At 33.6% G+C, this 72,089-nt stretch overlaps 4 protein-coding genes across 4 annotated transcripts; all 4 read left to right on the top strand.

Moving 5' to 3' along the window:
• The first annotated feature begins 31,852 nt into the window (after positions 1-31,852).
• On the top strand, positions 31,853-32,844 carry LOC124942399 (probable carboxylesterase 2). The gene has a single exon (XM_047482900.1). It carries the CDS (start codon positions 31,865-31,867, stop codon positions 32,825-32,827), a length of 963 nt encoding a protein of 320 aa, XP_047338856.1. The 5' UTR covers positions 31,853-31,864; the 3' UTR covers positions 32,828-32,844.
• Positions 32,845-38,167: 5,323 nt separating this feature from the next.
• LOC124943200 (probable carboxylesterase 2) lies at positions 38,168-39,136 on the top strand. Its single transcript, XM_047483749.1, has one exon. It carries the CDS (start codon positions 38,183-38,185, stop codon positions 39,134-39,136), a length of 954 nt encoding a protein of 317 aa, XP_047339705.1. The 5' UTR covers positions 38,168-38,182.
• Positions 39,137-55,610: 16,474 nt separating this feature from the next.
• Positions 55,611-56,989, top strand: LOC124943199 (probable carboxylesterase 2). The gene is made up of 2 exons (XM_047483748.1): positions 55,611-55,623; positions 56,307-56,989. Exons 1-2 carry the CDS (start codon positions 55,611-55,613, stop codon positions 56,987-56,989), a joined length of 696 nt encoding a protein of 231 aa, XP_047339704.1.
• Positions 56,990-67,175: 10,186 nt separating this feature from the next.
• Positions 67,176-68,296, top strand: LOC124942052 (probable carboxylesterase 2). Its single transcript, XM_047482460.1, has one exon. It carries the CDS (start codon positions 67,234-67,236, stop codon positions 68,206-68,208), a length of 975 nt encoding a protein of 324 aa, XP_047338416.1. The 5' UTR covers positions 67,176-67,233; the 3' UTR covers positions 68,209-68,296.
• Positions 68,297-72,089: the final 3,793 nt, after the last annotated feature.

Raw genomic sequence — 72,089 nt, 5'->3', positions numbered from 1 at the left:
CGGTCCTCAAGAACATCATAGTGCATTTTTTTTAAATTAGTTTTTTAGCTCTGATTCTTTGATCTAAGAGCTTGAGTAGCTTCACAATGCTCTTAGGAAGATGTTGATCATCATCTCTAGGTATGAATCGACCTGGATGATGATCAATTTGTTCAAAACAGTTTGTGATCAAAATTTGGGTTTTTGATTTTAAAGTTGTTTTGAATCGAAAGGAGTTATCCAATAGCTTCATTATATCACATATATTTGATTGATACCAAAACAAGAACACGGTCGGTTCGTTTTGACCAATTCAAGAACTCAAAATTTTCAATTTATTTTGAAATTTATGATTTTAATCAAACATGATTGGAATGGATCAAACATTATCTAAATAGTTACCCAACATCATTACAATCATGTTGGGAAGCTTTTCGGGCTGTGATTCAACATAATTAAACCAAGAACTTCAAACCCGTTTGTTAGGATCGAAGACAATAGTAGAAGGGGGTTGAATATTGTTGTTCTATTTTTCACTTAAATGCGATTTTAATCCTGTTAGATATTGAAAATTTGTTTCTATTCATTGACAAATCGTAGCAAGCTCTTGAACGGTTTCAAGTGCAGAAAATACTTGCAGGATTTGAAGCGGCATATATAAGAATAAATGAAGCAATTAAAAGACAACACAAAATTTTATGGATGTCCGGAGATAAAAACTCATATGTCACCCCTTCTTCAATTTCCAAAAGGATTCCACTAGAAGACTTTGATTTGTATAGCCTCTACACAAACCCACTCAGATCACATGTCTTAACACTTGTAAGTTTGAACTCCTACCTCTCACACTATCTTGTTGAACGAACTACTATTTGTTCAACTTACACAAGTAAATTGTTTATCAAAATGATACAAATGATTACCGCTCAACGTATATTGTAACGTATTCACTTGCAAAGAACGAATCAGCACTCGGAGAGAGGACGAAGAAAAACAGAGAGATTCGTCGTTGTTCTCTAATGCCTTTTTATCTTTCAGTCATGGCAACGGTCAAATCCATTTCGTCAATACGTGGCACTAGTACGTTTGTGATACGCCTGGCGAACGGGGTGTAGTACGCGGACGGATGGAATATTTGTTTATCGTTTTAAATGTCGGAGTAGAGAGTTGGTTGTACGTTTTTGTCATATTACATTTTATGAGTGCTCAACTACTTGACTTAGCTGATACGTGTTCAACTGATGTGGAACTTAGATGATAGCGAGTTCTGTTGATGAGTTACTCTGCTGATATCAAACTCAGTTGATGACAACTCAGTTGTTAGCGCATCTTTAGCTGATGTGGAGTCTGCTGATGGCAAGTCAGCTGTTAGCGCATCTTCAGCTGATGTAGAGTTTGTTGATGACAGTTGTTAGCACAACTCTACTGATGGGCTACTCCACTGATAGCGAACACAGATGATTGCACAACTTTGTTGCCAGCGCATCTTCAACTAGTGGTAAGCATTGGGTGGATTAATCTGAAATCCAACCTAATCCGAACCCTAAATACTAATTCGAATTGGATATTTTAGATTAGATTGAGATCGGATTAGATTGAGTTCGGATTTAATTAAATCGGATTGGATTAAGATTTTTCAAATTATCCAAACTATCTAAATAAAAAAAATATTTTTTAATTTATTTTTCTTTAAATTAAATTTCATCTCAATATAATATATATTTTACTTATCATCACTTTGACTACGATATTTATTTTTATTTATTTTTATTATTATTATTTTTTCAGATTCAAATTTAATAATAATAAAAAATTCAAATTGTTTTTAAAAAAATTAAAAAAAATTGGTGACTAATTTCAAGTTGATATATATATAAATATTTTTTAGTTTGGATTATCCAAACCATTTTCAATCCAATCCGTATCCGATCCGTATTAATTAGTAAAATGGTTTGGATTACGGATTGGATAAATTTAGTTTGGATTTAATACGGATCGGACAAAACAAATTGGTTTTACTCATTTGCTCACCTCTATCTTCAGCTGATGGCGAGTCTGCTGAGGCAACTCAGTTGTTGGCGAACTCTGCTGCCAGCGAGTCTTCAGCTGATATCAACTCTACTGATGGCGAACTTTGTTGCCAGCGAGTCTTCAGCTGATTTTACATGCACATTAACACATTGCTGAACATAGTTTTATTCATTCATTAAAACCATGTTTGTTCATTTTAATTATCCTAAGTTTATTTTAATCAATTAAAACGTTTTTCTTAATTCAACTTAATTTAATGATTTCCCATTTTATCTTAATTTAACAATTTCCCCCTTTTTCCTAATTTAACTTAATTTAACACAGTTTTTTGTTTTTGAAATTCAAATTTTGATTTTTGTTATTTAAATCGATTGATTGGTTTTATTCTATCAAGATAATTTATACATCATATAGGGATGAATTTTCGACCATAAAACATCATAAACAACAATCATACAAGCTTATACAATTTGAAATATAAAAAATTTAAATTCATATTTTAAATATGAATTAGAGGTTGATAGAAGCATTACCAAAAATTGGAGAACACTCCTTAAACCTTAATTAGGGAACTAATTTAATTAGTCTATTATTGTAATAATGTAAAGTAAAAATATAATAAAAGTTGAAATAAGCATTATATTAAATTAAAAGAATTGACAACAAGATAGGTAATTTGAGATTAATCATATTGAATATAGTTTATTAAATGAATTATTTAAAAAAACAATAATTAAAAATACATTCTACAAATTGGGCAAAAATTCTTTTACATGAGCCACGTCTTAATACACTCAAAATGATAAATATGATTAGAAAGCAGTTTGTATATATTCTCCTCTTCTTGGTTAAACTCCGGGTTAAACTCTTTCTACAAAGTGCAATTATATCAATTTTTAATAAATACATTAATTTAAATGTGATCAAAATAAATATATAAAATGGGTAATTAATATATAAAATAGGTAATAAATATATAAAATGATCCCCTACCTGACAAATGGAACAAGCTTCATGGTCACTCATCAAAAAAGACTGTCAATGCATCAATCTCTCCCTCTTTGAATCCTGCTTCATGGTCAACTTCTTCTTCCATGGGAATTATTGATATCTTGGCCAGTTGATTCAAAATGGAGCTTATAAGCTTTACATACATAAGACCACCAATTAAGTAGGCTATGCTATTATTATTATTATTATTATTATTATTATTATTTAAATAAAAAGAAAAGAAAAGAAAAACCCACCTCAGTTTGTGTAGCCTAATGAAGATTACAGAATTAATGATATTTTCTATAATGAATTATATATTAGTAAAAGAGTAAAAAAAAAACAATATATACATATCAGGTTCCTTCTCCTTCTTCCAGTTGTGATTGATCTGCGTTGATAAATGGCGGAAAGATGTGAAGCATTATTATTATTGCGGCTGTTACGCCTGGATGACCACGGTCTAGTAGCAGCAGGAGGAGCACTACTCTGGATGGGCCTGGAATTATGGCTGTTGATAATATTAGTGTTGGTTGAAGCTCTAGCAATATAATTATTCATGATTTGTAGAGTTATCAACTACATTCTATAACTAGATTTATGAAAATAAAATTATATATCAACTCTCCTTCCAAATAAATTTTCAAAATTCAAACCAACGGTAAAAAAATTTTAAACTTTTCACCATGTCAAAAATTTGTTAAAAATAATGAATTAATGGGACATTTATATACATGCTCACATGGTTTTATGTCAAGCCTACATTTAGATCTATCTATATGTATAAAGAGAAAAACAAATGATAAGAGATATACTTACATAGCTAGAAAATGTAAACCGTAAAACTAATAAAGAACAGATAAATTTCACCAAAAAAACTAATAAAGAACAGATAAATTTCACCAAAAAAACTAATAAAGAACAGATAAATTTCACCAGACAATTCTAACAAGAAGGAGAGAAGCAAGCGATAGAGTTTCAGATGTGAAATAAATAGAAACATAACCCGTTTTTATATAGTGGAATTAGGGTCAAAATCTAAGCTTTTTTTTTTCAAAAATCAAGATTATAGTAATAAATACATCTTTAAAAAGATTTTAATACAGGAAGACGACAAACGATATATTTCACAAATATATAAATAAAAAGCATATCATATATATTTTTTTTATTAATAACTTGATATATTTCTTATCTTATCTTTCCTTTTATTTATGGTCATATATCATGAATAAAAATATGAAAAAAAAGTATTTGTATGTAATTATTTTGAAATCATAAGCGACAAAGAACAAAACTACTGTAGAAAGTTAGTTAAATTGTCGTTTATTGTAATAGTTTAAAAACAATTGATTTCAGTAATTTTATTTAAGTCGCAATTGCATATATCTCTTTTATGTATAAATATTAAAATTATCTAATTCAATATTTAAAACATTCATATCTTCTTAAATTACTTCTCTCTAATTTTAAATTGAACATTATTTCGTCTTTCGTGCTTATTTTAAGTTGATAAATATAAGACATATTTTGGAACAGATACTCGAGTTATCAAATATGAATATTGAATATGAGGTACTTGTAAGAAGGGATAGATAACTCTATTGAAATCGAATACGAATCGGGTAGTTTACATGTTGCGATCAAGGACGGAGTTAAGATTTGGAATCTATTCGGACTAAAAAAATTTCACAAAATTTGTTCGGGTTAAAATGATAATAATATTAAACAAACAAACAAAATCTACATATTCCCTTTAGAGACGGGAAACGATCAATAACGACGGTTGTAAACCCTAAAAATCTATTTTCCAAAAAAAGCTTGAGATTCGAGAAAATTTCAAACTCGGTTTGTGGTGCTGAAAATTTATTAATAAAACATTACATAAAAATTTATACAAAATGTATTTAGATAATTGAAATTAATTATAAAAATTTCTATGATCAATTAATTATAATAATTAATATCTATAATCAATTTTATAAATAATTTTAAAAAAATATAAATAATATTTTGATTAAAAGAAATTTGTATTTTAAAATAATTAAAAATAATTAATTTTAAAGATTATTTATTTGATGAAAAGAGTCGCCAATTGATTTTAATATTAAAATCAATACAAGATTTGTATACTTGTAAAAACGTAACTTATCATAGATTCTGTTGAGTTCAATATTTTGTGATATTTGGGAAAGGCTTTTGCACTACCGTACCCATTAAAGAACAATCTACACTTTATAAAATTTTGGCTTTTGGATTAAAAAAATTAGTTTATTACGTTTTGTTTAACCAATTATTTTTTAAGTCTTAGACATGTATATGTTTTTCTTGCATTTAAAATTATAAAATAATATTTAAATGCTATTACATGTGATTGATGTCAATGATTATTGAGGAAAACACCTGAAAAATATCATTTTAAGGCATTAGGATCTAAAAATAAATTTAAAAAAGTCTTTATCGAAATATTTTTTATGAAAATATTTTGAAATTGTTTTCTATTTTTTTTATTTAAAAAAAATCGTTTGTGCCTTCTAATTTTTACAAAATAATTTAAAATCAAAATCTCAAACAAACAGGCCTTTAGGAAATTGTCGTGGTCGAGAACCGGGTTGGATATGCGGGTCTGGAGCGGGTTTGGCCTGAAGTCAATGGGTTGGACCCCCGATCAATGTAGAGGCTGGATTCTTGGTTGCGCGCTGGTCCCTTGGTTGGATGATGGAGTTCCTCTGACGCGCACGCTGGTCCTTCGGTCAAATGCATATATTCTCGGTCGCGCGGGATGTTCCCTCAATCAGACTTGGGGATTCTCGATTGAAAGTCATTCTGGGCTGGTTTTCTTAGTCGAAAACAATGCCAGGATGAAAACCCTCGACTATAGCTAGAAATAATCAGTCGGATGTAGGGGAGGGTTTGATTTTCTCGGTCAAAAATCAAACCTAGGAAAAATCCTCGGTTGGACGCCAATAATAGCATGTGCATGTTCAAGATTTCGATTGGAACCTCCATTCTTTGATCTGAAGGAATGATGAGTTGCGTCTAACCTTCAGGATCATTTATAACATCATGTTGATGCATCATTCGATTGAGATGTTGTTCCAATTGATCAAAACAATTCTTGAACAAAAATCAGGATTTTGATTTTAAAGCTTTAATTGAGTATAATGAGCTTACCAATAACTTCCTTACACACATGAAGATCAGGTAAAACCAAAACATGAACACTAACTGTTCATTTTAATCCATTCAAGAATTGAATTTTTTTATGAAAATATTGGTTTTTGATTAAACCTAGTCGGATTGGTTGGAATTGATCTAAACATGCTCCTACCACCTTTATAAATATTGTTAGGATTTGGATCCCTAAATCTGACCTGTTTGAAACGATATGTAAAAATGAAAAAAAAATAAAACACAAGAAGATACAGATTTATAGTGATTCACTCAAATGAGCTACTTCAATTTCAACCGACATCAGATTTCACTATGAAGAAGAAGAAATACATAATTTTTTCCTCACACTTTATCTCTTTAGAATTTTGTTTTCTCAATATAAACCCTAAATAATAACATATCTATATGGTAAACATTCAGGTAATAAAACCTAAATAACTCTTGGTCAGGCTCAAGCCCAAACCCAAATACAAACCCAATAAACTATAATTAACTATTGTAGAGTTTATTATAAGTATAGACTCCATAACTCAACAATCTTCCACTTGGAGACAAACTTCATCATCTCTTGATTGGTAGCGGTTTTCATCCAATGTCTTAATGAAGAAGACCAATTGAAGTTGTACACAACTTTAGTTTCTCGTTTGTCATAGCTTTCGTCAGTATATCAACTGGATTCTCACTCTCGGGAATATTCTCAAGAGCTAACAATCCATCTTTTAAAACTGATCGAATGAAATGATAACGAACATGTATATGCTTCGTCCTACCATGATAAACTAGATTCTTTACCAAAAGAATGACACTCTAACGGTCACATCGCAACACACTTCCCTCGTAGTCTTGACCCAATTCTCGCAAAAAGGGTTACAAATAGGGGTGTAAACGAGCCGAGCCGAGCTCGAACTAGCCCTAGCTCGAGTTCGGCTCGACTCGTTTTTTATTGGCTCGGCTTGAGCTCGAGCTCGATTGAGATTTTAATATTAAGCTCTAACTCGGCTCGATCATATAACCATAGGCTCGAGTTCGGCTCGATAGGCTCGATAGCTCGAATTTAAATATATTTATATATTAATTTCTTATATTAAAAAATATAAATCAATATATTTATTTTCTTATAAGTATTATATAATATATATTTTTTAATTTATAATATTATTATAGTATATCTTGATATACCAAAATATTGAAAATCTCATACCTTTTACGTATCAATAATTTTGGTATCGGTATCATAAGCAATAAGCCTATAAATATTCTTATGGGTGTTTCAAATTTTGATTAAAAAAAAGATAAAATAAAAAAAATTATATGATTAGACTTGAAAAAGCTCGACGAACCATCAAGCGAGTCTTATCTACACTCGAATTCGGCTCGAATCTTAAACGATTTGGCTCGAGCTCAGCTCGAATTTGATTTTGACCAAACTCGAATCGAGCTTTGACCGAGCGGCTCACAAGCAGCTCACGAACGGCTCGACTCATTTACACCCCTAGTTACAAACATCATCTTTTTAGCATCCTCTATCATAGAAACATATTCTGCCCCACAACTAGAAAATGCAATAATGTTTTGCAATTTTGAAACCCAACTGATTGCAGTGCCTCCCAGAGTATAAATGTACAGTGTTGTTCTCTTCCTATTATCAACATCACCACCATTGTCAGTATCAAGATATCCTTTCAAACCCATATTAGACTTTCGAAAATACAAAGCGAGACTTATACTTTCTCTTAAGTATCGTAGTAGCCACTTTACTGCGTCCCAACGCTCTCTACCCGGATTGATCATGAATATTCTAAAAACTCTGACTACATGTGTTATGTCTGGTCTTTTGCACACTATCGCATACATAATACAACCAATGATAGAGGCATATGAAATGGTGGCCATGTAAATTTTCTCCTCCTCTGTTGAAGGCGAATGATCTTTAGATAGTCTAAAGTGACTAGCTAAGGGGTAGTACGATGCCACAACCGACATAAATTCTCCCCTTGTGCGATTTGTGCTTCTAAGTCATGGATTTCTTCGAGGTGCGGGGATTTGCATCTAACATTCGTTGGGCTTCCCACTTAGGAAGCCTGTGTTCTGGCAAAAAAGTGCAATAAACCCCTCCGTCTAGGTGCATCATACAAGTTGAATCTGCTAAGAACTTTATTCACATATTCTTCTTGTGAAAGTCTGAGAACTTCTTTATCCTTGAAAATTCTCATCCTAATGATTTCTTTTTCAGCACCCAAATCCTTCATTGCAGACTCCCACTTAACCGATTCATCAGATTGTATTGTTTTCTCATAAGATTCAGGTTCACCTCTATCTGTCAACAAGATATAATTCAGAGATGGGGACCACCCTCGACTAGTTTTTGATTTCTTGACAATCATCTGAACTGTATAATCGGTGTTTGTTGATTTTCCTCTAGGGCCTAGTTCTCAACAATTTTATCTTCAACAATACATTGGTATTTTTTAGTAGTCGTATATATTCACCTGAAAAATCTCTTAAATTGATTGTACCAGTTTCTTCTAGTTTGGAATCACCATCCAAGGGATTTCCAACACAATCTTTATAGAAAACTTGTTCATTGAAGATAATATTCCAGCTACGAATCATCTTACGATTTTGATTATCCTAGAAATGATAACCAAACTCGGTATCACCATAACCAATAAAAAAACATTTATTAGACTTTGAATATGTCGGTAATCGCATCTCGTAACAATTATAGGTAAATATTATATAAATACAATACAATGATAATAGAACATATACAATATATTATTTAATGAGATGAAGAAAAAGTCTTCTCGTTTTCTCCGAGGCCTGTGAAATCACAATTCCCTTAAAACAGTTTCATCGTCTCTCGTTTGTGTTTGAGAGTTTCATTAGTGACTTCTTCCCAAGGTACAACGGAACCTATAATGATTTAGCACAAAAAACCATTATAATAGGGAACTAGACAAAAGTACATGAATCACAATCACCGGGTTTCGCACAGAAATGGTCGAGTCAAGAAACTCGAAGAACACTCACAAGAACACTCAAAGAAACAAGAAAAGACTTTTATAATTATAGAGTGAGAAGTGAGAAGATAATGTGTGGAGAGGAATACAAGGTGATGGGATATTTATAGTTGAAAATTAAACTCATAATCAATTCTTTAATCCAACGACCACTAATCCATCATTCATCTATCCAACGGTTATCTTTGCTTGCCTTTTCATCATCCTTACAAGTTACATCCAAAAATAAGTATTTTGTAGTTACAATAGTAATTAACACCCTTTGTTAATTGACTCATTCATTACATTAATGTTAATTGTAACAATAAACAAAATTCATTTTCATTTGGATTATATTTCAACTTAATTCACAATGAATTTGATGTAAATTTCATTTGGATTAATTTCACATTAACTTACATTTGAATTTGGTGTGAATTTCATTTGGATTAATTTTACATTAATTCACATTTAAATTTGGTGTGAATTTCAATTGGATTAAATTTCACAATTAATTCACATTTGAATTTGGTGTGAATTTTATTTGAATTAAATTTTCCCATTTATTCACATTTGAATTTGATGTGAATTTCATTTTCCCAAATATCATTTCAATTTAAATAATGGAATTAGTTTAATTCCAACAATCCCCTACATTAATGACAATTGAAAGATTAACTCGGTGAAAGGTTCACCAATTGAATTCTACATAGGATACGTAGGTGCAAACCTTTGAACATTCCTTTATGAAAGTATATAACTTTACTAGCCAATTAGTAGACTCGATGTCCTTGAACTATTCTGTCTTTTGTATAAACGATTACATATTTTCACATAGAATTCTTCTTGTTGCATATCAGTTCTCATGATTGTGTTTGTTTTGGCCATGAACACTCGCCTAGTTCGGTGAGAGGGATTAGAATTGAGCCGTGCAATTCTTTCTAAGCGGCCCCACTTCTCTCTCACATAGGTGAACACTTTGTTCACAAAGAATCATTAAAAGCCCCTGTACTTATCCTTTCTTGAAATACTATTTTATCGTAAGATTTTTCACCCATGACAATCTACCAAGTTTAGTACAATTAGGTTGTCCCATTGAACCTAGTTCTTGGGATCTCCAGTCATCATATGTTGGGTTTCCCTTCATACTAACTTATTGTAGACTTAAGTCTCACTTCTTGTGAGAACTTTAACACCAATCTTCTATTTAACCCTTTGGTTAGCAGATTCGCAATATTATCTTTTGATTTTACGTAATCAATTGAGATCATTCCAAAAAGAGTAATTGTCTAATGGTATTATGTCTACGACGTATATGTCTAGACTTGCCATTATACATATGACTCTTAGCTCGTCTGATCGCAAATTGACTATCACAATGAATAGAAATTGTTGGTACGGGCTTAGACCACATTGTAATATCTTCTAAAAATAGACGTAGCTATTCAGCTTCTTCACCACATTTGTCAAGAGCTATAAATTCAGATTTCATCGTAGATCTAGCAATAACAGTTTGTTTAGAAGATTTATAAGTTATAGTTTAACCTCCAAGTGTAAGTACATATCCACTTGTTGACTTAGAGTATTTCATATCTGAAATCCAATTAGTATTAGTGTTACCCTTCGATAATATTGCATTGCTTTTATATAATAAAATATGTATTTACTAGCAAGAAAGTAGCAAGAGATGTATCATTTTTTCTTCGGAATCTCATTAAATAATTATTTATATAAAAAAATCAACCTTTTTATTGATTTATTTTTTGTTTTTCTAAGTTTTATTATAGACAATGTTGACTTTATTTTCGCACAAAGATGTTATTTGTGGTGTTTGTTAACATATTACGGGTTTTACCTTATTTCCCTGTAAGAGTTTGAAAATATATCTTAATTTTATAGAGAAGATGAATTTTCAATTTAGTAGAAATTGATGCATAATAAGAAGATAGAGTAAAAACATCATCTATTTTTTAAAATAGTGAAATGTAGCTTACAATGTTATAATATTTTATTTGTATAAGAAATAAATTAAATATGTAATAAATAATAAACAATTTAAAACAAAATCATTTATAAAAAAATATTTCAATTTTAATTTAATTGTTAAAAACTTTAATTAATTATGGAAATGTTAGATTAAATAAGAGCCGACCTATAAATGATGTTTACACATTTATTATGGTAGGGTCAATAAATTATATATGATTTTTATATAATTAATTTCAAACTAATTAAATACTATTTTACTTTTTCTTCGTTAATTTATTAACAAAATTATAAAAATATTTTTTATTTTATTTTGTTAAATTAATTGTATCATTATAATATTTTTTTTATTGAAGAAGAGTTATTATATATTACTACACTTGAACAATTATACAATGTAAAAACCAATCAAATTCATGGATAATATTTTAAGAAATAAAAAAGGAACAAGAAAGAAATAACCTCAAAAGAAAATATATAGTGGTTCAACAAAATGCCTAAATTTACTTACTAAGATATAACAATGCTATTCATTTTGATCAAAGTATAAAGTTACAAGACGATACACAACGATTTACAAGAAATACTCAAAACTCGAGAATTAAAACGTTCTTTGCATAAATTCATTTAAAAATGAATATCTCTCAAATCACTTCAAATTTTAACTCGGATAATTTTTAACTTATATTAAATAACTAAAGTCCAGGAGAAATCAGAATTTTACAACAAGACAAATAAAAGATATAAAATTGTTATCACAATTGCAAATTTATAGTGTATTGTCCCTTGTTAGGCAAAAAAAAATTCAAATTAATTTGACATATTCTTTTTTTTTTTTCCTTTTCTCCCACTTGTTGTGCTTTCACCCGAGTTATAAAATTTTGACATAGATCAATCAATCAAATCACTCTTATAGATTAATTATTTTATTTTTGTGTTATTTTTTAAACATTATATTTTCAACAAATAATTAATTTTTTTTTTGTGTTTTAATATGAATATTAATATGAATGTGTATTAACATATTTATCACTAATTTCAACACATTTTAAATAATTATTATTAAAATTAATAAGTTTTTAAAATAAATTTATGTAATAAGTTAAAGCAAAAAAATTATAATTAAATATAATTTTAAATAAGTATAGGTAATTGTCATATTTGTGACAACTAATTAATAAGTTTCTTAGCTTATTTTAATTTATGAATATGGATATGATTGATTAAGTTTATGATCAATATGCTTATTTGTTTTCATATTTGTAATAATATTTAATAATTAATATATATGTATATTTAAATATATATTTTTTATTTAAGTTTAAATATTAATAAATTACTTAAGTTAAAAAAAAATCTATTTTAAAATAAATTGTATAAATATATTGATTTTATAAGTTTTATTAATATAAATGTTTTAATTTATTAAAATATGTAAATAAATAAACATTTTTCAGTGTATTGTTTTTTACTTTTATTCGTAAATGAAGTTGAAATGATCACCCTACCACATTGATAATTTATCCAAGATCTTAGGCCTCAACATGGCTTAATCGGGCAAGTAGGATGAAGAACAGACAAAACACTATTGATGATTTTTTATTTAATCTGATCCACTTGTTTCACAAACCGATTTTGAGAAGCTATAAATAGCCTCCCCTGAGAAAATCGAAGGCAAGATATCAAGTCTCCCCTCTCAATCAAACTCAAAGAAAGTTTGTCACTAAAACTCCAAGTTTTTTAAAAAAACATGAATTTTTCTTGTAACGCCGTACGGATCTGATATGAGTATTCCCGAAGCTTCTCTAAGAGCCGAGGAGTGATCTCCTACACAAAGTAAGCTTTCAATCACCCTCTAATTTAATCTACCAGTTTGAAAGTGAATTTTTTATATTTCAGTTTTGACAGTTTTATATACTACCTGGTTATTGGATTTCTTAATTGGAAAACGATCCTAAGATCATTTATAAGATTTATGTTGAATCAAAACCCAATCAATCAAGATAAATAAAAACCTCAAATTTGAATTTGAAAAAAAATTCAAAATTGGGTTTTCAATTTTTGAGTTATTGATTAAGAACAGTAACTCAAAAAGCTTCCCAACATATTTCTAATGGTGTTGGGAACATCTTTGAACCAGTTTCAATCCATCCCGATCAATTTTGACTAAAGACCAAAATTTTTATAATAAATAATAATTTCAATTTTAAATTGGTCAAAACAAAAAGTCAATATTCATGTGTTGGTTCTATTCAACCATATGCAACATAAGAAAGTATTTATAAGCTCCTTACACTTTATCAAAGCCCAAAAACAAGAAACCTGTTTTTTTTTTCCAAAACTGGTTGATTTGAATGGAACCTCTTCCTGATTGAATGATACATCAGGGAGACGTTAAACATGATCCTACAAACTATTTGAAGCTTCTCATGCTCTTGGATAAAAGGATTCGGGCCTTAAACAAAAATATAACATGTAGTTTTGATATTTTTGAGGATTGAGAAACCTAACTTGGGCTAACCCTTGACCTAGACTCCTTTACATCTAGGATCGGGGAAAATTATCCCCAGGCTAACCCCGATCATGAAACATTAGCACCCAAACCTAAGGAAATTTATTCTCAGGTTAATCCATGACCGAGTATTTCTTTGTACCCCGACAGAGGACTTCAACACCCTGACCGAGGACTTCAACACCTAGACCGAGGGATTTCAGCACCCCGACCGAGAATCCCCTAACCTCGACATAGGGGGTTTTGATCCAAGACTGAGGGTTTTAACCCCGATCAATAAAAAACGCACCTAGGACCAAGAGTATCGGTCTTAAGGCCTGTTTGGTTCCATCTTTTAAATTCCAAAATTATTTTTGTAATTTAGGGATCCTAATGTATTTTCTACAAATAAAAAAATAGAAAATGATTTCAAAATATTTTCAAAATATTTTTATAAAAAATATTTTGATAATGGCTTGTTTGAGATTTATTTTTAAACCATAATGTCTTTAACTGATAGTTTCATATACGTTCCTCCCTAGTCGTCATCATCAACTACATGTACCATCACTTAAATATTGTTATTACAATTTTTTAAATACCAAAAAAAATATGTGCATGCCTAGGAATTGGAAAATAATTGGTTAAAATAAAACATTATACAACAAATTTTCAAAAGCCAAGATTTTATAAATTAAAGACTGTTATTGATGTGTATGGAGGATGTAACGTGAAAACCCTTTTCCGAGTATCACAAAACTATGAACCAAAAAGAGATTCTAGTAAAAAATATGTTTGTATATGTACATTTTCATTGATTTTAAATTAAAATAATTGGCGACTGTGTATCGAATAAATAATCTTTTAAATTCATTATCTTTTAATCAATTTAAAGGAAAATTTTCTTTAATCAAACTTTTATTTGATTATTCAAAATCTAAGAGATTATTCAAAATTTAATCAAAAATTAATTATTGTTATAATTAATTTCAAAATATCAAGACATTTTTTTTATAAATCTTTTAAAATCACGTTTATCTAAATGTTTTCTAACACCCAAACCGATGTGAAGATTTCTTGAACCACAAACTTTTTCCGGGATAAGGGTTTTTTTGGGATTACAATTTTAATTAAACAAAATTTAAAAGAATATTATTTTTTTATCGTTATTGATGTTAGTTAAGTAGTGAAAAGAACTGAAAAACATTTTTTTTAATCATTTGGATACTCATAAATCAATCCGAATTTAGTCTAATTCAAACTCAATCCAAAACTGAAATAGTTAATCTAAATTAGTATTCCGAATATGGATCGATTTGGATTAAGAATTAATCTATTAAATGCCCAACTTTAGTTAAGGTTAGTCAACAAATTTCCACATTGACTGGAATTCTCCCAAATGTTGAAGAGGCATCAGTCAATGCCTAAATTTCTAAATGCATTAATAAATGTCTAGATTTTAATGTCATATCTCTTTAATCCAAAGTTTCCTAACGAACTTAATAGTTTATGACATAAAGTAAGTCCAAAAAAGTTGATAACTTGTTATAAGGAACCAAATCAGTAAACATATCAGCATGATTGTCAATAGTTTCTACCTTCTTTATATTTATCATATTCTCACATAATTTCCAAATGCATTAATCAATGTCGAGATGACCTAGATGAATTAGTAAATTTCGAGATAACTCAAATGCATTAGTCAATATTATATAATCCATATGCATTAGTCAATGTCATATTGACCTTAATGCATTATTTAATGCGAGATCACCCAAATGAATTATTTTCAACCCCGTTAATCATTTTTTCTCAGATAACAAATTTGAAATATGACAAGGATTTGATGAACTTAACTCTTGATACACCATCACTTATTTGCTCTCCCTTTTTTGGCATTTGGGGTGGCTTTGCAATTGGAGGGGTGTGAAGACGGATCCTCGATCTCATACTCATTAAAATCGTTTGGCTCATTTAATCCAGCCTCAACATGCTTAACATCTCTCCCGACTGTATCAAATCTTCTCAAATCTATTTTTTAATAACTATCCCATAAACATATGCAATGTTATCCATACGAATCTGATCAATGTAAAATGTGATTATCACTAACTCTCTCGATAATCTAAACGAAGTTGAAGGATCCAACATAGTCTGATTTGACAAAAACTCTACCTCATTTTCCGATGAAGAAAATCATGGTGAAAAAGACATGACACTAGGACGTTCGTGCCACTCCATTATCTTATACACATGTGTCTCGTTATCAATACAAATGGATTCATGGTAGCGACTATGTGAATTAAAATGATGCACCTTAATTTTAACCCGACTGTTCTCTTACAATAATTGAGTATCATTGCCAAGATTAATAAATCTCTTAAGATCATTATTAGCCTGACTAAGAAGATCATGATTCCACATATATATTATCAATCCAAATAATCTAATCCATATGTCCTCCCTATCTACAAACGATGTTATGTTGTGTTCGGACGCAATAATATGTGAGTTTTCAATATTAATTTATAAACCATCAATGAGTCATTGGATTCCTTTATCGACTAAGGGTCTAATACACTTATCAATTGACATGATAAATTTTGTTTCAAATTCTTTACATAAAACAACACATATTCAATAAATGAATCAATACCAAAAGACGTCCTCATTAGGTCCAAGCCCAAGACGCCCTCGGTTCCATGTCGACGTATAAAGAACCCAACATAATAGTTTTAATTGGATCAAAACAACTTTTATCATTCTTTTATTTCTTGTTATTAATTTCCGAGATAGCCACAACTCCAGAGTGCCCCTCCAATATTCGATTCAAAAGTAGGTCCGACAAGAACCATCCTTTTCTAGTCGACTCAAACAACTCGTTTCTTATTTCCTACCATTGTTGCAAAGGTATGAGCTTCGGTCGCACGAGGATCAGGTTGCACCACTACAGGCCTATTTTGTTTCCTAGACTGTGTGCTAACCAGAGACCTCCCATCCTTTAATTTTGGACACGGAGTCTAGCCGAGGACCAACCCCTTTCTAGAACCCTTCCTCTACCACCAATTACATTCATAGTACATCACATAAACTCCTTGAACTCAGACGCATAAGATTCCCTCTGAGGTTGCTGAAAAAGTCAATTTAAGACCGATGACCGATGTAACCTTTCAGCTCCTCCTGACCCTCTTACAATATTTTGTGTCATTTACCCGAACACTCATATGAGGTTGTTCGTCTTAGTTGCCTTTAATAATTATTTATCAATTTATATAGACTATAATTTGAATAATTTATTGTCTAACCTTAATGTTTAAAGATTATTAATGCATCTTTCTTCATATTTTTATTATTAAGTTTGAATGTCCAATTTATCAATTATGGGATTTATATCATTTAGTAAAAAGTATTATTTGAAGAAAGTGATTTATCTCATTTATTAAAAAAAACATATTATAGTTATTCCAACTTAAATTGCTTATTTGATTTGATGAAAGATTAGGGTAGACACTCAATTCCCATTTTTGACTAGTACAACTTGCTAGTAATAGGTATTTGATTTTGTTTTTGCTTAGAATTTTAATAGATGCTTTGAATTATTTGACCTAAGAATTGATTGGTGATGGAAGTGTTGGATTATTAATTTAAGTCAAGCATATGATCCAATTTGTCAGTCATCAGCTCTACCTAGAGATTCTTTTCAATTAACTTTGATAATATCAGTCAATTATTGGGATTATAGGTAGTAAACATTCAATCTTTCAAACTGAATATTTTAAAATAGTGCTTGATTTTAGAATATCATTTTAACATTTGCATTAAATATTTCAATATCAATTTGGGGGGAGAGGCATTGACAGGTTTATGGTTAGTGAGTCGATCTTTCAGGGGGTGGCTAATATTTTTCAAAAGGTTCTTCCGTGGAGTTGTTCGGACCATCGACCTATTCTATTAGAGCGTAGGGTTATGCAGTTGCCTTGCCGCCCTTTCAGGTTCGAGAATAAATGGTTGAGTAGAGTCGAATTTTTACCGCGTGTGCAAGAATGGTGGAGGACTCAAGCTCCTTTGGGTTCTGCTTCATCGAAACTGTTAATGAATTTGAAGAATTTACGCAAGAAAATAAAAAGTTGGTATGTGGGTGAACATTCTACTTTTTGTGCAAAGGTCGATGAATTATGTAAGAAGATTAATAGTATCGATGAAGTGGACGAGGTTCGTGAGCTTTTGGCTGAAGAGGTTAACTCTCGTATTTTCCTAGTTTCTAATCTTCTGGAATTGTGTAAAAAAGAATAGATTAAGGCCAGACAATGGATCAAGGCTACTTGGCTAAGAAATGGTGATAAAAACACAAAGTTCATTCATTGTGTCTCGAAGGCGCAAGCTAGGAGTACTGCTATTCATTCTATTTCGGTGGAGGGTGTTGTTCATGATGGTGAGCCCGCGATTTCAAATAACATCGTTGAATTCTATAAAGAATTATTCAAAGAATCACATATGGGTAAACTGAAGTTGGATGGAGTGAATTTTAATACTATTAATGCGGTGGGTTGTGGCAGTGATAAGGCACTAGGAAGTGACGGTTTTACTTTGACATTCTTCAAAAAAGCTTGGCCTTTTCTTAAGATTGATATCATGGAAGCGATCTAGCATTTTTATCAATTTTCTTCATTCGATAAGAGTTGGAACTCATCCCTGATCTTCCTGATTCGCAAAACACCCGGGACTATCAATGTGTAAATTTTTAAACCTATTAGTCTTGTTTCCTCTTTCTACAAGATTGTGTCTAAGTGTTTGACTAACAAATTATGCGAGGTTCTTGAGTCAGTGATCTCAACTAATTAGATGGCTTTTATTAAAGGTCGCAAAATTTTTGATGCGTCTCTCATTGCAAATGAATGCATTGATTCAGTAAATTTCAAGAGACATAAATGTGCCTTCATGAAATTTGATATTGAAAAAGCATACGATCATGTGAATTGGGAGTTTTTATATGATATAATGGGTAGAATGGGTATGAGGGAGAAGTGGATCGATTGAATCAAATTATGTGTGTCGACAGCCAAATTCTCTATAATTGTGAATGGAAATCCAAAATGATTTTTTGAAAGCTCAAGGGGGATTAGGCAGGGTGATCATTTGTCTCCATTCCTGTTCGTCATTGTTATGGAAGCTTTTTCAAGAATGATAGTTTTCGCTGAGAATGCTAACCTCATTAGAGGTGTGGATTGTAGGGTGAGGAGGTCTCCGTTTGTTATTTCTCACTTGCTTTTCGTGGATGATACCTTATGCATGATTCAAGCTACCCGCTGAAACTTCAAGCATCTTCGCAACATTCTCTTGTTGTTTGGAGCTTGTTCTGGATTACGGGTTAACCTTAGTAAGTTTGAGATTTTTTTCTCAAACTCATTCTCCAACCGTAGGAAAATGGCTCTTGCGAGTATCTTGGGATTCGAAGTGGGGTCTTTTCCTTCAACTTATCTTGGGATGCCTTTAGGTACTAAAGCCCGCTCCAAAGCTTCCTGGGATTCGACAATTGTGAAAATAGAAAGAAAGTTACCAATCTGGAAGAGAAAGATGATTTCAAAAGGTGGACGTCTTATTCTCATCAAAAGTGCTCTAGCATCTATGCCCACATACATGATGTCCTTATTCCTTATGCCTAAAAGTGTGACTGTGAAGATGGAAAGAATTATTTGTAAATTTCTTTGGGGATCTTCTGAGTCATCCTTCTGTAATTTGGTTAGGTGGAATAAAGTGAAGAAGTTTAAAGATCAAGGGTGTTTGGGTATATGGGACTTGATTTCGTTTAACAAAGCTCTTTTATCAAAATGGTGTAGCAGATATTCCTCAGATCCTACCTCTTTATGGGCTACTATGATCAAGTGCAAGTATGAGAATGATTGTTCTGGTTGGTTCACCAAACCTATTAACCTTGTAGTGGGATGCAGTATTTGGAGTGGCATCTCGGTGATATGGAAGACTTTTCGTGAACAATGCAGATTTTCGGTAGGCGATGGCTCTTCGATTAGTTTTTGGGATGACGTTTGGTGTAGTGCTAAAAGCCTCTACTCTTTGTATCCAACTCTTGCATCAATCGCTATTTGTAGAGATGTTACAGTTAAGGACATGTTTGATATGAGCTCTAATGGTTTTTCTAGGAGAATCAGGTATAGGAGAAGACTTAATGCTGATGAGTTAGCTTTACATGATAAAGTGTTGAACTTGGTGGGGCGCAAAGAGGTGAATCCGTCTTCGCATGATATTATGCGTTGGCAAGATATTGATACCTGTAAGGTTAGTCATTGATACTCCTTAATTGCTGAGAATGCACCTTACAATTTTATTTGGGAGAAGTTATGGGAGTCTAAACTCCCATCGAAGATCTCTTTCTTTGGATAGAGTGTCATGCACGGAGGGATTTTAACGGATGATAGATGCATGAAAAAAGGGTGTATTATGGTGAGTCGTTGTCGAATGTATCATAAAGAGGTGGAGTCAGCGCCTCACTTGCTCTTACATTGTGATGGAGTGCTGGCGATTTGGAGTCTTTTATGGAATATGACTGGTATTCAGTGGGTTATGCCAAAATCTATTGTTAGTTGTTGGGAAGTTTGGATAGAGACGGTGAGTTCGGTTGGGCGGACTCGTTGGACAACTATCCCACTTATCTTTTGGTGGACCATTTGGCTTGAAAGGAACCGGAGAACGTTTAGTAACCGTAGTAGACCAATGCGTCTAATTCATAATTCTATTATTATGACAATCGCGGAGGTTTCTTTGGGAAAACCAGTTGATGCGGTCGGGGAACTCATTGATCTTATTGAAGATCTCCGTGCTCGTTAAAGTTTGTTCCTTTGTCATACCCTTTGGTCATTTGTGAACATATTTATGTCACGCTGTTTGTTTATTTTTATTTATACTTTTTATCTTTCTTTATTTTTTTGTTATGCTTTTGTTGTTGTGCTTAAACGACTATCATTTATATAATTTGCATGGACCTTTTTTATTTAAAAACAATTATAAAATTTTGCATCTGTATATCTACAAACTAAGTGAGTGATGTTTGAATCTATACATACTGTGTCTCACATTACCTTACCACAAAATTGATAATTTACATTTTTTTTTCTGAATTATATATCAATGTAACAACATTGTCATTTCAATATCAAATAAATTAAATAGTTTTGAAAAAAATAATTAATCAAATACAAATTAACCCACTAACACAGCCCTAAATGTTTTATAATTAATCAAAATAAGCCCATGGCTTGGGCATGTATATATAAATAATTTAGAGTTTCTAGACTAATTACTCATTTTATAAGGATTGTTTGTAAAGGTTAAATATACAACTTAAAATTCTTAAGATTTTTTCCTCTTTAATAAATATATGTTTTCCAGAGTTTCATATCTTCATAAATGTTCTTAGAAAGATCCAATAGTCAAAGCCAACATCGTGGAACGAATTCACATCCCGTTAATTTGTCTACTTAATTTGTCTACTGATCCGTCTTTCTAAATGCGAATCATGTCTTTGATCTCATGAACTATTTAGTGGTTTCTCATGTCTTGATCAGGCAGATCATCCATTTGGGAATTAGAGTCGGTGTATCTCTCCTCTGTTGTGTTCTAAATAAAGAAGATAATACTAAAAATCCCCGGACCACCTGTCTATCTCTCAACTAAATATAAAAATATTGGGAAAGATTCCATTTTCATTTTATGATTTATGAAATGAATCCATGAATACATGTCGGGTTTAGTTTATTAATTCAAATGTGGAATTAAAAAAATCAATTTACTTAACTTCTTTCATATATACTAGAAAAAAATTAAGAAAGAAGTGCACAAGTTGATGTGTCAAAGAATCATACATAGAGATAATTGATGGTATTTCATAACTAATTGTTCACGTCAAATAAATCAGGTGGATGAATCAGTACCCTGATGTGAAACTTTTTTTTAGTTTGGGTCTTTGAAGAAACTCTAATAATAAGATACTGAGTCTCCAATCCTTTTTTATCGACAATATTAGAAGAAAAAAAATATTAGATTGATTAAACATTCAAATTTATTGTCATCTACATATTTATTCTTATATTGTTTTATTGAATCTCATTCATTTTTTAATCTTGAATCTGACTCATCTTTCTATTTGAAACAAAAAAAGGTTAAAAGATAAACTTGAGACAAAGAAAATTTTTATCCTACAAAGGCAAATATAGAGAAATGATGTGAGTCGACCTCACAAATTTCTACGAATGCTCTTAGGCTTGTTTAATCTGTAGTTTTTTTTTTCAAGATTTTAACCCATAACTCAATCATCCTTTTATTCATCGTTTCAACCATCTAATCACTCATTTTATATATTTGAATTATCAAAAAATTTCTTTATTAACTATAAAAAAGAAAATAGAGAAAATTAAAATATAAGAATATTTTGATAATTTAACCAAAAAAATCTAATTTATTATTAAGTATTTATCATACAAGGATTTTTAGATTTTTTTTTTATAAAATAGAGTATTAGGTTAGAATCTTTAATCTGACTCTATTAAGTCATTAATCATCTTTAAAGAAGGATTATACATATATAATTTATCTTACATAGAAATATCTAAACCTTAAAAGAGAAGTGAAAAAAAAAAAGTTTTTCTTCCTAACTTCTACTTTGTAGTTTCTCTATCTGATTTTTTGTTTCCTCCCCTTTATTGTTTTTTTTTACTCAGAAACTAGATGCTTATTATATAATATAAAATAATATATAATAGTTATTATAATATAATAAATAATATATTATATTATACAATAATATAATATAATACATATTATTAGTCCAAGTCCAATAGGGTGGACACCCAACAAACTTCCCCTCCGGCTTATATGGTGGGCTCCAACATGCCCACTATTCGTTGACAAACATCATGTTTTTCACTCGACAAAGTCTTCATCAACAAGTCTGGCATGTTCTCACGGGTGTGCACATTTACCAAATACATTGCTTTTTTTAAGCATGTTTCGAATCTAATGGTATCTCACATCAATATTATTCGATCTGGAATGAAATGACGAGTTCTTAGAGAAATAGATAGTGCTCTAGCTATCGCTAAACACAACACATTTATCTTGGTTACAACCCAATTCTTTGAGAAATTTCTTCATCCACTAAGCTTGTTTACAACCCTAAGTGATTGCGATTTACTCAGCTTCTATGATGGACAACATAACACATTTTTGCAATTTTGATTGCCATAAAATAGCTCCCTTGCAAAAGTCATCAGAAATCCTGAAATGAATTTTCTGGAATCAACATCATCTGCCATATCCGAATCACTATACCCAATTAGCATAGGATCACTACTTCTAAAAACAAACACACTCGAAGCATAGGATCTGAATACCCAATCAACATCATCTGCCATATCTGAATCACTATACCCAATTAGCATAGGATCACTACTTCTAGGATTTTTAATAACAAGGAAAAAAATCTTTTTTCTAAAACAAAACAAAAATGAGCACATTCCTTCAAATAACCATTCTTCACTCCATAATGAAGACTTTTCTAGTCAATATCATTAAGCCTTTCACGCTCATATGACAAAGTTTGTTGTGTGAAAGCTCAACATTTTTCTCTTCATCAATTGCATTGACTGAAGAATATACAATTTTTGCATATATCATAATACAATAATGATCATTTTTCTCCCATTGTAAATATTAAGGAGCCTTTAGTAACCTTCTATTCCCGTCATGAAAAATATTACAAAAAAACTTCATCATCGAACATTCTAGTGGATATCAAATTCATATAGATGTCGGGGATGTGTTTCACATTCTTCAGAAACAATGTGTTGTCATTTTCAAGATTTAGGCACACGTTTCTAAAACTAATAAATTTGGCAATGCCATCGTTACCCATTCTAAAACTTCCACAAACATTAAAAGTGTATGACGTAATGAAATCCGTCCGTGATGTGGCGTGTATTGAAGCGCCACTATCAATCACCCAACTAGTCTCGTGACAAGCGAGATTAACATTATCATCATACAATCTAAAGAAATCACTGGTGGCCACATTGACTTTCTCATATTTGTCACTGATATAAGTGTTCAATATTTGATATAAACCGAATACCTGACCGAATTCGAATTTACTGAATTCGAGTTTCATTTTTAGTTTTCGAATCGAATTCTAAGATATTCGAATTTAATACAGTTTTGGGTTTTGGGTTTGATTTTCAAGTTTGGGTTTCAACTCGAAAATTGATCCGAAAACTGTAGATTTAATCCGAAAATTTAGTCAAAATATAAAAAATAATTTGTATGTTTTTTTAATAATATTTATTTCATCTTAATTATTTTTGCAATATCTTTAGATTTATGTACTTATGGACCTTTATGTATGTATTTGACATTTTTATAATATTTTAGAAAAATGTAGACTTATGATAAAGATCAAACAAATAAATTCCAACAATCTAGATAATTTTGTATTTTTTAATAATTAATTCATTTAATAAATACCTAAGTTTTCATTGTTTTTATATTTTGTTTTTGTTAATTCTTTTATTTATTAATTAAGTGTTGTAATATTTTGAGATCAATTATTAATATAACAATCTTAAATAAACTTAAAAGAAGAAATTAAAGAGGATTAACCCTAATGGTATAATAGCTAAGTTTTAGCAACTTTGATGACAATTCCATGAACGACAAAGAAAAAATAAATCATTTTCAACGAGGCAGCTAGCTTGATTTGTCGTTTGTGTCACGTTTATTATATTAGCTGTTAAATAATTTATTTAGTAATTTTATTTAAGTCGTAACTAATACTTTCTTTTATGGAAAGCAAATGTGACATAATCAATATCTCTTGTTCGGGGTGGCCACGGGCTTCTTTTGCTTTTCCCCGTCCTTTTTTTTCGGCTACAATTTGAATTTGAAATTTATTCCGAATGCCCGTCAGACCCTAACCAATAAAACTGAAACCAAGGTTTATGGTTTAGGACTCTGTTCCTAAGGCCTGTTTGGTTCCAATTTTTAAAACCCAAAATTATTTTTGTAATTTTGGGACCCCAAACCATTTTCTAATAATCCTAAAAAATTAGAAAAAGATTTCAAAATATTTTTGGAATATTTTCACAAATTTCTTTTTTTACTAAGGCATGTTTGGTGTTTATTTCTACACCCCAACACTTTTAAAAAATAATTGACATTCTTTAAGTATAATCCTCCCTAATTATCATCAGAAATATTTACCATCATTTAAATATTGTTGTTTCAATATTTTAAATAACCCTAAAACCTATAAACATGACTAGGACCGAAAGAATAATCGGTAAAAATAAAACGTGATACAATCGATTTTTACAAGCGAACTTTATAAGTAGAGACCGTTTATAAAATGAGTACGGAGGATGAAGCGTAAAAATTCATTCTCGACTATCACCAAAATACGAACTAAAATAAACTTTGGTTAATACGTATGTACACGTATGCCAACTTTTATTGATTTTAAAAATTTTAATTGGCGATTTTAAATTAATATGTTTAATTTATTAAAATCAAATTATTTCTACAAAAATAAACCGTGATTTGATTACTACAAATACTCGGATTATTTAAAAATTGACCCCAAATTACTTACTTTCAATTAATTTAAGGGATCATTTAAAAATCTTTTAAAATAATATTTTATTTTAAAAGAGAATTACTGACACGCAAACCGATGTTGAAATTCTTGAACCTTGATATTTTCCGCAAAATCGAAACAAAAGGTTTTTATGGGGTTACAAATTCAATTGATTTCCTTTTAAATATGTTAGTATTGACATTCCTAATTAAGATGTGTGAATTAGAAAAATATGTTTTTGTATTAAGAGTCATATAAAAAAAATAATCGTCATAATATTTTGTTCAGTGATCGGGGTCAATCTATGTGTTTACTCTATAATTCTTTTATTGATGAGAGATTTTTTCTGGAAAACCGGTAGAGGCGGTCGGTGAACTAATTGATTTTCTTGAAGATCTCTGAGCTCGTTAATGTTAGAGTTTATGTTTTATTTTGTTCGTTAATTGGTGATCAATTTTTGTTTATATTTTTATTGTTGCGCTCAATTGGTTAATCTGAGTGTGTTTTTGGTTTATTTCGTGATTAGGTAAACACTCGTGTTTTTGTATTATTTTTGTCGTTATGCTTAAACGAATATATTTATATTATATGACATTGAATTTTTTCAAAAATGAATCTTCATATACTATTTTGTGTAATTGTATTATTTGATTGAATCTAAATTTGAAACCCTCTTAAAATAACATTGTTATTTTCTCCAGCTGAATTTTCTACAAATACTCAGATCAATTTGAATAAAAAGCAATGGTTGTGGTGATATTCCCGTTCGTCCGTTTCAACTTTTTTTTTTGGTTATAGTAAACATATAATATGCATTTCTCCTATTGATAATGCAAGAAGGAGACATCCATTTCCAACATTTCAATGATAAAAAAATCTCTTTTGTGGAAGAGTGGATAAATCATTAGCTTCTTTCATGCAACAACATTCCAATAAAACAAACTTATCATTATTATAAAAAAAACATAAAACATTTTTCTTCTAAATAATGTTTCCTTATAAACTTAAATTAAAAAAAAAAAAATAGCATACAAATAAAATTCAGTTCAACTAGAAAAAGAACATAAAAATGAAAGCGAAAATTAAGTGAAAATTACAATATTACTTAATTATTTAAAGTCATAAGAAGCTTATTCTAATAAGAATAAATAAACAGAATTAAAAATGAAAGGCAAATCATGGTCTAGAACCATCTATCACGGTGCTGCTTGTTGTGGGGGGTCGGTTTGGTTAGACGGTTGAATGTGCTTTACAAATTGGGCATAAATTCTTTTGTATTAGCCAGGTCTTTATGCACTCAAAATGGTAAATATGGTAAACATGGTTTTGCATGAAGTATTGGTTTGGTTTATAAGATGGGCTTGCAGATTCCATTTATGGGTGATAATCTTCTACGGGTATTACTCAGCATAATCATGGAGATATTGTCTTGATCGTGATATTGTCCTGCAGATAAACCCACTGCAGGTTTCTCGTTAATCCAGTTCAAAGGCACCTGATTATGATCAAATGACTCCATCGATCCTAAGTAATTCAACTCCAAATTCTCAAGTAACCTATTACCATTGTTAGAAGAGATCCTTCCGTTCATATCAATCTGCAAATTTCATCCAATAAAACCAATTAATTCTAAATTCTTGCATTTAGCTAGATCTAGTTATCTATGTATACAGAGATCAATGATAGTAAATATATTTACCTAGCTGAAAATATGAAAGCCCGTATAATTGAAGAATAAAAATAGTTCTTGCTAGACGATTCATACAAAAAGAAGATGAACAAGAGATAGAGATTCAGATATTAAATGAAAATGAAGAATAAGAGGTTTATATATATATATATAGTGAAATTGAGGTCAAAATCTGGGCATAGTAGTGGTTTTCAAAGTAAATTATAAAACGTGACAGCAATGTAGGAAGATTACATGTCTATCTTAATTTAATCAAAGGATAAAAAGCAATTTTTTAAAATAATATTTTATAGTTTTTATGAAAACTTTTCATTTAGTTATTGTCATAAAGTTTTAATACTAATAAAATATAATTATTTTTAATTTATTTTTTAGGACTTTAAAGATAATTGGATTATTTTACTTATATTAATTTAATGCAAGTATTATAACTTTTTTTTATTAAACTTTTATTTCATCTTAATTATTATGACAATCTCTGTAGATTTATGTAACCTTTATTTATGTATTTAATATTAGTATTATAATATTTAAGAAAAATATAGACTTATGATAAAGATAAAAAAATAAATTACAACAATCTAAATAATTTTATATTTTTTAATATTTAATTCATTTAATAATTACCTCAGTTTTTCATTATTTTTATATTTTTTTCGTTAACTATTTTATTTATTAATTAAGTGTTGTAATTTTTTGAGATCAATTATTAATATAATAATCTTAAATAAACTTAAAAGAAGAAATTAAAGAGGATTCTTAGGTAAACTTTAACAACTTTGATGACAATTCTATGAACGACAAACAAAGAAAAAATAAATGTTCTTCAACGAGGCAGCTAGCCTGATTTGTCGTTTGTGTCACGTTTATTATATTAGTTGTTAAACGGTTTATTTATTTAGTTTATTTAGTACTTTTATTTAATTTGTAACTAATACTTTCTTTCATAGCTCATTTTTTCTTTAACTGAAAACAAATAATTTTTTTTAATAGAAATATAAAATGACTCAATTGATAGTTCACATTTTTTTAAATGTTTTAACAACTAATAATTTATTTATGAGAAAATAAACATGACTCAATTGACCATTAACGTTTTCTTTAACTTAAAAATTATTTTTAATATTAAACTTGTATCACGAAAATCTAAACAAAAGTTTTCATTTAACTTAAAAGATAGTTTAATAAAACATTTGTTTAACAAACGGGTGACTTAGTGAAATATGCTTTAATAGACGTATTTGATTTTAGTTGAATATGGAATGTCGTGCTAATTTTATAAAATTGTTAAATACAAAAATAATTTATTTTATATTATATATTTATTTGACAATTTTCAAATAATATTTACAATTTATACAAAGTGAAAAAATGTTTTTACAAATATTTAAGTTTTTATTATTAATTAAAATTTTGTAAGTCGCCAAATGTAGAACCAATATCATTTTAATGGTGTGGGATTGAACTATATGTTTTTGTTAAACTAAATTTCTTTTTAGATTTGGTATATTGATAATAACTATGCATTTTAATATACATGGATTATTTAGAAATAAATAAATAAAATTATGTATTTTAATTTTCTACTTAAAAGATAACCATTTAGATGTCTCGAGATTCGATTGTTTCAACATTGTTTGCGTGCCATGAATCTTTTTAAAATAAAATATTATTTTCAAAAGATTTTGATAGTATCTAACATCTTTTTAAAATCAATTATGTAAAAATAATTAATTTTATTCAAATTTTAATAATATGGAGATTTCTGTAGTTAAATGACGATTTATTTTTTTATAAAATTCGATTTAAATTAATTAAATATAATTATTTTAAGAGAAAATATTATTTATTTGAAGACAGAGTCATCAATTGATTTTAGAAAAATCAATAAAAAAAAAGGTGTACGTATACAAACGTATTTTGAGTGTCGTTTGGTTCGAAATTTGGTGATACTCGGGAGAGGACTTTCGCGCTATGTCTTCCGTAGCCATTAAAAAAGGTCTCTACTTTATAAACTTTGACTTTTTTTGAAAATAGGTTGAATAACGTTTGAGTTTTAACCGATTATTCTTCCGGTCCTAGTCATGCTTCTAGGTTTTTGCATTATTTAAAATATTGAAACAACAATATTTAAATGATGATAGTTGTTGTGGATGATAACTAGGGTGGAAATAACTAAAGACTATTAGATTTTAGAAATAAACACCAAACGAGCCTTTGTTGAAATTATTTTGTGGAAATATCCCAAAAATATTTAAAATGCATTTTTAGAAAATAATTTGGAGTCAAAATTGTATAAAAATAATTTTAGATTTTTAAAAGTGGAACCAAATAGGCCTTAAAACCGGAGTCTTAAGGATGGTGTTCGATTTTGTTAGTCGAGTTCTAGTGACCCTCGGAATGGGCTCGAGAGCTCTCGGTCTGAGTACCGGAGTTCCTCGGTCGAGGTGCTAACGACTTTCGATCATTAGCTGATCTTACTAGATTAGGTTTAAAAACATATCGATCATGGACTAGCTTAGGGTTAGGTTTCTATGTCGAGGTATATAAACCTCTTGGTCTGGGGCTAGCTCTATGCTAAGTCCCTCGGTTCTAGATTCGCGAGCTCTCGTTCCCAATCTTGGATGTTCAGTCCTTAGGTTAGACTTCTCAGTCCTAGTTTATGGGATCCTCGGTCCCAAGTTTGAATTTCTCGGTCGTGATCCCTAGGAGTTTCGGTCCTAGGTGAGAATCTTCAGTCGGGTTTCTCGGTCCTAGGGTTAGAACTCTCAGTCCTAGGTCAGACCTCTCGGTCCTAGGTGAAAATCCTTGGTCGGATTTCTTTGTCATAGATCAAGAACATCGGTCGACCCTCTTGGTCCTAGGTCGATTTTCTTGGTCCTAGGTTACGGTCCGGACCGAGGATCCTTAGTCGGATCTCTCGGTCATAGGCTAAGAGCCTCAGTCCTCAAGAACATCATAGTGCATTTTTTTAAAATTGATTTTTTAGCTCTGATTCTTTGATCTAAGAGCTTGAGTAACTTCACAATGCTCTTAGGAACATGTTGATCATCATCTTTAGGTATGAATCGACCTGGATGATGATCAATTTCTTCAAAACAGTTTGTGATCAAAAATTGGGTTTTTGATTTTAAAGTTGTTTTGAATCGAAAGGAGTTATCCAATAGCTCATTATATCACATATATTTGATTGATACCAAAACAAGAACACTGTTGGTTCGTTTTGACCAATTCAAGAACTCAAAATTTTCAATTTATTTTGAAATTTATGATTTTAATGAAAATGATTGGAATGGATCAAACATTATCCAAATAGTTACCCAACATCATTACAATCATGTTGGGAAGCTTTTCGGGCTGTGATTCAACATAATTAAACCAAGAACTTCAAACCCGTTTGTTAGGATCGAAGACAATAGTAAAATGGGGTTGAATATTGTTGTTCTATTTTTCACTTAAATGCGATTTTAATCCTGTTAGATATTGAAAATTCTTTTTTATTCATTGACAAATCGTAGCAAGCTCTTGAACGGTTTCAAGTGCGGAAAATACTTGCAGGATTTGAAGCGGCATATATAAGAATAAATGAAGCAATTAAAAGACAACACAAAATTTTATGGATGTCTGGAGATAAAAACTCATATGTCACCCCTTCTTCTGTTTCCAAATGGATTCCCCTAGAAGACATTGATTTGTATAGCCTCTACACAAACCCACTCAGATCACAAGTCTTAACACTTGTAAGTTTGAACTCCTATCTCTCATACTATCTTGTTGAATAGACTACTATTTGTTCAACTTACACAAGTATCAACATGCAATCCCAAACTATGATTTGGCTAAGGAAGAAGATTAGAAAATTCATAAAAGTAAGAAAGTAAAGATGCAGGAAAACGAAATATATGTGTCTATTTTCAAAGAGTAAAATGTGGTTAAAAAAAGGAAACATAAAATAAAGAAAATTATGTACAAGAAGAAAGTAATACGAAGAAGGAGGTGGAACCTCAACCTAATCATGTTGAAGAGATGGTTGAGGATTCTATATCAAATCAAGTTAAAGTGGTTGCTGATGAAAACAGAGAGGAAGATAGTCAGGTTAATCAAGAGAAAGAAGATAATTCCAAGGTTGATACAGAGGAATCTAAAGTTGTTAAGGATTCCAAAGCTGAAGCTGAAGGAAGTATGACAATGATATCGAAATTCAAGTTGAGAACAACAAGGTGAGGAGCTCATAAATTCTGAAGAATAATTATTTCTATCAAATAAGAACAAGTTCATATAAAGAAAAAAAAATAAGAATATGCAGTATTCATCAACATCTTCAGTTCATCCCCCTTTCATTGCAAGAGGAAGGGAAAGGGGAATGACATTGGGAAGACAATATGTTGAAACATCAGGTTGGTATGGAAATAAAAATCATGATTGGGATAATTAGAATTTGATACAGTTTATAATCTTTTTTTTGTAATCTTTGTTTCTTGTATGTTTGATTGCTATTAATAAGGTTCTTTAGGGTCGTTTGATTGTCATCTTTTAATCATAGCTAAATTTTGTCTAGTTTAATTCTTGACCCCCCACTTTTAAGATTTTAATGAAATAGTTTTAACCGTAATCCAAAAAAAAATATCATTATTTTACTAAACAAAAGTATCCAGATCTTTAAAAAATAGTTTATTGATGGAGAGTCGAGGATATAAATTCATGTTTTGGGATAATGAAATAGAGTTTTCAAATTGAAAATTTATAAAAAAAAATTAAAAAATTTGCCCAATATTTTCACACTTAGTTGAGAGACCGACAGGTGGAGGGGATTTTTAGTCTTATCTTCTTTATTTATAATTCATAACACAACAGAGTAGAGATATACTGACTCTAATTCTCAAATGGCCGATCAAGAAGACATAAGAAACAACGAAATAGTTCATGAGATCAAAGGCATGATTCGCATTTACAAAGACGGATCAGTAGAAAGATTCATGGGCTGCGAATTCGTTCCACCATCGATTGATCCCCAAACCGGCGTCCAATCCAAGGACGTCGTCATCTCCCCTGAAAACGCCATTTCCGCCCGCCTATACATACCCAAATCACAACCTCACCCATCGACTCAGAAATCAAAACTACCTCTCCTAATCTATTTCCACGGCGGCGCTTTCTGCATAGAAACCCCCTTCTCTCCCATGTATCATAACTACCTCAACTCCCTTGTCTCCGCAGCCAATATCGTCGCCATCTCGGTTAACTACAGAAGAGCGCCAGAGAACCCATTGCCAGCCGCGTTTGAAGACTCATGGGAATCGGTCAAATGGGCTGTGAGCGCCGAAGACGAATGGGTGAAAAACTTTGCAGATCTGAAACGCGTGTTTTTCGCCGGAGACAGCGCCGGCGGAAATATAGCGTACCGTATGGGTATAAGAGTTGGGTTGGAAGGGCTATCATTTGGAGCAAAGCTAATGGGTGTTATTATCGTCCAGCCGTATTTCGGAGGAGAGGTTGCGATTGGATCGGAAGCGGCGAACCCTAATATGGAAAATCTTAAGAAATTGTGGCGAATCGCTTGCCCGACGGTGAGATCGTTGGATGATCCGATGATAAACCCTAGTATGGATCCGAACATTGGAAAGATGGGTTGCGAGAGGGTGTTGGTGTGCGCGGCGGAGAAAGAGTGTTTAAATGAGAGAGTTTGGTGTTTTTATGAGGAGTTGAAAAGGAGTAATTGGAAAGGAAAGGCGGCGATTGTTGAAACGGCCGGAGAAGATCATATTTTTCATTTGTATAATCCTACCGGCCATAATGCCTTGGCCTTGATGAAACTGTTGGTTTCGTTCATCAATGAGTCAATCTAAGGAATTGTTTCGTTATAGATTTACTCAATTATTAGTTTTTACACTTGATTTTAAAATTTTCCTAGTGATATTTATAGAACTCCTTAATTCAGTTAAACTTCAACTCGGATAAGATTTAGACAAACTCTGAACTCATAATGAACTTCTCAAATTCATTTAATTAGAGATAAACCTCAATTTAAATAAGAACTCAAACAAAAACAACTGTTCACCTAAACAAGATGCTTTTAAGTTCTTAGTAATGTAAACTTCAAATGAAAAAGATAACAAAGGGAAAAGAACCAAATTAGATTAAGAATTTAGATTGATTTATTTCTTTTCTTAATGTGTTTTAATATGTTGGTTATTAGAATTACCAATGACAATGGCCGGATTGGAGTTCTATCTCATCCTACATTGAAGATTAATTTTTACTATCATCTCTGCCCAACCATAACATGTAATAATATTTATTTTAAATATAAAATTCTTTGTAAATAAATATATTTATATTATTATATATTTATTAGAGGAACACAAATTCTCTAATGACTCAACTACCATCGAGAACTAGAGGTGAGCATAACTTGGGTTTACCCAAACCCAACTCTAACCCAAACCCAAAGTATTAATTTAGGTTTACCCAAACCCACACCCAAACACAACTCTAACCCAAACCCAAAGTATTAATTTGGATTGGTTAATTTGGGTTGGGTTGAGGTTAATTTGGGTTGGGTTAAAGTTAGTCAAATTATATAAATTTAATTTAATTTTTTATTATTAATCTAATATAAACTAATTATCTTCCAACTTTAAGTCGGACATGTTTTTGACATGTTTAACACATTTTTCACACGTTTAACACGTTTTTCACACGTTTAAAACGTTTTTTACACGTTTAACACGTTTTCACACTTATAACACGTTTTTCACATTTTTGGCATGTTTAACACGTTTTCACGTTTTTGGCACGTTTAACACGTTTTTGACGTGTTTAACATGTTTTCACACTAATAACACGTTTTTGACATGTTTAATACGTTTAACATATTTTTATTTAACACATTTTTCACGTTTTTGGCACGTTTAACACGTTTTTGACATATTAAATACGTTAACACGTTTTTGATAAGTTTAATACGATTTTCACATTTTTGGCACTTTTAACATGTTTTTGACATTTCAACACGTTTTTGATATGTTTAACACATTTCAACACGTTTTTGATATGTTTAACACATTTAACACGTTTAACACGTTTTCACACGTTTTTCACACGTTTAACATGTTTTTCACGTTTTTGACATATTTGACACGTTTTCACACATTAACACATTTTCACATTTTTGGCACGTTTAACATATCTTTGATATGTTGAACACGTTTTTTGCTCATTTAACACATTTTTAGCACATTTCACACATATTGGTACATTTAACATATTTTTTTTACATTTTTGGCACGTTTAACATGTTTAACACGTTTTTGCACATTTTGACAAGATTTAACACGTTTTTGACATTTTAACACGTTTAACACGTTTTTAACATTTTAACACGTTTAACATATTTTGACAAGTTTTAACACGTTTTTGGCATGTTTAACACATTTTTCATGTTTTTGGCACGTTTAACACGTTTTTCACGTTTTGGCATGTTAAATGTATAAAAAAATGTATTAAACGTGTCAAAATGTGAGAAACAAGTTAAACATGTCAAACACATGTTAAAAGTGTCAAAATGTGCCAAAATATGAAAAATGTGTGAAAATATGTTAAAAACGTATTAAACGAGTCAAGAATGTGAAAAACATGGAAAACATATTAAACGTGTCAAAACTTGTTAAACGTGCCCAAAACGTGAAAAGCGTGTCAAAATATGTTAAATGTGTCATAATCGTGAAAAACGTGTCAAATGTGTCAAAAACGTGTTAAACATATTTAAAACGTGTTAAACATATAAAAAACATTAAAAAAATGTGTTAAACGTGTCATAAATGTGTTAAACGTGCCAAAAACGTGTTAAACGTGTCAAAAACGTGTTAAACGTGTGAAAAATGTATTGAATGTGTCAAAACGTGTCAAAAACGTGAAAAATGTGAAAAACGTGTTAAACATGCCAAAAATGTGTTAAACGGATAAAAATGTGTTAAATGAGTCAAATAAATGTTAAATGAAAAAAAATCGATTACCCAACCCATATTAGTAAATAATATGAGTTGAGTTATGGGTTGGATAAATTTAATTTGGATTGAATATGGGTAGGGTAATACAGATTGAATTTACCTGTTTGCTCACCCCTACATAAAACCATTATCCTTAAAAGTGCATTACTATTCTGACCGAAAATGCAGCAGAAATATAATTTTCCTTCAACCCCTACCACCTACCTTTATAATAAGAGTATTTATATAAAACAAGTTTTTCCCAATTTTAACTTAGCATGTTTGCATTATTATTTTTGTGTCTCCAAACTTAGCTGAATTCCTCCATTTTCCAAATTCTAAATCTCATACACATGCTATAACAACACTTATAAACAACCTTACAAGATAAGTCTTTATTAGATGTTATCATTAGACAATAGGGCACAATTATTTTGGGATTTGAGGTTTTAAATTGGTCTGAAAATTGAGTATTTAAATTAGGGCTGCAAAGAGTAAAACTGTTTCGTGAGCCCCTCGTAAACCGTTCAGTCAAAGTCGACTTGAGCTTGACTTTGACGAACCGAAATCGAACATACTCATTTAATATTCTAGCTGAGCTCGAGTTCATATAATATTTATTCGATATTTTGTCGAACTTGTTCGAGGCTAATAATAAATTTTTATTTATTTTAGTATTAAAATTTAAATTTCACTCTCTTTTTAAAAGCTTGTATGGTAGGTACACATAATTATATCATTTTGCCCAAAAGTCAAAATAAAAATCATAATTTTCTAATCCACCATCATTATTATTGCTATAATATCATATTTTTTTAGATATATTCCGTAAATATTATATTATCACAATAATATAATATATTATAACAATCATATCATATTTTTTTACATATTAATTTCTCTCCACCATCTCACTTATTCACAAACACTCTTTCTTTTACACAATTTCACTCATTTATTCATAAAAGCTCTTACATCTTTCGTCGCTTCATTTCTTCATATTATTTCTTCGAGAATCAGTAAACTCAAGTTACTCAACCAACTATTTTCATGTAGGAAGTGGTGAATTCTCTATAATAACTATTATTATGAAGCTTATTTAAGCTCTACTACCAGTTAGAGCTCGAGTTCGAGCTTTAAAATTTAATTTTAATTCAAGTTTTCAATTCAAACCGAGTTTGTATGTAAATAGTCGAGTCGATTCGAACTTGAACTCAAATTTATAAACGAGTTCGAACTGAGCTAATAAATACTAAAAAGCTGAAACTCGAATAGCTGGTATTAGTCTGACTCATGCCGCCATAATTTAAATATCTGAAACTATCCATTTCAGACCAATGGATATCCGACACGATTTATTATAAGGAACTCAATTTTTAGAATGATTAGTTTGTTTTATAAATTTAAACTGAATATTCGTAAAACCAACTTTTTAAATTACTTTTTTATATATAAATTTAGAATCTTTGTCTTATTAAACATTTTTTAACCCATTATATTTTTTATCCGATTAATATATATTTTACATAATAATATTAAAAATGTATTTTTTTAATTTATAATAAAAAATGGAATATTAAAGTTTTAATCTTATAAAAAATTAAAATAGTATAAATAAAAAATAATTGTCCTTATATTTTCGATTTTAATTACCCAACCTGTCAATATAATTGAACACCGACCCCAATTAACTTGACAGAATTTTAATTCAAAATTTATTTTATTTTTTTAGAACTGGTATATTATATAGAGAAGATTTGTGTGGACTATTTTAAAGATTTTAGTTTATTTATATAATTTTTAGAGTAATAGAGAGGAAAATATTTGTAGTGCATATGATAACTAACTATGTGAATGATCTGATCACTAAATAAAATTTAAAATATTTATTTATCTTCCTTCTCAATATTCTCTATTGATAATTTCTCTTCATTTTCCTTACTAATAATTTATTTTTTAGTTATCTATTAATAATTTATGTCTATACTGGTCAATTTGTAAATATATATTTATATACTTTATTACTTTAAATTATTTATTTATATAATTTTTAGAGTAATCATATGAATAATAATAAATCAAATAACAAAATATATAAATATATATATTTTAATATATATATATTATATTTAATAAATATACATTTAAAAGAATAAAAAATTCTTAATTATTTTTTAAATTATTTATTTATCTCCTATATTAATTTATATATATATATATATATATATATATATATATATATATATATATATATATTGTAGTTAATAATTTATTTATTTTTAAAATAAGTAATAATAAAAAAAATAATTAAAATAAATAATATATAATTTCTAAATATATATATATATTATATATTATATATTATATATTATACTCACACTATTTGTAATTGAGTTGTTCTAAGTGTTTTTTTTCTTAGTATTTATGTTTAATATTAATAGTTCATCATTTAAATTATATTTATCTTGAATATTAGTATTTTATTATTTGAGTTAATTATTCTAATAATTTAATTTCAAATAAAATAAATAATAACAATTATAATTTGATAATACATTTAAAATTAAAAAAATTATATATATAATAATATATATTAATAATTTTAAAATGTTATTTATAATTGTTTGATAATAAAATATTAAAAGGATATAAATTACTTTAAAAAAATTATAAAATTCTACGTGTCATATTTTTTTTAAGGTGACATGTACAATGATACTTAACTACCATTTTTTTCTCCTCTATTCTTATTTGAAATCCCACCTTAATATGATATCCATTTTCCAAATAAAAACCAGTAATAACGTATTATAATACAGATTTTCCGAATAGAAACTCATTAATATGAAAATATAGTAGTTAGTAGCAACTAGCAACACACCGAACAATTGAAATAATTAATATCTACTATTCTAGCTAATCAAATTATACTATTTCTCACTAACCAAATTATCAACCCAAATTTATATTTATTTTTGAACGAGTCCAGATCCAAAATTAATGAAGAAGGTGGAAGATTTAAAGAAAATATAAAGAATAAACATGTTTAATAATTGTAATATTTATGAGTCATGGTTAAGAATTAGGTGGGTCTTGGGTGGATTTTTGGTCCATACAAATTCCAAACCATATCTTCTCATTTCTAAAACACTATTATAAGCACTAAAATAGAACACAGCAACAGAGTAGAGATACACAGACTCTAATTCCCTAATGGCTAATCAAAACATGAGAACAAACGAAATAGTTCATGAGATCGAAGGCGTGATTCGCATTTACAAAGACGGGTCAGTAGAAAGATTAATCGGCTGCGAAGTCGTTCCATCATCGATTGATCCTCAAACCGGCGTACAATCAAAGGACGTCGTCATCTCCCCTGAAAACGCCATTTCCGCCCGCCTATACATACCCAAAGCACAACCTGACCCATCAAAACTACCTCTCCTAATCTATTTCCACGGCGGCGGTTTCTGCATAGAAACCGCCTTCTCTCCCATATATCATAACTACCTCAACTACCTTGTCTCCGCATCCAATATCGTCGCAATCTCGGTTGACTACAGAAGAGCGCCGGAACACCCATTGCCGACCGCGTTTGAAGACTCATGGGAAGCTGTCAAATGGGCTGTGAGCGCCCAAGACGAATGGGTGAAGAACTTTGCGGATCTTGAACGCGTTTTCTTCGCCGGCGACAGCGCCGGCGCAAATATAGCGTACCGTATGGGTATAAGAGTTGGGTTGGAAGGGTTATCATCGGGAGCAAAGTTGGTGGGTAATATTCTTGTCCACCCGTTTTTTGGAGGAGAGGAACCGATTGGATCCGAAACGGAAACGGAAAACCCTTATTCTGAAATATGTGAGAAATTGTGGCGAATCGCTTGCCCGACGGTGACATCGTTGGATGATCCGATGATAAACCCTAGTATGGATCCGAACATTGGAAAGATGGGTTGCGAGAGGGTGTTGGTTTGTGTGGCGGAGAAAGACTGGTTGAAGGATAGAGGTTGGTATTTCTACGAGGAGTTGAGAAGGAGCGATGGGAAAGGGAAGGTGGAGATTGTTGAAACGGCTGGAGAGATTCATATGTTCCATTTGTATAATCCAACCGGCGATAATGCTTTGGCTTTTATCAAACTGATTGTTACATTCTTCAATGAGAGAGTCTAAGCTTAGCTTGAGTTGTTTGGTTATAGATTTTGTGAGTCTAAACATTGTAAATTGAAAATGGTTCATCTTTATTGTCTTGATTTTAGGGATTATTTAATTATTAATAGTTGACTGTATTTAGTGTCTTGTACGCAATTAAAGTCTATTTAATTATTAATGTCTTTCAGTTTTTAGATATATAAGTAATTTAGGGTTTTAGATTAATTTATTGTTTTATAAGATTGTTTTTAAAGGAAGATATACAAAAATTAAGACTCAAAAAAAACTTATCCTCTTCAACAAACATTATTATTCTTTTTAGTTTTTTTATAAATTTTTTATTTCTTTATAATTGTTTTTAGAAGATCTAACATTTGGTATCAGAGCTTATCTGAAGAACACGTCGTCAAAATCAACCAGAGATGCGGCGACAATGAAGATTAAAAGAGAAGGGAACGTGACGCTTTCCTATCCATTACTCACAAAGAGTAACTACTCGGCGTGTGCGTTGAAGATTCGGGTAAACTTACCAACACAAGGAGGGTGGGAAGCCACAAAGCACGACGAGATCGATGAACGGAAGGATATAATGGCTCTTGCCTCCATCTATCAAGCGCTCCCCGAGGATGTCATTCTAATGGTAGTCGAGAAGGATTCTGTTAAGTTAGCGTGGGAGAGGCTAAAGACGGTGCATTTTAGAGTGGAGAGAGTCAAGAAGGCAAAAGTGCAAACCTTGAAGACACACTTTGAGATGTTGTGTTAGAGGAAGAGAAGAAGTAGGAGTGGTGCAACGACAACAACGAGTTCATACAAAATTTTGTGGAGTTTGGAATCCTACGAGATGTCTATGCAGAGACACCACTAGTAAAGATGGATCACGATCAATTATTGTTGCTCACCACTAATGAGCCAACAACATATCACGAGGCGGCAGCCGAAGAACCATGTTATGAGGCTATGAAGAAAAAGCTCAATTCCATCAACATGATCAAAACATCAGAGCTCACCGACTTACCACCTAGTCACAAGACCATCAAGTTAAAGTGAGTTTTCAAGATAAAAAGAGACCGCGAAGGCAACATCCTCAAACACAAAGAGAGATTGGTAGCAAAAGACTACATGCAGAAGCAAACGTTCACTTTGAGGAGACCTTTGCACCATTGGCGAAACTTGACACAGTTAGGATGAATCTTGCCATCACAGCTCACCGAATGAGAGATCCACCACTTGGATGTGAAATCATCATTTCTCAATGGTGACATCGAAGAAGAAGTCTATGTCGTTCATGTTGGGTTTTTTGTTTCCTTAGTCCATGAGGAAAAGCCCAGCAAATAGGCCCATTTGGGCCCCACTTTATTCACTTATTTGGGAGCAATATAAAAGGAGAGAAATCTTCTTTTGCAAGAAATAAGATCAAAAGAAAGAGAGAGAAAATCAAGAAAGAAAAGAGGGGAAATACTTCAATTTCAGCAGCCTTAGTATTTTGATGATTGCCGGAGTTTGCACCGTTGGATCGTTCTAATTTTTGGACAGCAGCTTCACAACTTCTGGGCCAACATTCTGAACGGTGGAGATCGGATTCTGAGGTCTGGAGGTCGGGGTTTCGTTGCCGGAATAGTAGCAGTTGTTTTTGGTGATATTCTTCTTTTCTTGTTCTTTTCTTGTTTCTATATCCTTGATGTGCATGTTTCCAAGGGTATTATGAATTTGTATGCCTCTAGTATTGTCTAGAGAAGACTTTTGTATTGCTCTCTTACTGGTGATAGTGGATTTTAAGCGGCACTAGGTGTCCCGTGGTTTTACCCATTGAGGGGTTTTCCACGCTAAAATTCTGTGTTGTTTGTGTGTGATTGCTTGGTGTGTTACTCACTGTGTTAGGGCTGTGTTGATTGCATTTTGCATACCTATTTGTTAGCTTCCTCACAGGTTTAAACGGTTTCGGAAAGTGTTGCCAAACGAAGGATAAATTCCGCATTTGTTGTTTACCGTTGTGGTGCATTTCCATCAAAGTGGTATCAGAGCCTTGGTTGCTTATTTGTGAATTGAACTGTTTGAACGATGGAAACTAATACAAGTAGGATGATTAATTTGAATGGTTCTAATTATCATGTTTGGAAGGCAAAAATGGAAGATCTCCTATATGTGAAAGATTATTACTTACCTGTTTTTACTACTGATAAACCTGAGAATAAAACAGATGCAGAATGGACTATTTTGCATAGACAGGTTTGTGGATATATTCGGCAATGGGTGGAAGATAATGTGCTGAATCATATTATTGGGGAGACACATGCTCGTACTTTGTGGAACAAGCTTGAACAGTTGTATGCTCGGAAGACTGGGAACAATAAACTGTTCTTGATTAAGCAATTGATCAAGTTACAGTACAAAGATGGCACTCCTGTTACAGATCACTTAAATGCGTTTCAGGGCATTTTGAATCAGCTTTCAGGAATGGGTATCAAGTTTGATGATGAGATTCAAGGTCTATGGCTACTTGGTACATTACCGGATTCTTGGGAGACTTTTAGGGCATCCTTGTCCAACTCTGCACCGGATGGTATTATCACCATGGAATTGGCTAAGGGCAGTGTTATGAATGAAGAGATGAGAAGAAAGTCACAGGGTTCCTCTTCACAATCAGATGTCTTGGTCTTTGAAAAGCGGGGGAGAAGTCAGAGTAGAGGTCCGGGTAACAAAGGAAATCAGCGTGGTACTAGCAACTCCGGTAAAGGGAAGTATGCTAATATTGAGTGTTACTATTGTGGTAAAAAGGGGCACACAGTAAAGTTCTGCAGACAGGCAAAGAAAGAGAACAAGAAGAAAAACTACAACAACCAGAACAACAATCAAAGGAAAGATGACGATGGCAGTGACAAGGTTGAAGTGAATACTATCACTAATGATTTCTTTGTTTGTTGTGATGATAATTTGGTGAACTTTGCACATGATGAGGCGAGTTGGGTGATTGACAGTGGAGCTTCGTGTCATGTTACATCACGAAGAGATTTTTATTCATCTTACACTCCAGGTGATTTTGGGGATGTCAAGATGGGTAATAGTGGGCTATCAAAGGTTGTTGGCATTGGAGAAGTCTGTTTGAAATTTGATACTGGAATGGAGTTGGTTTTACAAAATGTAAAACATGTCCCGGATATGAGATTAAATTTGATTTCGACAGGTTTACTTGATGATGATGGGTACAACAACTACTTTGGTAATGGTTTGTGGAAACTCACTCGTGGTTCTTTGATTGTGGCAAGAGGTAAAAGGTGCTCAAAGTTGTATGTGGTACAACCGAAGATCTCCAAGAGCATTGTTAATGCTGTGGAGAATGCTGACATGACTGAGATATGGCATAAGAGACTTGGTCATATGAGTGAAAAGGGCATGGCTTTGTTGTCAAAGAAGGAAGTGTTATCAGGTGTAAATGATGTTCAGTTGAAGAGGTGTTCTCATTGTCTTGAAGGTAAACAAAACAGAGTTTCTTTTAAGAGTCATCCTCCCTACAGAAGAGAGAGCATACTTGATCTTGTTCATTCTGATGTTTGTGGTCCTATGAAGACAAAAACACTTGGTGGTTGCTCATATTTTGTCACATTCATTGATGATCACTCCCGGAAGGTATGGCTTTATACTTTAAAGTCTAAAGATCAAGTTTTAGATGTGTTTAAGCAGTTTCATGCCTCAGTTGAGAGAGAGACTGGAAAAAAGCTCAAGTGTATTCGGACAGACAATGGAGGTGAATACATTGGGCCATTTGATGCTTACTGTAGAGAGCATGGTATTCGGCATCAAAAGACTCCTCCAAAGACACCACAGTTGAATGGCTTAGCAGAGCGGATGAACAGAACATTGGTTGAGAGAGTCAGATGTTTGCTTTCACATTCAGGGTTGCCGCGTTCCTTTTCGGGTGAAGCGTTGAACACGACAGTACATGTTATTAATCTAACCCCTTGTGTTCCTTTGCAGTTTGATGTTCCTAATAGGGTTTGGAGCGACAAAGATGTTTCTTACAGTCACTTGCGAGTCTTTGGATGCAAGGCATTTGTGCATATTCCCAAAGATGAAAGGTCAAAGCTTGATGTGAAGTCTAAGCTTTGGGCGTTCCTCGGCTATGGCGATGATGAGTTTGGATACAGGCTTTATGATCCAGTTCAGAAGAAGCTTGTTCGAAGCCGGGATGTTGTGTTTATTGAAGATCAGATTTTGAAGGATGTTGAGAAGACAGAGACAAATCCTCAACATAGTGATGATCTTATTGATTTGGGTCCAATTCCTCTACAACATGTTGACACACAGGTTGGAGATGATGTTCCTATTGAAGACCATGGTGCTGATAATGTTGATGCTCAAGAGCAAGATGTAGATGAAGTTGTTTACCCAGAGTTACCAGTTCCAGACATGCCACCATGTGTTCCACTCAGACGGTCTACGAGAGATCGTCATCCTTCTGTACGTTATTCTGCAAATGAGTATGTTCTTCTCACTGATGAGGGGGAACCTGAGTGTTATGCAGAAGCTATTGAAGATGAGCACAGGAAAGAATGGGCTGAAGCTATGCAAGATGAAATGGATTCCTTGTATAAGAACAATACTTATGAGTTGGTGAAGTTGCCTAAAGGTAAGAGAGCATTGAAGAACAAGTGGGTTTATAAGGTGAAGACTGATGAGTTCACCTCACAACCCAGATACAAAGCTAGATTGGTGGTCAAAGGATTCAACCAGAAAAAAGGTATTGATTTCGATGAGATTTTCTCTCCGGTTGTGAAGATGGGTTCTATTCGGGTGGTTCTCGGTTTAGCGGTCAGTCTTGATCTTGAGGTTGAGCAGATGGATGTCAAGACTGCTTTCCTTCACGGTGAATTGGATAAAGAAATCTATATGGAGCAGCCTGAAGGGTTTCAGGTAGAAGGTAAAAAAGACTATGTGTGTAGACTTCAGAAAAGTCTATATGGGCTGAAGCAGGCACCGAGACAGTGGTATAAGAAGTTTGAGGCTGTTATGGGGGAGCAAGGCTACCGAAAGACTACTTCAGATCATTGTGTTTTCTTTCAGAGGTTTGGTGATGATGATTTCATCATTTTATTGCTTTATGTTGATGACATGCTTATCGTTGGCAAGAATGCAGGAAGAATTGCTAAGTTGAAACAGCAGTTGAGCAAGTCTTTTGCAATGAAAGACTTGGGGCCTGTGAAACAGATTCTTGGGGTACGGATCACTCGAGATAGAGCTGCCAAGAAGTTGCATATGTCACAAGAGCGATACATTGAGAAGGTGCTTTGTAGGTTTAACATGGACAAAGCTAAAGTGGTTAGTTCTCCTCTTACTACCAACTTTAAGCTAACAGATAAAGATTGTCCTACTTCAAAGGAGGATATTGAAGATATGGATAAGGTTCCATATGCCTCAGCGGTTGGTAGCTTGATGTATGCTATGGTATGTACAAGGCCGGATATAGCTCATGCAGTTGGTGTTGTTAGTCGGTTTCTGTCAAATCCTGGTAGGAAGCATTGGGAAGCAGTTAAATGGATTCTCAGATATCTGCGCGGTACTTCCAAATTGGGTATAACATTTGGAAATGAAAAGCCGGTGCTTATGGGATACACAGATTCTGATATGGCTTGAAATAAGGATAACATGAAATCCACTTCTGGATATTTGATGACATTTGCAGGGGGAGCTGTTTCATGGCAATCAAGATTGCAAAAGTGTGTGGCCTTATCGACAACAGAGGCTGAGTATATGGCAGCAACAGAAGCTTGCAAAGAACTATTGTGGTTGAAAAGATTTCTGCAGGAGCTTGGCTTCAAGCAACAGCGCTACGTAGTTCTTTGTGATAATCAAAGTGCAATACACCTTGCTAAGAATTCCATGTTTCATAAGAGAACGAAACATATTGATGTGCGGTATCATTGGATTAGAGAATCTCTTGAAGATGGATTGTTTGAACTTGATAAAGTTCACACTGATGATAATGGTTCCGATATGTTGACAAAGGCATTGGCAAGGGAAAAGTTGAAGGTGTGTTGTTCGATCGCCGGAATGGCGAACCTTTCCTCATAGTCAGGAAAAGGGGGAGATTTGTTGGGTTTTTTGTTTCCTTAGTCCATGAGGAAAAGCCCAGCAAATAGGCCCATTTGGGCCCCACTTTATTCACTTATTTGGGAGCAATATAAAAGGAGAGAAATCTTCTTTTGCAAGAAATAAGATCAAAAGAAAGAGAGAGAAAATCAAGAAAGAAAAGAGGGGAAATACTTCAATTTCAGCAGCCTTAGTATTTTGATGATTTCCGGAGTTTGCACCGTTGGATCGTTCTAATTTTTGGACAGCAGCTTCACAACTTCTGGGCCAACATTCTGAACGGTGGAGATCGGATTCTGAGGTCTGGAGGTCGGGGTTTCGTTACCGGAACAGTAGCAGTTGTTTTTGGTGATATTCTTCTTTTCTTGTTCTTTGATTGTTTCTATATCCTTGATGTGCATGTTTCCAAGGGTATTATGAATTTGTATGTCTCTAGTATTGTCTAGAGAAGACTTTTGTATTGCTCTCTTACTGGTGATAGTGGATTTTAAGCGGCACTAGGTGTCCCGTGGTTTTTACCCATTGAGGGGTTTTCCACGCTAAAATTCTGTGTTGTTTGTGTGTGATTTCTTGGTGTGTTACTCACTGTGTTAGGGCTGTGTTGATTGCATTTTGCATACCTATTTGTTAGCTTCCTCACAGGTTTAAACGGTTTCGGAAAGTGTTGCCAAACGAAGGATAAATTCCGCATTTGTTGTTTACCGTTGTGGTGCATTTCCATCAGTTCAACCTGAAGACTTCATCATAAAAATTAAAAAGCACACAGGGTGTACAAGTTATACAAGGCTCTCTATAGACTACATCAAGCACCAAGGGTGTGGAACACTTGCATCAACAAGAGAATGATGTGTCTCAGTTTCTTGAAATATTATCAAGAGAAGGCTGTATACACGAGAAACCATGGAGAAGAAGTACTCATAGTTGGTGTATATGTCGACAACTTGATCATGATAGGATCAAGCATCAAGGACATTGAGGTGTTCAAAAAGCAAATGATGAAAGAGTTCGAGATGAGTGATCTTGGGATATTCTCGTACTACATTGATATCGAGGTGGACCATAAGAAAGATAACATCGAGGTGAAGCATGCAACTTATGCAGAGAAGGTGTTGAAATAGCTTACAATGGAGGATTGTAACTCGAGAAAGTATCTGATGGAAGCAAAGCTGCAGCTCGAAAAGGATTTGGAAGAAGCTGTTAGATTAAATTAAAGAAAAAAATGGAAAAAATTATGAAATTAAGATTAAAGGGGAAATTGTTAATTAAGTTGAATTATGAAAAACACTTTAATTTGATTAAAATTAACTTAGGATAAATAAAATCAATACGACATAGTTTTGATGATGCGTTGATAAATGAATAAAACTAAGTTCAACAAATATTTTATTGCGCAGGTAAATTTGAAGAAGCGCTAACAACAGTCTGAAGAAGCGCTAACAGCAGACTGATGAAGCGCTAACAACAGACTGAAGAAGCGCTAACAACTAAGTAGCCTAACAACAGTGTTGTGCCAACAGCAAGGTTGTGCTAACAGTTGTGTTGCATCAACAACTGAGTACGCTATCAGCAGAGCTCGATATCAGCAAAGTTCCACGTCAGCTTAATACGACAAAGACGTATTGTATTCCATTCGCATGCACACTACCTAGTACAAACAAATATTCAATTAGCCTATGTACTACCCCGTACTAACGAATATTCGATTTCCCAGACGCACTACTCTGTACGCCAAACGTACGGAGAATGTACCGCTGCCACGTGTCAACAAAATAGATTCGACCATTGCCATGCAGAAAATATAAAAAGGACATCAAAGGACAACGACGCACCTCTCTCTTCTTGACACTTGAATCCTTTGGCGAATCTCTCCGAAGTTTGATTCTTTGATTACTCTCTCTCTAACTCGTTCTTCACAAGTGATTACGTCAAGTCACTACATCACATTGAGAGATAATCTTTTGTATTACATGATAGTAATTTCAATACTGTAAGTTGAACACAACATTGTCTCTTTAACAGAGAGTGTGATAGTTAGGAGTTCAGAACAGACAAGTGTTAAGACCTGTGATCTGAGTGAGTTTATGTAAAGGCTATACAAATCAAAGTCTTCTAGTAGAATCCTTTTGAAAACAGAAGAAGGGGTGACGTAAAAAATTTATCTCCAAGCATCCATAAAATTTTGTGTTATCTCTTTACTACCTCCTTCAGTCTTATATCTGACACTTCAAATCCCACAAGTATTTTCCGCAAAACCGTTCAAAAGTTTGCTACGATTTGTCGAAGAATAAAAACAGATTTTCAATCTCTAATCGGATTAAAATCGCGTAAAAGTGAAAAATAGAACAACAATATTCAACCCTTCCTTCTATTGTTGTCACCGATCCTAATAGAAGCTTAGTGGATCCGAATGAGTATAGGCATATTATCGGGTGTCTCGGGTATTTGATACACACTCGACCCGATATCTCTTATGTAGTTGGCATAGTGAGTCGATACATTGAGCAACCTAGCACTCTACACCAACAAGCAGTAAAACACATTCTTCGTTGCGTGAAGAGAACATCGAGCTATGTGATTAAATTAAGAAGAGGATGAGACGTTGAATAACTTGTTAGTTTTACTAACAACGACCTAGCCGGTGACACAGACGATAGAAAAAACACTGAAGGGATGTTGTTTTATCTCAACGGCAATTTGATCACTTGACAATCTCAAAAGCAACGAACTGTTGCTTTATTTTAATGTGAGCCGGAGTTTTTGGCGGCTACTACAATATCGTGTCAAGGCATGCGAGGTGCTCGTATGCGATCCGAGGCCGGTAACCCTTTATGTCGACAACATGTCCGCAATAACATTAATGTAGCATTAAGCGACTAACCCTAATATGGAAAATCTTGAGAAATTGTGGCAAATCGCTTGCCCAACGGTGACATCGTTGGATGATCCGATGATAAACCCTAGTATGGATCCGAATATTGTAAGAATGGGTTGCGAGAGGGTTTTGGTGAGAAGGAATGTTTGAATATGAGAGAGTTTGGTGTTTTTATGAGGCGCTGAAAAGGAGCGATTGAAAAGGATTGAAAAGGAATGTCGGCAATTGTTGAAACGGCTAGAGAGGATCATATTTTTAATTTGTATAATCCCACCGGCAATAATGCCTTGGCCTTGATGAAACTGTTAGTTTCGTTCATTAAGAAGTCAATCTAAGGAATTGTTTCGTTACAGATTTAGTCAATTAATAGTTTTTACACTTTAGTTTAAAATTTTGTTAGCTGAAGTGCTAGGAGTGTTGTGTTCCTTAATTCCTCCTAGACCGCTTTAAGTTAAAATATAACTTTTCAACTCCGACGGGTTAAAACAAACTCTAAATTCATATTGAAAAAAATAAATAAAAATAAACAAAATGTTTTGAAGTTCTTACCATAAACTTCAAATGACAAAGGATAACAAAAGGATAAGAAGCAAATGAGTTTAAGAATTTAGACGGTTTTATTTCTATTTTTAATGTGTTTTAATCGGTTGTTGTTAGAACTAGTGATGAAAATTGGCTGGATTAGAGCAGCGGAGCGGAGAATATATTTGTGATATATAAAATTTATATTATTATAAAAATATTAAAATTCTTATAAACTAAAAAAATCATATATTTATAATGTTATATATTTAACTATATTTATTAGTGTTCAGTCCGTTTGAGGCGAAAAATACAATTTTCTCCCGCTCAATTACCCGTTAAACTGGAAAAATCACCACTAAAAATATTACACAATTCCGATAGAAAAATGTTTGCCCAAATATAATTTTTATCCAATTTTAATAAGAGTATTTATATAAAATAAGTTTTTATCCAATTTTAATTTAGCATGTTTATATTATATTTTGTCTTTCCAAACTTAGTTGAATTCCTCCATTTTCCACTTTCTATTGCTAAAGCACATTGCATTTATTTCCTTCTAAATCTCGTGTTGTAACAAAACTTATAAATAACCTTGTAAGAATTACAATAGAAGTCTTTATTACATGTTATCATTAAACAACATTATTTTGAACTAGCATGTATTTCGTGCATTTGTACGAGTAATAAATAAAAAAAACCGTGAAAAAAATATTACGATAAAAATCTTATGGGCGGGTCAACCCACAATCCGACCCAAGTATTCATTACTCTCACATATATCCAAATTAACCACAACTCTCGACCCGGCAATCCGGACATTTTAAAAATTAAGCATCATTATATATATAGATTAGTTAGTTAAAAAGTTGAACTTATATTGTTAAAATGTCACACAGTTATTAAATTTTGGGTTGATTTTAAAATATAAAGTATTATTAGCTTAGTTGGTTAAAAGGTTGTACTTATTTTGTTAGGTGACAAGTTCGAACTATACTTATAGTATTTTTAATTTTATTTTTAACCGTTTTAAGTTTATGGGCGAGTCAACCCACAATCCGACCCAAGTATCCATTACTCTCACATATATTCAAATTAACCACCGCTCTCGACCCGGCAATCCGGACACTTTAAAAATTAAGTATCATTATATATATATAGAGATTCGAAAATTTAAAATGGTTTCGAACTTGGGGTGAAAATTTGGGTTTTTAAATTTTAAATGATCTGAAATTGATAGTTTCGGACAGATGGAACACAATTTTTATAATGACTTGTTTGTTTGTTTTATAAATGTTAATTGAATATTTTTAGAACTAATTATTTTTTATTGAACACCCAACCCAATTAACCTGACAGAATTTTAATTCCAAAGTTTATTTTATTGTTTATAGAACTGGTGTAGAGAAGGTGTGAAAACTATTTTAAAGATTTTTATTTTTAAACAATTAATTTAATAATATTATTAAATGAATAATCGTTTTAAACGGATAAAAAAAAAACATAATATTAATGGAGAGTAATTAAATAAATAAAAATTAATGTACTAGGCTAGGATCTTCTAAAAGGGTAATAGGAACCCGCAGCATAATATGTCGATTTTCCTAATTCAAACCTCATAATATCAAAATGACAGTATTGTGTTGTAACACACGGAACAACTAAGATCATTAATATCTACTATTTCTCACTAACCAAATTATCAAGGGTTAATGAAGAAGGTGGAAGATTCAAAGAAAACATAAAGAGTAAACATGTTTAATAATTGTAATATTTATGGGTCATGGTTGATAGTTAAGTTAGTGGATTTTTGGTCCAATCAAATTACAAACCATATCTCTCTTATTCTAAAACATTCTATAAGTACTAAAACAGAACACAACAGAGTAGAGATACACAGACTCTAATTCCCAAATGGCTAATCAAGACATGAGAACCAACGAAATAGTTCATGAGATCAAAGGCATGATTCGCATTTACAAAGACGGATCAGTAGAAAGATTAATGTGCTGCGAAGTCGTTCCACCATCGATTGATCCCCAAACCGGCGTCCAATCCAAGGACGTCGTCATCTCCCATGAAAACTCCATTTCCGCCCGCCTATATATACCCAAATCACAACCTCACCCATCGAAACTACCTCTCCTAATCTATTTCCACGGCGGCGCTTTCTGCATCGCAACCGCCTTCTTTCCCATGTGTCATAACTGATGGAAATGCGCCACAACAGTAAACAACAAATGCGGAATTTATCCTACGTTTGGCAACACTTTCCCAAACCGTTTAAACCTGTGAGGAAGCTAACAAATAGGTATGCAAAATGCAATCAACACAGCCCTAAAACAGTGAGTAACACACCAAGCAAGCACACACAAACAACACAGAATTTTAGCGTGGAAAACCCCTCAATGGGTAAAAACCACGGGACACCTAGTGCCGCTTAAAATCCACTATCACCAGTAAGAGAGCAATACAAAAGTCTTCTCTAGACAATACTAGAGGCATACAAATTCATAATACCCTTGGAAACATGCACATCAAGGATATAGAAACAATCAAAGAACAATAAAGGAAGAATATCACCAAAAACAACTACTACTGTTCCGGCAACAAAACCCCGACCTCCAGACCTCAGAATCCGATCTCCACCGTTCAGAATGTTGGCCCAGAAGTTGTGAAGCTGCTGTCCAAAAATTAGAACGATCCAACGGTGCAAACTCCGGCAATCATCAAAATACTAAGGCTGCTGAAATTGAAGTTTTTCCCCTCTTTTCTTTCTTGATTTTCTCTCTCTTTCTTTTGCTCTTCTTTCTTGCAAAAGAAGATTTCTCCCCTTTTATATTGCTCCCAAATAAGTGAATCAAGTGGGGGCCCAAATGGGCCTATTTGCTGGGCTTTTCCTCATGGACTAAGGAAACAAAAAACCCAACAAATCTCCCCCTTTTCCTGACTATGAGGAAAGGTTCGCCATCCCGGCGATCGAACAACACACCTTCAACTTTTCCCTTGCCAATGCCTTTGTCAACATATCGGAACCATTATCATCAGTGTGAACTTTATCAAGTTCAAACAACCCATCTTCAAGAGATTCTCTAATCCAATGATACCGCACATCAATATGTTTCGTTCTCTTATGAAACATGGAATTCTTAGCAAGGTGTATTGCACTTTGATTATCACAAAGAACTACGTAGCGCTGTTGCTTGAAGCCAAGCTCCTGCAGAAATCTTTTCAACCACAATAGTTCTTTGCAAGCTTCCGTTGCTGCCATATACTCAGCCTCTGTTGTCGATAAGGCCACACACTTTTGCAATCTTGATTGCCATGAAACAGCTCCCCCTGCAAATGTCATCAAATATCCAGAAGTGGATTTCATGTTATCCTTATTTCCAGCCATATCAGAATCTGTGTATCCCATAAGCACCGGCTTTTCATTTCCAAATGTGATACCCAGTTTGGAAGTACCGCGCAGATATCTGAGAATCCATTTAACTGCTTCCCAATGCTTCCTGCCAGGATTTGACAGAAACCGACTAACAACACCAACTGCATGAGCTATATCCGGCCTTGTACATACCATAGCATACATCAAGCTACCAACCGCTGAGGCATATGGAACCTTATCCATATCTTCAATGTCCTCCTTTGAAGTAGGACAATCTTTACCTGTTAGATTAAAGTTGGTAGTAAGAGGAGAACTAACCACTTTAGCTTTGTCCATGTTGAACCTGCAAAGCACCTTCTCAATGTATCGCTCTTGTGACATATGCAACTTCTTGGCAGCTCTATCTCGAGTGATCCGTACCCCAAGAATCTGTTTCACTGGCCCCAAGTCTTTCATTGCAAAAGACTTGCTCAACTGCTGTTTCAACTTAGCAATTCTTTCTGCATTCTTGCCAACGATAAGCATGTCATCAACATAAAGCAATAAAATGATGAAATCATCATCACCAAACCTCTGAAAGAAAACACAATGATCTGAAGTAGTCTTTCGGTAGCCTTGCTCCCCCATAACAGACTCAAACTTCTTATACCACTGTCTCGGTGCCTGCTTCAGCCCATATAGACTTTTCTGAAGTCTACACACATAGTCTTCTTTACCTTCTACCTGAAACCCTTCAGGCTGCTCCATATAGATTTCTTTATCCAATTCACCGTGAAGGAAAGCAGTCTTGACATCCATCTGCTCAACCTCAAGATCAAGACTGACCGCTAAACCGAGAACCACCCGAATAGAACCCATCTTCACAACTGGAGAGAAAATCTCATCGAAATCAATACCTTTTTTCTGGCTGAATCCTTTGACCACCAATCTAGCTTTGTATCTGGGTTGTGAGGTGAACTCATCAGTCTTCACCTTATAAACCCACTTGTTCTTCAATGCTCTCTTGCCTTTAGGCAACTTCACCAACTCATAAGTATTGTTCTTATACAAGGAATCCATCTCGTCTTGCATAGCTTTAACCCATTCTTTCTTGTACTCATCTTCTATAGCTTCTGCATAACACTCAGGCTCCCCCTCATCAGTGAGAAGAACATACTCATTTGCAGAATAACGTACAGAAGGATGACGATCTCTCGTAGACCGTCTGAGTGGAACACATGGTGGCATGTCTGAAACTGGTAACTCTGGATGAACAACTTCATCTACATCTTGCTCTTGAGCATCAACATCATCAGCACTATGGTCATCAATAGGAACATCATCTCCAATCTGTGTGTCAACATGTTGTAGAGGAACTGGACCCAAATCAATAAGATCATCACTATGTCGAGGAACTGTCTCTATCTTCTCAACATCCTTCAAAATCTGATCTTCAATAAACACAACATCCCGACTTCGAACAAGCTTCTTCTGAATTGGATCATAAAGCCTATATCCAAACTCATCATCGCCATAGCCGAGGAACGCGCAAAGCTTAGACTTCACATCAAGCTTTGACCTTTCATCTTTTGGAATATGCACAAATGCCTTGCATCCAAAGACTCGCAAGTGACTGTAAGAAACATCTTTGCCGCTCCAAACCCTGTTAGGAACATCAAACTGCAAAGGAACACAAGGGGTTAAATTAATAACATGTACTGTCGTGTTCAACGCTTCACCCCAAAAGGAACGCGGCAACCCTGAATGTGAAAGCAAACATCTGACTCTCTCAACCAATGTTCTGTTCATCCGCTCTGCTAAGCCATTCAACTGTGGTGTCTTTGGAGGAGTCTTTTGATGTCGAATACCATGCTCTCTACAGTAAGCATCAAATGGCCCAATGTATTCACCTCCATTGTCTGTCCGAATACACTTGAGCTTTTTTCCAGTCTCTCTCTCAACTGAGGCATGAAACTGCTTAAACACATCTAAAACTTGATCTTTAGACTTCAAAGTATAAAGCCATACCTTCCGGGAGTGATCATCAATGAATGTGACAAAATATGAGCAACCACCAAGTGTTTTTGTCTTCATAGGACCACAAACATCAGAATGAACAAGATCAAGTATGCTCTCTCTTCTGTAGGGAGGATTGCTCTTGAAAGAAACTCTGTTTTGTTTACCTGCAAGACAATGAGAACACCTCTTCAACTGGACATCATTTACACCTGATAACACTTCCTTCTTTGACAACAAAGCCATGCCCTTTTCACTCATATGACCAAGTCTCTTATGCCATATCTCAGTCATGTCAGCATTCTCCACAGCATTAACAATGCTCTTGGAGATCTTCGGTTGTACCACATACAACTTTGAGCACCTTTTACCTCTTGCCACAATCAAAGAACCACGAGTGAGTTTCCACAAACCATTACCAAAGTAGTTGTTGTACCCATCATCATCAAGTAAACCTGTAGAAATCAAATTTAATCTCATATCCGGGACATGTTTTACATTTTGTAAAACCAACTCCATCCCAGTATCAAACTTCAAACAGACTTCTCCAATGCCAACAACCTTTGATAGCCCACTATTACCCATCTTGACATCCCCAAAATCACCTGGAGTATAAGATGAATAAAAATCTCTTCGTGATGTAACATGACACGAAGCTCCACTGTCAATCACCCAACTCGCCTCATCATGTGCAAAGTTCACCAAATTATCATCACAACAAACAAAGAAATCATTAGTGATAGTATTCACTTCAACCTTGTCACTACCATCGTCATCTTTCCTTTGATTGTTGTTTTGGTTGTTGTAGTTTTTCTTCTTGTTCTCTTTCTTTGCCTGTCTGCAGAACTTTACTGTGTGCCCCTTTTTACCACAATAATAACACTCAATATTAGCATACTTCCCTTTACCGGAGCTGCTAGTACCACGCTGATTTCCTTTGTTACCCGGACCTCTACTCTGACTTCTCCCCCGCTTTTCAAAAACCAAGACATCTGATTGTGAAGAGGAACCCTGTGACTTTCTTCTCATCTCTTCATTCATAACACTGCCCTTAGCCAATTCCATTGTGATAATACCATCCGGTGCAGAGTTGGACAAGGATGCCCTAAAAGTCTCCCAAGAATCTGGTAATGTACCAAGTAGCCATAGACCTTGAATCTCATCATCAAACTTGATACCCATTCCTGAAAGCTGATTCACAATGCCCTGAAACGCATTTAAGTGATCTGTAACAGGAGTGCCATCTTTGTACTGTAACTTGATCAATTGCTTAATCAAGAACAGTTTATTGTTCCCAGTCTTCCGAGCATACAACTGTTCAAGCTTGTTCCACAAAGTACGAGCATGTGTCTCCCCAATAATATGATTCAGCACATTATCCTCCACCCATTGCCGAATATATCCACAAACCTGTCTATGCAAAATAGTCCATTCTGCATCTGTTTTATTCTCAGGTTTATCAGTAGCAAAAACAGGTAAGTAATAATCTTTCACATATAGGAGATCTTCCATTTTTGCCTTCCAAACATGATAATTAGAACCATTCAAATTAATCATCCTACTTGTATTAGTTTCCATCGTTCAAACAGTTCAATTCACAAATAAGCAACCAAGGCTCTGATACCACTTTGATGGAAATGCGCCACAACAGTAAACAACAAATGCGGAATTTATCCTACGTTTGGCAACACTTTCCCAAACCGTTTAAACCTGTGAGGAAGCTAACAAATAGGTATGCAAAATGCAATCAACACAGCCCTAAAACAGTGAGTAACACACCAAGCAAGCACACACAAACAACACAGAATTTTAGCGTGGAAAACCCCTCAATGGGTAAAAACCACGGGACACCTAGTGCCGCTTAAAATCCACTATCACCAGTAAGAGAGCAATACAAAAGTCTTCTCTAGACAATACTAGAGGCATACAAATTCATAATACCCTTGGAAACATGCACATCAAGGATATAGAAACAATCAAAGAACAATAAAGGAAGAATATCACCAAAAACAACTACTACTGTTCCGGCAACAAAACCCCGACCTCCAGACCTCAGAATCCGATCTCCACCGTTCAGAATGTTGGCCCAGAAGTTGTGAAGCTGCTGTCCAAAAATTAGAACGATCCAACGGTGCAAACTCCGGCAATCATCAAAATACTAAGGCTACTGAAATTGAAGTTTTTCCCCTCTTTTCTTTCTTGATTTTCTCTCTTTTTTTTTGCTCTTCTTTCTTGCAAAAGAAGATTTCTCCCCTTTTATATTGCTCCCAAATAAGTGAATCAAGTGGGGGCCCAAATGGGCCTATTTGCTGGGCTTTTCCTCATGGACTAAGGAAACAAAAAACCCAACAATAACTACCTCAACTCCCTTGTCTCCTCAGCCAATATCGTCGCAATCTCGGTTGACTACAGAAAAGCGCCGGAGCACCCATTGCCGACCGCGTTTGAAGACTCATGGGAAGCTGTCAAATGGGCTGTGAGCGCCGAAGACGAATGGGTGAAAAACTTTGCGGATCTGGAACGCATTTTCTTCTCCGGCGACAGCGCCGGCGCAAATATAGCGTACCATATGGGTATAAGAGTTGGGTTGGAAGGGTTATCATCATCGGGAGCAAAGCTGGTGGGTAATATTCTTGTCCACCCTTTTTTTGGAGGAGAGGAACCGATTGGATCGGAAACGGAAAACCCTCATTCTGAAACATTAGAGAATTTGTGGCGAATCGCTTGCCCGACGACGGTGACATCGTTGGATGATCCGATGATAAACCCTAGTATGGATCCGAACATTGGAAAGATGGGCTGCGAGAGGGTGTTGGTTTGTGTGGCCGAGAAAGACTGGTTGAAGGACAGAGGTTGGTATTTCTATGAGGAGTTGAAAAGGAGTAATTGGAAAGGGAAGGTGGAGATTGTTGAAACAGCCGGAGAGGATCATGCTTTCCATTTGTGTAATCCAACCAGCGATAATGCTTTGGCTTTAATCAAATTGTTTGTTTCATTCTTCAATAAGGCAGTCTAAAGAGTTGTTTCATTCTAGATTGACTCAAGTATTAATTTCGAATGTCTAAGAATACAAGTTATCGTTATCGAATAATTGATTGTTTGTTGTAGCATTTGCTTAATTCTCATTCAATATTAAACTTAGAGAATCTGGTGCCAAAGATGACTCATAAATCATGATTTTGTAGTATTACATAATTAATATTATCTCCTCTCTTTTTTCCTTCTTTTTTTAATATGACTACCACAATGAGATTTGAACCGATTATGTTGTAATTTATTAATAGTGAATTTCCCACTCATGCTTCTTTCTACTCTCCTTTCTCTTCTTCTTTATTTTTCTTTATTCTCCTTTCTCTTCTTCTTTATTTTTCTTTATTATTTATTTTTGACTTATTAACAGGGTGTAGGGAAACAAATATTAAAAAAAAAAAAAAAACAAAAAAAGAAACAAAATATTTTTATATGTATATCTCTCATTAGAAAGGATAGAGTAACGAGAACACTTCCTTCTTCGGTGGCGACTTCCTTCTTCGCAACGATTTCCTTCCTCATTCAAAATGGTAAGTAGACGCTGAACTTTAGAAACATTAATTTTGGTTTAGACTCGAAACCTTATTTTTGTTCGTTTTTTCCATTTTGTCGCATTTATCTCACCGATATTTTTTTTTACTTTTCAAGAAGAAAACTAACTTTCTAGAACCGTTTCTAGTTCAGCGCCAAACGTAGAAAGGTAAGTTTTTTTTAGTTTTTTATTGTTTTTGCTGTTAATTTTGTTGTTAGAATCGTGTTGTATGATAGTAGATGATGATCATGGTGATAGTTAAATTAATATGTATTTGAATGTCATGTTCTTGTAAAAACATGACAAAAAATATGGCCTTTTCAAAAGTGTTATTTCTAGGTTTTTATTGTTTCTGTTGTAAATTTAGTTGTTAGAATCGTGTTAGATGATAGTTGATGTTGTTAGTGTTGGTGTTGGTGATAGTTAGATTAATATTATTTGAAGGGCATGTTCTTGTAAAAATATGGCACTCTGTAAAAACACAAGAACTGTATTTTTTTTTCAAAACAATTCCATGTTCAACGCCTATGAACTCTATGTTCAACGTATTTTTCAGTTAAAAAACAAAGTTTTTTTTCAAATCAATTCAATGTTCAGCGCCTATGAACAGCATGTTCAGTGCCTATGAACAGCATGTTCAGTGCCTATGAACTCCATGTTCAGTGCCTTTTTCAGTTAAAATCTAAGTTTTTTTCAAACCAATTTCATATTCAGCGTCTATGAACGCCATTTTCAGCGCCTATGCACTCTATGTTCAGCGCTTTTTTCAGTTAAAAGAATTTAGTTTTTTTTCAAACCAGTTTAATGTTCAGCACTTTACAACTCCATGTTCAGTGCTTATGAACACCATGTTCGTCACATTTTTAGTTAAAAAATTTAGTTTTTTTTTTTAAAATCAATTTCATGTTCAGCGTCTTACAACTTCATGTTCAGCGCACATGAACTCAATGTACAACGCATTTTTCAGTTAAAAAATCGTAGTTTTTTTTCAAACAAATTTAATGTTCCTCCCAACCCTCTTACAATGTTTTGCATAATTTTACCCTTACAAACTTTAATGTTTAGAGATTATTAATGCATCTTCCTGATGGAAATGCACCACAACAGTAAACAACGAATGCAGAATTTATCCTACGTTTGACAACACTTTCCCAAACCGTTTAAACCTGTGAGGAAGCTAACAAATAGGTATGCAAAATGCAATCAACACAGCCCTAAAACAGTGAGTAACACACCAAGCAAGCACACACAAACAACACAGAATTTTAGCGTGGAAAACCCCTCAATGGGTAAAAACCACGGGACACCTAGTGCCGCTTAAAATTCACTATCACCAGTAAGAGAGCAATACAAAAGTCTTCTCTAGACAATACTAGAGGCATACAAATTCATAATACCCTTGGAAACATGCACATCAAGGATATAGAAACAATCAAAGAACAATAAAGGAAGAATATCACCAAAAACAACTACTACTGTTCCGGCAACAAAACTCCGACCTCCAGACCTCAGAATCCGATCTCCACCGTTCAGAATGTTGGCCCAGAAGTTGTGAAGCTGCTGTACAAAAATTAGAACGATCCAACGGTGCAAACTCCGGCAATCATCAAAATACTAAGGCTGCTGAAATTGAAGTTTTTCCCTTCTTTTCTTTCTTGATTTTCTCTCTCTTTCTTTTGATCTTATTTCTTGCAAAAGAAGATTTCTCTCCTTTTATATTTCTCCCAAATAAGTGAATAAAGTGGGGCCCAAATGGGCCTATTTGCTGGGCTTTTCCTCATGGACTAAGGAAACAAAAAACCCAACAAATCTCCCCCTTTTCCTGACTATGAGGAAAGGTTCGCCATCCCGGCGATCGAACAACACACCTTCAACTTTTCCCTTGCCAATGCCTTTGTCAACATATCGGAACCATTATCATCAGTCTGAACTTTATCAAGTTCAAACAACCCATCTTCAAGAGATTCTCTAATCCAATGATACCGCACATCAATATGTTTCGTTCTCTTATGAAACATGGAATTCTTAGCAAGGTGTATTGCACTTTGATTATCACAAAGAACTACGTAGCGCTTTTGCTTGAAGCCAAGCTCCTGCAGAAATCTTTTCAACCACAATAGTTCTTTGCAAGCTTCCGTTGCTGCCATATACTCAGCCTCTGTTGTCGATAAGGTCACACACTTTTGCAATCTTGATTGCCATGAAACAGCTCCCCCTGCAAATGTCATCAAATATCCAGAAGTGGATTTCATGTTATCCTTATTTCCAGCCATATCAGAATCTGTGTATCCCATAAGCACCGGCTTTTCATTTCCAAACGTGATACCCAATTTGGAAGTACCGCGCAGATATCTGAGAATCCATTTAACTGCTTCCCAATGCTTCTTACCAGGATTTGACAGAAACCGACTAACAACACCAACTGCATGAGCTAAATCTGGCCTTGTACATACAATAGCATACATCAAGCTACCAACCGCTGAGGCATATGGAACCTTATCCATATCTTCAATGTCCTCCTTTGAAGTAGGACAATCTTTATCTGTTAGCTTAAAGTTGGTAGTAAGAGGAGAACTAACCACTTTAGCTTTGTCCATGTTAAACCTACAAAGCACCTTCTCAATGTATCGCTCTTGTGACATATGCAACTTCTTGGCAGCTCTATCTCGAGTGATCCGTACCCCAAGAATTTGTTTCACAGGCCCCAAGTCTTTCATTGCAAAAGACTTGCTCAACTGCTGTTTCAACTTAGCAATTCTTCCTGCATTCTTGCCAACGATAAGCATGTCATCAACATAAAGCAATAAAATGATGAAATCATCATCACCAAACCTCTGAAAGAAAACACAATGATCTGAAGTAGTCTTTCGGTAGCCTTGCTCCCCCATAACAGACTCAAACTTCTTATACCACTGTCTCGGTGCCTACTTCAGCCCATATAGACTTTTCTGAAGTCTACACACATAGTCTTCTTTACCTTCTACCTGAAACCCTTCAGGCTGCTCCATATAGATTTCTTTATCCAATTCACCGTGAAGGAAAACAGTCTTGACATCCATCTGCTCAACCTCAAGATCAAGACTGACCGCTAAACCGAGAACCACCCGAATAGAACCCATCTTCACAACCGGAGAGAAAATCTCATCGAAATCAATACCCTTTTTCTGGCTGAATCCTTTGACCACCAATCTAGATTTGTATCTGGGTTGTGAGGTGAACTCATCAGTCTTCACCTTATAAACCCACTTATTCTTCAATGCTCTCTTGCCTTTAGGCAACTTCACCAACTCATAAGTATTGTTCTTATACAAGGAATTCATCTCATCTTGCATAGCTTCAGCCCATTCTTTCTTGTACTCATCTTCTATAGCTTCTGCATAACACTCAGGCTCCCCTTCATCAGTGAGAAGAACATACTCATTTGCAGAATAACGTACAGAAGGATGACGATCTCTCGTAGACCGTCTGAGTGGAACACATGGTGGCATGTCTGGAACTGGTAACTCTGGATGAACAACTTCATCTACATCTTGCTCTTGAGCATCAACATCATCAGTACCATGGTCTTCAATAGGAACATCATCTCCAATCTGTGTGTCAACATGTTGTAGAGGAACTGGACCCAAATCAATAAGATCATCACTATGTCGAGGAATTGTCTCTGTCTTCTCAACATCCTTCAAAATCTGATCTTTAATAAACACAACATCCCGACTTCGAACAAGCTTCTTCTGAACTGGATCATAAAGTCTGTATCCAAACTCATCATCGCCATAGCCGAGGAACGCACAAAGCTTAGACTTCACATTAAGCTTTGACCTTTCATCTTTGGGAATATGCACAAATGCCTTGCATCCAAAGACTCGCAAGTGACTGTAAGAAACATCTTTGCCGCTCCAAACCCTATTAGGAACATCAAACTGCAAAGGAACACAAGGGGTTAGATTAATAACATGTACCGCCGTGTTCAACGCTTCACCCCAAAAGGAACGCGGCAACCCTGAATGTGAAAGCAAACATCTGACTCTCTCAACCAATGTTCTGTTCATCCGCTCTGCTAAGCCATTCAACTGTGGTGTCTTTGGAGGAGTCTTTTGATGCCGAATACCATACTCTCTACAGTAAGCATCAAATGGCCCAATGTATTCACCTCCATTGTCTGTTCGAATACACTTGAGCTTTTTTCCAGTCTCTCTCAACTGAGGCATGAAACTGCTTAAACATATCTAAAACTTGATCTTTAGACTTCAAAGTATAAAGCCATACTTTCCGGGAGTGATCATCAATGAATGTGACAAAATATGAGCAACCACCAAGTGTTTTTGTCTTCATAGGACCACAAACATCAGAATGAACAAGATCAAGTATGCTCTCTCTTCTGTAGGGAGGATGGCTCTTGAAAGAAACTCTGTTTTGTTTACCTGCAAGACAATGAGAACACCTCTTCAACTGGACATCATTTACACCTGATAACACTTCCTTCTTTGACAACAAAGCCATGCCCTTTTCACTCATATGACCAAGTCTCTTATGCCATATCTCAGTCATGTCAGCATTCTCCACAGCATTAACAATGCTCTTGGAGATCTTCGGTTGTACCACATACAACTTTGAGCATCTTTTACCTCTTTCCACAATCAAAGAACCACGAGTGAGTTTCCACAAACCATTACCAAAGTAGTTATTGTACCCATCATCATCAAGTAAACCTATAGAAATCAAATTTAATCTCATATCCGGGACATGTTTTACATTTTGTAAAACCAACTCCATTCCAGTATCAAATTTCAAACAGACTTCTCCAATGCCAACAACCTTTGATAGCCCACTATTACCCATCTTGACATCCCCAAAATCACCTGGAGTGTAAGATGAATAAAAATCTCTTCGTGATGTAACATGACATGAAGCTCCACTGTCAATCACCCAACTCGCCTCATCATGTGCAAAGTTCACCAAATTATCATCACAACAAACAAAGAAATCATTAGTGATAGTATTCACTTCAACCTTGTCAATGCCATCGTCATCTTTCCTTTGATTGTTGTTCTGGTTGTTGTAGTTTTTCTTCTTGTTCTCTTTCTTTGCCTGTCTACAGAACTTTACTGTGTGCCCCTTTTTACCACAATAGTAACACTCAATATTAGCATACTTCCCTTTACCGGAGTTGCTAGTACCACGCTGATTTCCTTTGTTACCCGGACCTCTACTCTGACTTCTCCCCCGCTTTTCAAAGACCAAGACATTTGATTGTGAAGAGGAACTCTGTGACTTTCTTCTCATCTCTTCATTCATAACACTACCCTTAGCCAATTCCATGGTGATAATACCATCCGGTGCAGAGTTGGACAAGGATGCCCTAAAAGTCTCCCAAGAATCCGGTAATGTACCAAGTAGCCATAGACCTTGAATCTCATCATCAAACTTGATACCCATTCCTGAAAGTTGATTCACAATGCCCTGAAATGCATTTAAGTGATCTGTAATAGGAGTGCCATCTTTGTACTGTAACTTAATCAATTGCTTAATCAAAAACAATTTATTGTTCCCAGTCTTCCGAGCATACAACTATTCAAGCTTGTTCCACAAAGTACGAGCATGTGTCTCCCCAATAATATGATTCAGCACATTATCTTCCACCCATTGCCGAATATATCCACAAACCTGTCTATGCAAAATAGTCCATTCTGTATCTGTTTTATTCTCAGGTTTATCAGTAGCAAAAACAGGTAAGTAATAATCTTTCACATATAGGAGATCTTCCATTTTTGCCTTCCAAACATGATAATTTGAACCATTCAAATTAATCATCCTACTTGTATTAGTTTCCATCGTTCAAACAGTTCAATTCACAAATAAGCAACCATGGCTCTGATACCACTTTGATGGAAATGCACCACAACAATAAACAACAAATGCGGAATTTATCCTACGTTTGGCAACACTTTCCCAAACCGTTTAAACCTGTGAGGAAGCTAACAAATAGGTATGCAAAATGCAATCAACACAGCCCTAAAACAGTGAGTAACACACCAAGCAAGCACACACAAACAACACAGAATTTTAGCGTGGAAAACCCCTCAATGGGTAAAAACCACGGGACACCTAGTGCCGCTTAAAATCCACTATCACCAGTAAGAGAGCAATACAAAAGTCTTCTCTAGACAATACTAGAGGCATACAAATTCATAATACCCTTGGAAACATGCACATCAAGGATATAGAAACAATCAAAGAACAATAAAGGAAGAATATCACCAAAAACAACTGCTACTGTTCCGGCAACAAAACTCCGACCTCCAGACCTCAGAATCCGATCTCCACCGTTCAGAATGTTGGCCCAGAAGTTGTGAAGCTGCTGTCCAAAATTAGAACGATCCAACGGTGCAAACTCCGGCAATCATCAAAATACTAAGGCTGCTAAAATTGAAGTTTTTCCCTTCTTTTCTTTCTTGATTTTCTCTTTCTTTTGATCTTATTTCTTGTAAAAGAAGATTTCTCTCCTTTTATATTGCTCCCAAATAAGTGAATAAAGTGGGGCCCAAATTGGCCTATTTGCTGGGCTTTTCCTCATGGACTAAGGAAACAAAAAACCCAACACTTCCTTAGTATTTTTATTATTAAGTTTGAATGTCGAATTTATCGATCATGTGATTTATCTCATTTAGTAAAAAAAATGTTATTTGAAGAAAGTGATTTATCTCATTATAAAAAAAAAACATATTGTAATTATTCCAACTAAATTGCTTATTTGATGAAAGATTAGGGTAGACACTCAATTCCCATTTTGACTAGTACAACTAGTAATAGGTGTTTGATTTTGTTTTTGCTTACAATTATTTTTAATAGATGCTTTGAATTATTTGACGAAAGAATTGATCGGTGATGGGAGTGTTGGATTATTAATTCAAGTCAAACATATGATCCAATTTGTCGGTCACCGGCTCTACCTAGAGAATCTTTCCACTTAACTTTGATAATATCGGTCGATTATTGGGATTATAGATTAGTAAACATTTACTGAATATTTTAAAATAGTGCTTGATTTTAAGAATATCATTTTGATATTTGCATTAAATATTTCAATATCAATTGGGGAGAGATACAATAATAGCAGTCCGCATTCTGTTCTTTTTTGCAATGGTTTTAAGCTGCCCTACTCTTGGAGATTGAGAAAAAAATTGAAAAAATGTGGAAAAATAAGTATAACTTGTTAATTATAAACAAAATAAAAAATTTTATTATTATAAAAAAAATTAAAACTCTAATAAAATATAAAAAGTAAATAAATATATTTATAAAATTATATATTTAATTATATTTATTAGTAAAAAATATACAGATCACAAATTCTCTCACTCACGGCTCAAACCGCCTCTAAAAATACAATAGAATTCTGATATGAAACTGCGGCCGGCCAATATATAATTGGCCTTTCAACCACCCTACCACCTTCTTAATAAGAGTATTTATATAAAAGAAGTTATTCAATTTTAACTTAGCATTAGCATGTTAGCATTATTTTTTTTTTCTCTCCAAACTTAGTTGAATTCCTCAATTTTCCACTTTATATTGCTAAAGCACATCGTATTCATTTAAATTGGTCTCAAACTTGTGCTGAAAAATTGGATATTTAAATTTTAAATGATTTGGAACCGATAGTTTCAGACTGATGGAACACACAATTTTTAGAATGACTAGTTTGTTTTATAAATTTAAATTGAATATTTTTACAACTAATTATTTTTTATAAATTTAGAAACATTTTTTTTAACCTGTTAAATTTTTTTATCCCATTAATATATATTTTAGATAATAATATTAAAAATGTCTTTTTTTAATTTATAATAAAAAAAATGGGATATTAATGTTTTAATCTTATTAAAAAATTAAAATAGTATAAATTTAAAAAAATGTTTTTATATTTTAACCTATCAATAATTGATTGCCCAACCAAATTAACCTGACATAATTTTAATTCAAATTTTTATTTTATCTTTTTTAAAACTTGTATATAGAAGGATTTATGGGAAAACTATTTTAAAGATTTTTATTTTTATTTTTAAACGATCAATTTAATAATATTATAAATGAATATTCGTTTAAAAGATGATAAAAACATAATATTAATGCATAAAAATCAAATAGATAATAAAATTAATGCACTAGGATCCTCTAAAAGGGCAATTGGATACCTACATATTATAAATCCGAATCCAAACCTCCTAATTAATATCAAAATGATAGTATTTTGTAGTAATCAACCACACAACTGAGATGTTAATAACTATTATTTTTCGCTAATCAAATTATATTATTTCTCACTGACCAAATTGTCAACTCAAATTTTATATATATTTTAAATGAGTCTAGATCCAAAATTAATTAGGAAAGTTGTAGATTCAAATAAAATATAAAGAAAAAACATGTTTAATAATTTGTAATATTTATGAGTCAGGGTCGAGGGAAATTATCAAATGACCTTTAAAAGAGGGTCATTCTCAAAAATAACCTTACTAAATTCAGTTTTTATTTTTAACATTTTTTAAAAAAAATTGACACTTTTACCCTTACTAACCTCTTTTTTTTTCTTTTTCTTCTTCCTCTTCCTTTTCCTTTTCCCCCCATTTGTTCCCGTTTCTTTCCCCTCTCTTTCCGGCCGTCTTCCACCCGCAACGGTTGCTCCCAAGCCTGGAATCCCCCAAGTCGGACGATCGCCAAGCCCCCTAACGTGAGAAAGTTTTCTCGGCACCTGCCCCAAGTCCCAACCGTTTACTTTTACCCAGTCGGACGATCGCCAAGCCAGGGCGACGCTGAACCCCGGCGACGCTGAACCCCGGCGACGCTGAGCGACGCTGTACTTCCTCAGGTTATTCCACATTCTATTCTTCCTTTCTCATTCTAATCATTCAGTTTCTCTTTTAAATACGTGGGGGTTGAGCGTGGAGTAGTGCGTGGGTGGGGCGTGGGGCCTGGAGGTTGAGCGTGGGGTAGTGCGTGGAGCGTGGGCTTGAGCGTGGATGGGGCGTGGAGCGTGGGCTTGGGCGTGGGTGGGGCGTGTACAAAAAGAATATGAAAGCATTACATAGGAAATTCTTGGGGCATGTAAAAGAGAAATTGAATGATTAGAACGAGAAAGGAAGAATAGAATGTGGAAGAACTTGAGGAAGCACAGCGTCGCTCAGTGTCGTCAGGGCTCAGCGTCGCCCTGACTTGGCGATCGTCTGTCTGGGTAAAAGTAAACGGCTGGGGCTTGGGGCAGGTGTCGAGGAAACTTTCCCACGTTAAGGGGCTTGGCGATCGTCAGGCTTGGGGGATTCCCGGCTTGGGAGCAACCGTCGTGGGTGGAAGACGGCCGGGAAGAGAGGGGAAAGAAACGGGAAGAAATGAGAGGAAAAGGAAAGGAAGTGAAAGAAAAAAAAGGTTAGTAAGAGGAAAAATGTAAAAAAAAAAAAAAAAAAAAAAAAAAAAAAAAAAAAAAAGGTTAAAAATAAAAACTGAATTTTGTAAGGTTATTGTTGAGGATGACCATATTTTGAGAGTTATTTGATCAAATTTTCCTGGTTGAAAGTTAGGTAGGTCATGGATTCATTGGTGGATTTTTGGTCCATTCAATTTCAAACCATATCTTCTCATTTCTAAAACACGCATTAAGACAGAACACAACAGAGTAGAGATACACCGACTCTAATTCCCAAATGGCTAATCAAAGCATGAGAACTAACGAAATAGTTCATGAGATCGAAAGCATGATTCGAATTTACAAAGACGGATCAGTAGAAAGATTAATAGGTTGCGAAGTCGTTCCACCATCGATTGATCCCCAAACCGGCGTCCAATCCAAGGACGTCATCATCTCCCCTGAAAACGCCATTTCCGCCCGCCTATACATACCCAAAGCACAACCTGACCCATCGACTCACAAATCGAAACTACCTCTCCTAATCTATTTCCACGGCGGCGCTTTCTGCATAGAAACCGCCTTCTCTCCCACATATCATAACTACATCAACTCCCTTGTGTCCGCAGCCAATATCGTCGCAATCTCGGTTGACTACAGAAGAGCGCCCGAGCACCCATTGCCGACCGCGTTTGAAGATTCATGGGAAGCTGTCAAATGGGCTGTGAGCGCCGAAGACGAATGGGTGAAAAACTTTGCGGATCTGGAACGTGTTTTCTTCGCCGGCGACAGCGCCGGCGCGAATATAGCGTACCGTATGGGTATAAGAGTTGGGTTGGAAGGGTTATCATCATCGGGAGCAAAGTTGGTGGGTAATATTCTTGTCCACCCGTTTTTTGGAGGAGAGGAACCGATTGGATCCGAAACGGAAAACCCTTATTCGGAAACATTTGAGAAAATGTGGCGAATCGCTTGCCCGACGGTGACATCGTTGGATGATCCGATGATAAACCCTAGTATGGATCCGAACATTGAAAAGATGGGTTGCGAGAGGGTGTTGGTTTGTGTGGCGGAGAAAGACTGGTTGAAGGATAGAGGTTGGTATTTCTATGAAGAGTTGAAAAGAAGTAATTGGAAAGGGAAGGTGGAGATTGTTGAAACGGCTGGAGAGGTTCATGTCTTCCATTTACATAATCCAACAAGTGATAATGCTTTGGCTTTTATCAAACTGTTTGTTTCATTCTTCAATGAGGCAGTCAAAGCTAATATGTAACCAGATTCTCCAAGTTTAATATTGTAATGGAATTAAGTAATTTACAACAAACAACCAATTATTGGGTAACTTTTATTCATAGATATTTGGAACTAATAATGGAGTAAATCTATCACAAAACATCTCTTGAGAGTTATTCTTCAAACTATTGATTTTCTTTATAGGTTCTTAGGCAATTTGATTCAGAACTATTAGGGGTGGAAATAGATAACCGCTTGTATTCTCTGGATTTTGTAGTTGTTACTTGTTGAAAATCGGACTCCCTAAATCATACCGATATTTTTTTTTTTTTTAACATGACACTTTCACGATAAGAATTGAACCAATTAAGGTTTGAATTTCTCTATGATCGATCTACTATCCTTTCTCTTTTTTGATTTTTTATTTATTTATTTTTGAATTATTAACAGGGTGTATGGAAAAAAATAGTAATAAAAAAAAGGAAGAAGAGAGATGACATTTTTATATGAATATCTCTTTTATATATAAATATTTAAATTATTCAATTCAATATTTAAAACATTCCTTTCTACTTAAATTACTTATCTTAATATTTTGTCTTTGTTCTTATTTTAAGTTGATAAATATAAGACATATTTGGGAACCGATACTCGAGTTATCGGAGATGAATATTGAATATGAGGTACTCGTAAGAAGGGATGGATAACTATATTGAAATCGAGTACGAAACGGATAGTTTACACGTTGCGATCAAGTGAGGAGTTAAGATTTGGAATCTATCCGTGCTAAAAAAAATTCATAAAATTTATTCGGGCTAAAATGATAATAATATCAAACAAACAAGATCTACATATTCCCTTTAGTGATGGGAAGCGATCAATAACGACGATTGTAACCTTGGAAATCCATTTTCCCGGATAAGCTCGAGATTCGAGAAATTTTCAAACTCGGTTTGTGGTACTGAAAATCTTTAAATAAAACATTACTTAAAATTTTGTAAAAAAATGTATTTTGATATTTGAATAATTAATTTCTATGATCAATTAATTATATATAATCTTTTAAAAAAATAATCAAATAATATTTTGATTAAAAAAAATCTGTATTTTAAATTAATTAAAAATATTTAATTTTAAAGATTATTTATTTGATGAAAAGAATCGTCAATTATTTTAAATTTAAAATCAATAAAAGATCGGTATACTTGTAAAACGTAATTTTATCAGAGATTCTGTTTAGTTCAATGTTTGCTGATACTCGAGAAAAGGCTTTCGCGCTATATCATCCGTACCCGTTAAAGAACAACGGTCTATACTTTATAAAATCTTGGCTTTTTGGATTTGAAAAATTAATTTTATTACGTTTTGTTTAACCAATTATTTTTCAAGTCATAGACATTGTAGGTTTTTCTTGCATTTAAAATTGCACAACAATATTTAAATGCTATTAAATGCGATTGATGTCAATGATTATTGAGGAAAGCACCTGAAAAATATCATTGTAAGGCATTAAGATCTAAAAATAAATTTAAACATGTTGTTGGGTTAAATTGAATAAAGAAAAGAGTAAACTAATTAAGAAAGAAATAATTAGTTAACTTAAGAAAATATATACAACATGATTTTAATGATGTGGTTAAATAAAACTAAGTTATAACTTGAAAAAAACTAAGTTGGGTAACTTATTTTTGTGCAGGTACAGATCTGAAGAAATCTGTCTATTCGGACGTCGTCTAACTCCTTCAGACGCGGTCTAAGGAAAACGATGTTAGACTTCGTCTAACTCCTTTAGACGCGGTTTAAAGAAAGTGCGGTTAGACGTTGTCTAACTCCTTTAGACGCGGTCTAAGAAAAGCGATGTTAGACGTCATCTAACTTCTTTAGACGCGGTCTAAAGAAAGAGCGGTTAGACGTCGTCTAACTCCTTCAGACATGGTCTAAGGAAAGCGCAGTTAGATGTCGTCTTACTCCTTCAGACGCAGTATAAGGAAAGCGCGCTTAGACGTCGTCTAACTCCTTCAGACGTGGTCTAAGGAGTGCGTGTAGTTAGCACCGTCTAATTTCTTCTTAGACGAGGTCTAATGAAAAAGCGTAGTTAGACGTCTTTCGACTTGATCAGACATCCAAACGAGCGTTTACTTCTCTACTCAGCTCGTTTGTTATGTTCATTATCAACGATCTGACAAGACAACTAATGTCGACAAATGAAAGACTGCCACTACATATGCGTTTATCATTCAAATCGCCCATGTTGTATCTCTCCAATACAACAATACATCAGAGGATATTCGACGCATTACCTGTCTGGTACGGCCACGATCCCAATGCTTAGATCCTGTTGTACTCTCGTACTATTGATGGTCATCCTATAAAAGGAGGACACGTGTCAACAAAGAAGGTTCGACCGTTGGTGCTCTTCAAGTATAAATAGAAGCTCAAGGAGAACGGACGAATAATGAGTTCGATCAAGCCTTCACTCTTGATCTCAAGTTCACACTTTCACTAGCTTTTCTATCTTACTTAAGCTCCATTGCAATCTCAAGCTAAAGAGTGAATTAACTGCTCACTGTGTGATTACTATGTAGTCTACTATTGTTTCTATTTGAAATTTCAGTATTGTAAGTTGAACAGAGACTGTTTTGTTCAAAAGAGAGTTAACTAGAAGCTTAGAAGTAGGCGGTTGTTAAGTCCTGTGGTTTCTGACTAGGTTTATGTAGTGTGTTCTATACAAATCAAAGTCTACTAGTGAATATCCTTCCTATTGAGGAAAAAGGGGTGACGTAGGAGTTTTAAATCCGAACATTCATAAAACTCCATGTGCTCTTTAATTTCTTCCATTGACATTCATTCATCTGAAGTTTCAAATCCAACAAACATTTCCGCACTTGAACTTGTTCAATAGTTTGTGAAGATTTGTGAAGAATAGAAATAGATTTTAACTTCTAACAGAGTTAAAATCGAATTGAATTTTGTAAGTTGTTCCCAATAGTTAGGCTCTAGTCTCTATTGTCAACACCGATCCTAACAAGTGGTATCAGAGTCATGTTCTCTATTCTCAAGCATTATCAGATCTAAAATCATGTCTATGGCTGTCACCAATGAGGTTCCCATGTTCTTTAAGGAAAACTACAATGGATGGAAGGTGAGAGTGAAAACTCATCTATCTTCCATAGATGATGACATGTTGTTTGTCATCATAGATGGTCCGATAAAGATTGGGAAGCCAAGATGTGAATGGACCAATGAAGATAAGAGGAAGAACAACCTCGACAACATGGAGTGACGTAGGAGTTTTATCTCCGAACATCCATAAAACTCTCAGATCTCTTTAATTTCTTCCATTGACATTCATTAATCTGAAGCTTCAAATCCAACAAACGTTTCCGCACTTGAACTTGTTCAAGAGTTCGTGAAGATTTATGAAGAATAAAAATAGATTTTAACTTCTAACATAGTCAAAATCGAATTGAAGTTTGTAAGATGTTCTCAATAGTCAAACTCCAGTCTCTATTGTCAACACTGATCCTAACAAGTGGTATCAGAGTCATGTTCTCTATTCTAAAGCATTATGAGATTCGAAATCATTTCTTTGACTGTCACCAACAAGGTTCCCATGTTCTTTAAGGAAAACTACAACGGATGGAAGGTGAGAGTGCAAACTCATCTATCTTCCATATATGATGACATGTGGTTTGTCATTACAGATGGTCCGATAAAGATTGAGAAGCCAAGATGTGAATGGACCAATGAAGATAAGAGGAAGAACAACCTCGACAACATGGCAAAAGACATCCTCTATAAGACAATGAATGATAATATGTTCAACAAGATCATCGCATGCCCCACTACCTAATAAATTTGGGAGAGGCTGACTCAATTGTGTGAGGGAGAGCAAACCAAAGAAAACAAACTCATGGTTGC

This window comes from Impatiens glandulifera, chromosome 6, assembly GCF_907164915.1.
Source record: "Impatiens glandulifera chromosome 6, dImpGla2.1, whole genome shotgun sequence".
Classification (NCBI taxonomy): Eukaryota; Viridiplantae; Streptophyta; class Magnoliopsida; order Ericales; family Balsaminaceae; genus Impatiens; species Impatiens glandulifera.
Note: the sequence above shows the minus strand (reverse complement) of the source record. Positions and strands in the feature narration are given on the sequence as shown.

What these genes read in the sequence shown, in the direction of transcription:
- LOC124943200 (XM_047483749.1), top strand. Translation starts at nt 38,183, where the DNA reads ATGGCTAATCAAAACATGAGAACAAACGAAATAGTTCATGAGATCGAA.
- LOC124942052 (XM_047482460.1), top strand. Translation starts at nt 67,234, where the DNA reads ATGGCTAATCAAAGCATGAGAACTAACGAAATAGTTCATGAGATCGAA.
- LOC124942399 (XM_047482900.1), top strand. Translation starts at nt 31,865, where the DNA reads ATGGCCGATCAAGAAGACATAAGAAACAACGAAATAGTTCATGAGATC.